The 63,011-nt window shown below is 58.1% G+C and overlaps 10 protein-coding genes across 18 annotated transcripts; 7 read left to right on the plus strand and 3 right to left on the minus strand.

The window, feature by feature from the left end:
- The first annotated feature begins 727 nt into the window (after positions 1-727).
- Positions 728-5,933, plus strand: LOC142068076 (amine oxidase [copper-containing] 3-like). Of its 4 annotated transcripts, none has more exons than XM_075117319.1 (5): positions 728-1,575; positions 1,708-2,308; positions 4,129-4,414; positions 4,645-4,774; positions 5,314-5,933. In XM_075117319.1, exons 1-5 carry the CDS (start codon positions 739-741, stop codon positions 5,596-5,598), a joined length of 2,139 nt encoding a protein of 712 aa, XP_074973420.1. In that variant the 5' UTR covers positions 728-738; the 3' UTR covers positions 5,599-5,933. The 4 variants fall into 4 exon arrangements, with proteins under 4 accessions (XP_074973420.1, XP_074973421.1, XP_074973419.1 ...); XM_075117320.1 differs by having other exon boundaries at positions 728-1,251; positions 1,405-2,308; XM_075117318.1 differs by having other exon boundaries at positions 728-2,308.
- Positions 5,934-6,803: 870 nt separating this feature from the next.
- LOC142068075 (amine oxidase [copper-containing] 3-like) lies at positions 6,804-12,493 on the plus strand. Of its 2 annotated transcripts, XR_012664207.1 has the most exons (5): positions 6,804-8,664; positions 8,763-9,048; positions 9,832-9,961; positions 10,126-10,781; positions 12,379-12,493. XR_012664207.1 is itself a non-coding variant. In XM_075117317.1 (4 exons), exons 1-4 carry the CDS (start codon positions 7,095-7,097, stop codon positions 10,426-10,428), a joined length of 2,289 nt encoding a protein of 762 aa, XP_074973418.1. In that variant the 5' UTR covers positions 6,804-7,094; the 3' UTR covers positions 10,429-12,493. The 2 variants fall into 2 exon arrangements, 1 of the variants encoding a protein (XP_074973418.1); XM_075117317.1 differs by having other exon boundaries at positions 10,126-12,493.
- A 1,764-nt stretch (positions 12,494-14,257) lies between these two features.
- G6PC1 (glucose-6-phosphatase catalytic subunit 1) lies at positions 14,258-19,018 on the plus strand. Its single transcript, XM_075117327.1, has 5 exons — positions 14,258-14,865; positions 16,032-16,141; positions 16,933-17,041; positions 17,264-17,379; positions 17,890-19,018. Exons 1-5 carry the CDS (start codon positions 14,636-14,638, stop codon positions 18,399-18,401), a joined length of 1,077 nt encoding a protein of 358 aa, XP_074973428.1. The 5' UTR covers positions 14,258-14,635; the 3' UTR covers positions 18,402-19,018.
- A 2,254-nt stretch (positions 19,019-21,272) lies between these two features.
- AARSD1 (alanyl-tRNA synthetase domain containing 1) lies at positions 21,273-26,225 on the minus strand. 2 transcript variants are annotated; one of them, XM_075117325.1, is made up of 12 exons: positions 26,064-26,200; positions 25,865-25,987; positions 25,636-25,795; positions 25,054-25,111; positions 24,550-24,706; positions 24,340-24,456; positions 23,512-23,642; positions 23,268-23,334; positions 22,982-23,073; positions 22,479-22,533; positions 21,811-21,905; positions 21,273-21,645 (listed from the first exon to the last, which is right to left on the minus strand). In XM_075117325.1, the coding sequence occupies exons 1-12, from the start codon at positions 26,100-26,102 to the stop codon at positions 21,510-21,512; spliced, it is 1,230 nt and encodes a 409-aa protein (XP_074973426.1). In that variant the 5' UTR covers positions 26,103-26,200; the 3' UTR covers positions 21,273-21,509. The 2 variants fall into 2 exon arrangements, with proteins under 2 accessions (XP_074973426.1, XP_074973427.1); XM_075117326.1 differs by lacking the exon at positions 24,340-24,456 and having other exon boundaries at positions 26,064-26,225.
- Positions 26,226-26,292: 67 nt separating this feature from the next.
- PTGES3L (prostaglandin E synthase 3 like) lies at positions 26,293-28,773 on the minus strand. The gene is made up of 7 exons (XM_075117329.1): positions 28,561-28,773; positions 28,020-28,133; positions 27,842-27,908; positions 27,418-27,516; positions 26,919-27,008; positions 26,756-26,809; positions 26,293-26,529 (listed from the first exon to the last, which is right to left on the minus strand). The coding sequence occupies exons 1-7, from the start codon at positions 28,566-28,568 to the stop codon at positions 26,518-26,520; spliced, it is 444 nt and encodes a 147-aa protein (XP_074973430.1). The 5' UTR covers positions 28,569-28,773; the 3' UTR covers positions 26,293-26,517.
- A 72-nt stretch (positions 28,774-28,845) lies between these two features.
- On the plus strand, positions 28,846-33,379 carry RUNDC1 (RUN domain containing 1). 2 transcript variants are annotated; one of them, XM_075117315.1, is made up of 5 exons: positions 28,846-29,245; positions 29,985-30,143; positions 30,423-30,621; positions 30,873-30,980; positions 31,801-33,379. In XM_075117315.1, the coding sequence occupies exons 1-5, from the start codon at positions 28,889-28,891 to the stop codon at positions 32,664-32,666; spliced, it is 1,689 nt and encodes a 562-aa protein (XP_074973416.1). In that variant the 5' UTR covers positions 28,846-28,888; the 3' UTR covers positions 32,667-33,379. The 2 variants fall into 2 exon arrangements, with proteins under 2 accessions (XP_074973416.1, XP_074973417.1); XM_075117316.1 differs by having other exon boundaries at positions 28,846-29,116.
- Positions 33,380-33,673: 294 nt separating this feature from the next.
- On the plus strand, positions 33,674-36,050 carry RPL27 (ribosomal protein L27). Its single transcript, XM_075117333.1, has 5 exons — positions 33,674-33,807; positions 33,909-33,991; positions 34,199-34,368; positions 35,004-35,114; positions 35,960-36,050. The coding sequence occupies exons 2-5, from the start codon at positions 33,911-33,913 to the stop codon at positions 36,006-36,008; spliced, it is 411 nt and encodes a 136-aa protein (XP_074973434.1). The 5' UTR covers positions 33,674-33,807; positions 33,909-33,910; the 3' UTR covers positions 36,009-36,050.
- A 556-nt stretch (positions 36,051-36,606) lies between these two features.
- On the plus strand, positions 36,607-39,924 carry IFI35 (interferon induced protein 35). Of its 2 annotated transcripts, none has more exons than XM_075117022.1 (9): positions 36,607-36,798; positions 36,896-36,991; positions 37,287-37,445; positions 37,785-37,895; positions 38,208-38,352; positions 38,564-38,697; positions 38,919-39,108; positions 39,364-39,470; positions 39,656-39,924. In XM_075117022.1, the coding sequence occupies exons 1-9, from the start codon at positions 36,784-36,786 to the stop codon at positions 39,845-39,847; spliced, it is 1,149 nt and encodes a 382-aa protein (XP_074973123.1). In that variant the 5' UTR covers positions 36,607-36,783; the 3' UTR covers positions 39,848-39,924. The 2 variants fall into 2 exon arrangements, with proteins under 2 accessions (XP_074973123.1, XP_074973121.1); XM_075117020.1 differs by having other exon boundaries at positions 36,635-36,798; positions 39,679-39,924.
- Positions 39,925-40,204: 280 nt separating this feature from the next.
- Positions 40,205-46,485, plus strand: LOC142067960 (uncharacterized). Of its 2 annotated transcripts, XM_075117017.1 has the most exons (5): positions 40,205-40,496; positions 40,696-40,799; positions 41,789-44,701; positions 45,039-45,247; positions 45,769-46,485. In XM_075117017.1, the coding sequence occupies exons 1-5, from the start codon at positions 40,325-40,327 to the stop codon at positions 45,836-45,838; spliced, it is 3,468 nt and encodes a 1,155-aa protein (XP_074973118.1). In that variant the 5' UTR covers positions 40,205-40,324; the 3' UTR covers positions 45,839-46,485. The 2 variants fall into 2 exon arrangements, with proteins under 2 accessions (XP_074973118.1, XP_074973119.1); XM_075117018.1 differs by lacking the exon at positions 40,696-40,799 and having other exon boundaries at positions 40,359-40,496.
- A 356-nt stretch (positions 46,486-46,841) lies between these two features.
- VAT1 (vesicle amine transport 1) lies at positions 46,842-56,411 on the minus strand. Its single transcript, XM_075117019.1, has 6 exons — positions 56,014-56,411; positions 54,237-54,444; positions 53,727-53,897; positions 53,551-53,640; positions 52,355-52,596; positions 46,842-51,264 (listed from the first exon to the last, which is right to left on the minus strand). Exons 1-6 carry the CDS (start codon positions 56,347-56,349, stop codon positions 51,163-51,165), a joined length of 1,149 nt encoding a protein of 382 aa, XP_074973120.1. The 5' UTR covers positions 56,350-56,411; the 3' UTR covers positions 46,842-51,162.
- Positions 56,412-63,011: the final 6,600 nt, after the last annotated feature.

Consider the following 63,011-nt stretch of genomic DNA (forward strand, 5'->3'; position numbering starts at 1 on the left):
GCAGCCTCTGCTCTTCCTGGTGCGGCCGCTTCAGGTGCTGCCTGTCGCTTGCAGTTGCTGCCAGGGGTTCTGCGAGTGTGGCCTGCTCTCGCCAGGGAGCTTCCTCTCATCCTGGCCAGTCTGCCGCAGCGGGAGCCAGGCTGGAGCTGCCAGGTCCCTTCCCTCAGGGATGGGAGGGACTTGGAGGCAACTGAGAATGGCAATGTAGAGAACAGACGCATGGAGATGTTGTGGAGCCGGCAGGTCTTGGGCTCTCCTGGAGCACCAGCCTAGACCGGCCCCTCCGGGGAGTGGGGCTGGTCCAGGACACTGGGGTGCGGAGGGAGCGGGGCCGGCCAAGCCGGCCCCTGTGGCATCACTGCCCTCCCACAGGAGATGGGACAGGGCGTCCTGGGAGATGCTGGGAGAAGCAGAGGCCCCGTGGGCAGGTCGGGGCTGGGGCTCTTCATGGTGTCATCCTGCAGCGGAGAAACCCATCAGTAGCTTAGGGAGTGAGTCAGGCACCGGCTCCCCAGCTGGCTTCCTTGGTGTGTCTGGGGTGGGGAGGAAACAGGCTGAACTGGCTGGGACCTCTGATCTCCTTTGGGAGTCCCATGCACGCTCCAGGCTCCCTCCCCACCTCGCAAGCGACGCCTTTACGCCCACAGTTGGAAAGTGAATTAAGAGCCTGGTCAACAGGTGAGGGACGTATTCTCGAGCTGCAGCCAAACCCCGCGCACCGTCTCTGCACTCGGAGAGATGAACCCCAAACTTCCCTACGTCCTCCTGGTTGGGGCTGGGGTGATAATCTTCATTCTCTCCTGCATGCTGCTGGGCAGGGGAAGGCGATCAACAAGCTGTGAATCTCAGCCCCGTGTCGTGGAGAAATTAGGATCCGTGAGCCAGAGCCTGGTCTTTGCCGATCTGACACCCGAAGAGATGGCGCAAGTGGTGCGGTACCTGCAGGGAAGCCTTGGGGTGCAGCTGGTGGACGCCGCGCGTGCAAAGCCCTCCGACAGCTGCATCGCCTCCGTTGACGTGCAGGTCCCCGCCAAGGCAGAGGTGCTGCGTTTCCTGGATGGTGGGGGGCCTCGCCCCCCCCGGGAGGCGCTGGCTGTGCTGTACTTCGGGAGCCAGCCAGACCCCAACGTCACCGAGTACGTGGTGGGTCCGCTGCCGACGCCGGTGTATCACCGGGACGTGACGGTGCAGAAGTACGGGGGGAAGGTACCGTACCACCGCAGACCGATGCTGGGCAGTGAGTACGAGCAGGTGGGAGCTTTCTTAGAGATGGTGGCATTTGCTGCAGCCCCGACCTTCCTGAAAGAAGTGTTTGAGTACGATGGCACCAATGTGGCATTTCAGACCACAGCTCCTCATGGGTTTAAGTCTGGAGACCGTAAGTCCTGGTTCATCGTGTTTCAGAACGTGAGCGGGTTCTTTGTGCACCCGGTGGGGCTGGAGGTGCTGGTGGACCACAGCAGCCTGGACATCTCACGGTGGGCAGTGAGCAGGGTGTTCTACAACGGGCAGTACTACCGGGACATGGTTCAGCTGGAGAGCGCCTACGCGCAGGGTCGCATCAGCGTGGAGAAGGTGAGGAAGGCGCCGCAGGATGGGGACTTCTCGTCCATGAAGCCCCGAGCACCTCCGGCTGCGCTGTTCCCCTTGCAGTACGAGCCCCAGGGTCCGCGCTACAGCGTCAGGAAGAACCATGTCCTCTTCCAGGCCTGGAGCTTTGCCTTTGGGATGAGCGTGAACACGGGCCTGCGCCTGTTTGACATCCGACACAAGGGGGAGAGGGTTGCCTATGAGATCAGCGTCCAAGAGGCGCTGTCTGTGTACGGCTCCAACTGCCCTGGAGGGATGTCAACGAGGTACATGGATGGGAGCTTTGGCATTGGGCGCTACACCTCCCCCTTGGTGCGAGGGGTCGACTGCCCCTACTTAGCGACGTACCTGGATGTGCACTACCTTGCCCATTCCCAGGACCCTAGAATTAGTAAAAGTGCCCTCTGCATTTTTGAGCAGAACCTGGGCTCCCCTCTGAGGCGCCACTACTCCAACTTGCAGTCGCTCTACTATGGGGGGCTGGTCAACTCTGCTCTGGTCGTTCGGTCCATTGCGACCGTGGGCAACCACGACTACGTGTGGGACTTCATCTTCTACCAGAACGGGGCCATCGAAGGCAAGGTCCAGGCCACAGGGTATGCAAGCTCATCCTTTCTCCACGGGGATGGTCTGAGATACGGCAACAGGGTTTGGGAGCACACACTGGGCACGATACGCACCCATTCCATCAACTATAAAGTGGACTTGGATGTGGGAGGTAGGTCTGGGTCTTGCCTTTCCTTTGTGCCCTCCCTGAGTGCTTCTAGACACCCCATATTTGACAATTTTTTGGTCCTTATACAGATTTTTCTTTCTGTATGTGGGGTAGGATGGTGTGCTGACACAGAGCTGCCTCCCTTCTGTTTTTAGAGTAGTGAAAAGCTCCTGTCCCACATCGGCTCGCCCCCTCTGTCCTGGGCAGTTACCCATGAGTGTCGTGCCGAGCTGTGGCTCCTGGGGTGGGTAATGCCAGCTCCGCCTTGTGGTGCATGGGCACTGACCCATGCTAACGGGCTGGGTCCTTCCCCTCCTACCTGGACAGGCAGACACAGCCCCCACCCTGCCCCATTGGCCTCGATGTCCCGGGGCTCTGCAGAAGCCGGGATTTTTCCCTCCATGCCCTGCCCCTGTTCTGAGACCCAATGGTAGTTGCAGTTGATCAAGCTGGTTTGTTGGGATGTGGTTTCCAGCTCACATTCCTACTCCCTACAGCTTTGTCGAGCTGTTCCTGCTGATCGTGTGCACGCGGGACCGGCAGCTGCCCTCTCTGTAGGGCTGCGGGCACAGCAGGCAGATGCTGGGCTGGCGGCCAGCGCCGAGCTTAGGGCTGTGCTGCACTTTGCAAGGGGTACGAGGGATCCTTTGCTCACAGCAGCAACAGGAGGGTCAGCTGCAGTTTTCTAGGCCCTCCCCTACCATTTAGGCCACAAATCTGTTCTCACGCTCCTGCTGAAATTGCATTTTCTCCTTCTATTTAAAATTTCCCAATTTCCTTTTAACTAGGAAACACAGATTTAAAGTTTGTTCCATGTGGTTTTAGGATGAGTTTTGAGTACTTAGGTAAAAATGGGGGATTGCAAAAAACAGAACAGGGAAAAGGCAGATGAAACCAGAGTGTCACTGCTATCACTGGAAGGGGAGGTACGCATTACAAGTTTTGTTCACATCAGAAAAGGGAAGAAAATGAGCGTGGTGGTGGTTGCTGGGCGTGGATCCTCTTCCGTGGAGCTGTGGCGCTGACCTTGAGGGCAGCCCCAGGGCTCAGGCCCAAGGCGCTGCTCAACCTTCCAGGATGGCCAGAGGTTCAGCTCTGAAATGGCCTTTACACAAGCTGGAAAGTCGCGTGGGGCCGAGGGGAGCGGAGCACGGGAGGGCGTTACACCATGCACTCCCGCCGGGATGGGCAGCACGTGCCAAGCGCCGACCCCTCTGCCGGAGCCATGCTGGTGCTGGCCCTCGAGCACTCTCAGCCATCTTGTCCCACATTTATTCGCTCTTGTGCCACTCCTGTTGCTCCGAGACTCTGTCTCATGACTCTTCTTTGTGGAACGACCTCAACTGTGCAGCACTGCTCCAGTTCTGTGATGTGCAAATGTCTCAGAGCCTGGGCTCTTCCTTGTGCTTTCCAGCTCGCAGGACACATGGTGATGAGCACAAACACAGTGCTTGGGCTGCCAGGCACTTCAGTTAATTAGGCTGTGCTTGCCCTGGGAAGCAAACCTGTTCTTCTGCACAGGGACAAGGGGTCCCCTCTTATCCCTTGCAGAGGGGGAGGGTCCCAGAGGCTGGTGTCAGCCACAGTGTGGTGTTGCCTGGGTTGGACAAACAGACAGTCATACAGCCATAGATCAATGTATGTGTCGTGCAGTCATGCTGTCATGCTGCCACAGAGCGGTAACTGCTCTCGCGGGCAGGAGCCAGTGCTTGGAGCCCAGGGTGGAGAAGGGAGGGTTGGGAGAGCAAGCTCTGGCTGCAGATGTCTGTGGGGAGCAGGGGACTGTGGGGATGCTCCTCAGTGACTTTGTTTCTGCTTCGCAGGGGTGAAAAACTCCCTGGTGGCCCATGACATGGCATTTGAGATGGTGCGGGCTCCCTGGAGCCCGGAGCAGCAGATAGAGCGGCCACGACTCACCAAGAAAGTCCTAGACACAGAGGACCAGGCTGCCTTCCGGCTCCAGTCAAAGATGCCCAGATACATCTACTTTGCAGCCAACAGCAAAAACAAGTGGGGCCACCAGCGTGGTTACAGGATCCAGGTCACCAGTTTTGCGGGGGATCATGTCCCCGAAGCCAGCTCCATGGAGAGGGCCATCAGCTGGGCAAGGTCAGGCTGCTTCGGCTGGGACAGCAGGTTCTCAGAGATGCCCCCAGCCCCGCTGGCTGGGGAGGCGTCGCATGGATGCTCCTTGATGGGGAGGCACAGGGCAGATGCTCTCCTGGGCTGGGGTTACTGTGTAGGAGCAGGATTGTGCTCTGCTCTGCAGACGCTGGGGACCTGGCTTTTAGCTCTGCCCTGCCCCAGGGGGCTGCTCCCATCTCTCTTCTCGTCCTCAGGTACCAGCTGGCTGTCACCAGGCGGAAGGAGGAGGAGGCCACCAGCACCAGCATCTACAACCAGAACGACCCCTGGACGCCCACCGTCGCCTTCGCCAACTTCATCAACAACGAAACTATCACCAACGAGGTGGGCCGGGGTCTCCTGAGCTGGAGCTGCAATACCCAGCCCCGGGCTGAGCGGGAGCCCGGAGCTGCCCCAGGGGCCAAGCGATCCTGGCATTGCCTGCCGGACAGCAGGCTCGGCTGGGAGAGCAGCAGCCCTGGGAGTGAGGAAGGCGGGTTTGAGCATCCCCTTTTCTGTGTATCTGCCCGGTGCTTGGGTCAGAGCACGTAGATCAGAGTGCAGAGTAGAAGCTCATTTCTCCCTATGAAGAGATGCTGGCAGAACATTAGGAAAAATCTCTGTGAGGCCGGGGCTTGACCGTGGGGTTCGGGCAAGGGCCTTTCTGCTGGGTGGACATCTGTGGCTGTGGGCAGGTCTTTGGGGAAGGGAGAGGACCTTTCCCAGGAGGGGGGGGCTCGGCATGTGGGAACGCAGCTGAGGTGGTTCCCCATGGAGGTCCCCTCCTGCTCTCCTGTAACTTTCCATGGCCCCTGCGCAGATTTCAGTTGCTCCTGATCCAGGCTTCTGAAATAACCACAGTCTTGTGGCTCCTCCCTGCCTAGGACCTGGTTGCCTGGATAACCGCTGGTTTCCTTCACATCCCACACTCTGAGGATATTCCCAACACTGTGACGGTGGGAAACTCGGTCGGCTTTCTTCTGAGACCCTACAACTACTATGACCTGGACCCCTCCATATACTCGCACGATGGCGTGTTTTTCACCAGTGAGCAGGACTTCACAGCGTGTGAAATCAACCCCATTGCATGCCTGCCCAAAACTGCCTCTTGTTTGCCAAACTTCCCCCCCTTCACCTACGATGGTTTCCAAAACAGGAGCAGGCTTTAACACACTACAGGACGGTGTCAGGAGACGCAGTCAGAGACACCAGGTTGACTGTTCTCTCTCAGATTTTCAGTTTTTTAGTGAAGTTGTCTCTCTATTTCCAGTTGTGCAATGACTTCGCTTTTTATCATTGCTTTTAATATAGTGCTCTTTAAAAAGGAAGCATAATCTTCCTGGCATGATGCCAGACAGGAGTCTACCTTACCTCTGTTAATTGCTGAATTTGAGTCTGTTGCAGGAGGAAAGTGAGGAGAAAATCCTGTTCCTCTGCTGTAGAAGCAAGCGCTGTGTAGTGCCTATCTCAGGTTAAAAAAAATGAAAATTATTCTTGTCCAGTGCTCTCTCGAGTGTCTCGTTCTTACAACTTACAGCAGTGTCTGCTGGGGGGATGATGCTGGGTCTCCACTGTTCTTCCGGCATCCACAAACGAGCCCAGCAGCGAGGCTCTGGTGCCTGCCTGGGCACGGGGACGGTCCAGCCGGAGGGCACCGAGCCCTGTGGGTGCTCGGGGTGAGGCTGTGGATAGAGCCAGCACCCGCTTGGGCTGCAGCTCTCGGGCACTTGCTGCTGGGTGCAGGTGAGGGCAATGGACGGGGCTGTTGCAAGGAGGGGCCTTGCTGTCCCCGGGCCAGCACTGTCCCCGGAGCTGGCTCTGTGCGAACCACCTGAACCTGACCCCCACGGGCAGTGCCTGGGCCAGCTCGGCCCCTCACAGCCTGGTCCTGGCCAGGGTCACACAAGAGCCCTCCTCCAGCCTTGACACGCCGGTGCAGCACGGCTCGTGCTGCTGCCCGTTTGCCAGGATACTTGGTGGGCTCTGGAGCCCCCGTCCCCTTCCTGGCAGCCCCGTCTATGCCAGGACATAGCCCAGCATCAAGAGGCACCTTTGGGGGGGTGATAGCTGACCCCTCCCTCCCTGCTCCAGGGCTGGTGCCCCATGCGTGGGGTCGTTGGCAGCAGTGTGTGGTGCTGCAATGCCTCTGCGCAGGCTGTAGAGGCGTTGCTGGCGGCGGCAGGGCCGTGGCACGATGGGGCCGTGGTGCTGTGCTCAGCAGTGCTCTGCACAGAGAAGTGCCGTCCTCAGAGTCTCTGCTGTCGGCCTGGCTGTTTACATCTGCAGGGTTAAGAGAAGGAGGTGCAGGGAGATGCGTTTATTTCCCGCAAGTGACTGGGTCTGTTCTCGCCAAGGTCTGCAGCATAGCATGTGGGACAAGAGGGGAAGGACAGATGCAGAAACAATAAGTTTACTTAAAATTATGACCCACTGAGGGAAACAGAGCAAAGTTGCCTCTTAAGGTTACTAGCACATCCCGGGCATGTGTGAGAACATGCCCCCACGCCCTCCCTGAGAGCTCCTCCGGGCTGTCCACTGCTAAGAAAAAGAGGGAAAAACCAAACCCAGCTAAACCCAGCCCCTTCTGTCGGCGGGTCGTTGGGAGGATTCTGCAGCTGGAAACCCGCCCTTCCAGGCTGCAGGAGCTCGCAGTGCTTCAGCAGACATGAATGTGAAAACCGTGCTCATCCTCCTCGTTCTGGCTTTAGCCACGATATTTGCTTTAGTCTGTGTGTTGCTGACCAGAGGAAGGGCCCCCAGCACCTGCCAGCACCGGCCCCCGGAGCACAAGGACGCTGATGACAGCCAGAGCCTGGTCTTTGCCGATCTGACACCCGAAGAGATGGTGCAAGTGGTGCGGTACCTGCAGGGAAGCCTTGGGGTACAGCTGGTGGACGCCGCGCGTGCAAAGCCCTCCGACAACTGCATCGCCTCCGTCGACGTGCAGGTCCCCGCCAAGGCAGAGGTGCTGCGTTTCCTGGATGGTGGGGGGCCTCGCCCCCCCCGGGAGGCGCTGGCTGTGCTGTACTTCGGGAGCCAGCCAGACCCCAACGTCACCGAGTACGTGGTGGGTCCGCTGCCGACGCCGGTGTATCACCGGGACGTGACGGTGCAGAAGTACGGGGGGAAGGTGCCGTACCACCGCAGACCCGTTACCGGCAAGGAGTACGTGGATATCAACACCCTCATCCAGCGGGAGCTGAGAAAGGCACCGCGCTTCCTCGCTGCGTGCTGTGAGTCTGATGGCACCAACCTGGCCATCCTCACAACGGCCCCACGGGGCTTCAAGTCTGGCGACCGTGTGACCTGGTTTGTCCTCTTCCACAACGTGGCTGGCACCGGCTACTACCTCTCCCCGGTGGGCCTGGAGGTGCTGGTGGAACATGGGGACCTCCACGTCTCCCGCTGGCAGCTGCGCCAAGTCTTCTATAACGGCTGGTACTTTGCCAGCACGGGGGATCTGGAGGATGCATTTGTGGCCGACTTGCTGGAGGTCGTCAGGATCCAGAAGCCCCGGGCTGAAGTGGTGCTGGGCTCGATGAGACCCCGGCACCCGCCTGGCTCCCCGGGGCCACTGCAGTACGAGCCTCAGGGTCCCCGCTACAGCATCAGGGACAACCGTGTCACCTACCAGGGCTGGAGCATCACCTTTGGCATGAACCCCAACTCCGGCCCACGCCTCTTTGACATCAGGTACCGCGGGGAGAGGATTGTCTATGAGCTGAGTCTCCAGGAAGCTTTAGCCCTGTACGGCTCCAACTGTCCCGGGGGCATGTCAACCCGCTACCTTGATGGGAGCTTTGGCATCGGCAGGTTTGCCTACGAGCTTGTCCGGGGCCTCGACTGTCCCTACACGGCGACCTACGTGGACAGGCACTACCTGGCAGAGTCAGAGACCCCCAAAACCAACCAAAACTCACTCTGCATTTTTGAGCATGACACTGCCCTCCCTCTGCGGCGCCACTTCTCTGACTCACAGTCCTTGTACTATGGTGGGTTGAGGAAAAACATGCTGGTCATTCGTGCCATCTCCACTCTCATCAACTACGATTACATCTGGGACTTCATGTTCCATGGCAGCGGGGCCGTGGAGGTCCGGGTGCATGCCACTGGCTACATCAGCTCCTCCTTCCTCCATGGCCGAGGCACCGACTATGGCAATAGGGTTGGGCCCCACACGCTGGGGACGATGCACCTCCACCATGTCCACTACAAGGTGGACCTGGATGTTGGCGGTAGGTCTGGGTGCCTTTGTGTGCGGCCGGGGTTTGCTGTGGGCTGCAGCTCTGCCTGGGGTGTGGAGCTCGAGAGGGTTTTCCTTTCTGCTTCACAGGGCAGTTGAACTCTTTGGAGACCCAAGACATGGGGTATGAGCTCGTGAAAGACCCCTGGAGCAAGCAGAACACCATCGAGCGGCCATACCTCCGCAGGGAGAGGCTGGAGAGGGAGAATGATGCAGCATTCACGCTCAACACCCCCATGCCCCGCTACGTCTCCTTTGCCAGCCCCAAGCCCAACAAGTGGGGGCATCCGCGCAGCTACCGGATCCAGATCTCCAGCTTCGCCGGGGAGCACCTGCCCGCCAGCAGCCCCATGGAGAGGTCCATCAGCTGGGGCAGGTGGGTGCTGGGGCTGGGGTGCACGTGGCCTCCGCCCCCTTTCCTCCCACCCTGCCGCTGCATGCCTGGCTGCTCCTGCTGCCTGGCCGAGCAGGGGCTGCTGCCACCCAGCAAGCCTGCGCCAGGCTGCAGGGAAGGGTTAAGCAGTGAAAGTGCATATTTTTTAGCTCTGAAAAAAATCCCTTGAAAAGTTGCTCAATGACATCTGTTCATGGTAGTTCACAGGCAGGAATCTGACCCCAGAAAAGATTAATTTAGAGCAATCATGTATTTTTTCCCTGTGAGGTCAACCAGGCTATAAGATCAACTCTCGAGGGAAGCACTGGCATCCCCAGGCCTTGACACCTCCATGTAAGGAGAGAATGTCTTTCTTTTGGAAAACGCTTGGGATAAACACAGAGCTGGCTCACTGCCAGGGTGAAATTTAATGGCTCGCATTCTGCGGGAGATTGTAGGAGTTAAAAATGGCTGTGGCTGAAGTGAATGTGTTAGGCAGCAAGCAGCAGCATCCGCACCTGGATGCGATTGTGTTTCCCGCCATGCTGGAGCAGCCGTGGGCAGCGAGCACACCCCTGCAAGCCTGAAGGTGCCGGGGCTGCTGCCTGTTGCTACCATGCTGGTCCATGCCAGCCCCTTCCCTCCCTGACCCAGGACAGACTGTGTCCTCAGGCACATACCAAGGATGGATCCGGCCCCGGTTTGCTGGTGCATCCCCGGGGTGATGCCGCAGCCACCCTGCCCTGCACCAGTGTGGATGAGCCTCTCTGCTCCCTGTGCTGGCAGGTACCAGCTGGCTGTCACCCGACGGAAGGAGGAGGAGCCCACCAGCACCAGCATCTACAACCAGAACGACCCCTGGACGCCCACCGTTACCTTTGCCGACTTCATTGACAACGAAACCATCACCAACGAGGTGAGCTGGGGTCCCCTGGGCGGAGGGGAGCTGAGCACCATGGGGGCCGCCCCAGCTCCTGCCCTGGCCAGGGGCTTCAGCCATCCTGTGGCTAAACCGGGCGGCTGCTGGGCTGGAAGGGTCCCGCTCAGCCTGGTGGAGCACACGGCTCCCCTCCTGCCCAGGACCTGGTTGCCTGGATCTCCGTGGGCTTCCTGCATGTCCCCCATGCCGAAGACATCCCCAATACGGTGACCGTGGGGAACGGCGTTGGCTTTTTCCTGAGGCCCTACAACTACTTTGACGAGGACCCCTCGGTGGACTCACCTGACAGCATCTACATCAGCAGAGAGCAGGATGCTGGTGTGTGTGGGGCCAACCCTCTCGCCTGCCTGCCCCCCACCGCCGCCTGCGCCCCACACCTGCCTCCATTCCGCTATGGGGGCTTCCTCAACCTCAGCCTGGCCCCGCCGCCCGGTGGGCTCTGATGGGGCTGGGGCTGCCGCTGCCCCCGTCCCTGCCGGTGCGGGCGGTCTGTGTCCGGCCATCCCGTGCGTCCTTGGAAGGGCTCCGGCGGTGGTGCAGGCACAGGCTGGCTCCGCCACCGCACCAGGACCTGCCCTCCCCATCCCTGGGGTGTCGCGTGCTCAGGGTCAGGTTTTTGGGGAGCTCAGCTCTCATTTCAGCACCGCAATGCTGCTGAAGGCGGACTCAAAGCCTCTGAAAAACAAGCCCTAGGAGTGATTTTTGGAGACTCCATCCAGGAGGACATCCAAAGGGCTGTGGGGTGCCCACAGCTGCTCTCCTCCTCTGGGACCGGGGCTCGGGCTGCCTCCCCAAGGTAGGTCAGTGCATGCAAGGCAACGGTGCCGACCAGGACTGGGCACTGCACAAAGCCGCAGCTCCCCTCGGAGCTGTGGTCTGGCCAAGGTTTTGCCCAGGGTGGTGGGAGCAGGTGGCATGGTGGCTGCTGTGGCCTGGGTGCAGCCCCAGGGACCTTGGGCCGCGGGAGGCAGCACCTCCAGGATGCCCGAGACGTCCACCCCAGCCCTGGGGCCACAGCAGGTCTAGGGCCGCTGGGGTCCAGGGGACACTGAGCTCCGGCTCTGGGGGCAGGACCAGGTGCGCTGGGCTGTGCTGGGAGCCCGCAGGAGGAGCACCCTGCAGGACTGCGGGACGGGTGCAACCTGGGCTGAGCTGCCCCATGTTCGCCCTTCCCCAATAAAGAGGCACTCCGGTGGTTTCTCTGACCAAAGCGTTGTGTAGCTCATGGGTGCTGGTGGCCGGAGCCCTGGCCCTGCGGGCGCTGCGGGTGCTGGTACCCTGTAACAGACAGTCCTGGCTCAGCTCTGTGGCGCTCGCGGGGGTCCAAGGGCCGTGGGGCCAGTGCAGCATCTGCCACGGCTGCGTGAGCATGCACCAGCTGTGCTCTTGGACCCCGGACACTGGCAGGAGGCTTCTGCTGGGGAATATGTGACAAACAAGGGAGTTAATGTATAACAGCTGTACCGAGTTGCATTAATCGGGTCTGGCCTTGGCTGCTGCCCAGCGTGCTCAGCCCCAGCCAGCATGGGGCCCCTTGCTCCTGCGTCCCGGGCTGCATGCACAGCCCTGGGCTGCAGGATCCTGCAGCCTCCAGAGCCCATCCTCACTGAGCCAGGCGGGGCTGGGGACTCTGAGGGGCTTGGTGCAGGCAGTTCAGCTCCAGCCCCAGCGCCTGGCCCTGGCACGTGGCTGCAGATGCCAAACACTGGCCAATGTGTCCCTGGGTACTTTCTGGATGAAACATCAGCACCATGTCCAGCACATTATGTGACAGCACCCACGTGTGCTGTGCCTCCCACAGCTGCATCTGGTGCCTTGGGAATTGTGGGGACACCATGTCCCAGAGCCAGGGGACGAGCTGGAGCCTGTCATGGTGCTCCCAGAGTCAGCAGCCAAACCAGCCAGGATGCAAAACGCCGCAGTGCCCGGGAGGTCAGCAGCCCCCGACACCCCAGCCTGCCCCGTCTCTGCACGGTGGCTGCAGGGCCAGGGATTTCCCTGAAGCGCAGGGTACGGAGCTGGCGCTGGCAAACCCGTGCCGCATGGACCCACCAGCTCCGGCACAGACCTGCCCCGCGGCACGTCCAGCCTGGCCACTGCGCAGGGGGACGCTGGTCTGTGCTGCTCCGCTGGCGGCACGGCTCCATCAGCAGCACTTCATGTTCGCTCCCGCGCTGCGCTGGCCCCCGCCGTGCTGGGAGGGAGGAGGTGGCTGCACGCATCCCCTTTCCCAGCCTCTCCCCGCTGTGGCCCCAGTTTTCCTGCAGCGACTTTTTCCAAGTGGCCTGGAGCACGTTTGTCCCCATCCCCCAACACCTTTTGCCCCCATTTTCTGCTGTAAAATCTCTCAGGGAGAATTTATTGCTGACTGTTTCAAAATTTTTTTGACGCAGAAGCCAAGTCTGTTGCATTCCTTCACACTGGTCAAAGCCACCCTCGGTTGAGGACCCTGGAATGAACTGTTGGGGAATTTGTTTTGCAAGAGTAATTCCATTTCTGTGCAACCTTCTGCTTTGTTGGGGTTGTTTTTTGTAGGCTGGGAGCTCAGTCCGGAGGCTGGGACTCCTGGGCCCGTCTCCCCTGGTACAGTGAGGCCAGGCTGGGAGGGACAGGGAGGAGCAGCCCTGGGCAGGGACACACCTGCAGCTGGGGCTGATCCTGCAGCGTTTGCACCGCTTCCTCTTCACTGATGGCAGCTGGGAATTGCCGCTGGCAGGACTGGCATGAGCCCCTCCCTGGTTGCGCCTCCGCCTGTGCACAGCCCCAGACCCCCGAGGGCTCCCCAGGCCCCGCTCCCCAGCACCGTGAGGCTGCCCTGGCTACTCCGCGATGGAGCTGGATCAGGCCAGCCTGGGCCGAGGATGCCGAGCGCAGCATCAGGCTTTGGCTGCGCCCACGTTTCCCTTTGCCTGGGAGCGTCAGCCCCGGTGTGAAGTGAGGATGCCAGGAGGGATCCTGGCTGCTGCCGCCTGACGGGCAGCGCCTCGAGGCCAAGGGCAGGCTGCCCACAGAGCACACACGTTCTGGTCTGTGGCGGCAGATCTGCCCTGGCAGCCCCAGCCTTGCATTGTTAAATGCGAGGCAGAGGGAAGCAGATTGCTAATCATCCAACTGCCTTCAGAGCACGGGTGTTTGTCAATACGATCCCTCTTCCTCAGCCTGGCAGAGCAGTCCATGCCTCTGTTCCAGGGAGGAAGGTTTGCCATGTTTTTGCCTTTTGGACCCTGTGGCTCCCCGGGCTGGGTGCAGGTAAGGGGGCAGGATGCTGCCCGCAGCCCCTGCTGTGCAGAGCCCGCTGTTTGTGGGCAGGGCTCGGTGCTGGACACAACTCTGCCTGCTCTGCACCCTGGCAAACAGCCCAAGGGCAGCGGGTCAAGGATCTTGACCTGAACTTTCTCGAGGAGGGAGATAAGTGATGCGTTTTCACTGGCTGCTAATCATTAACGCCTCGTTGCCGGTTCCCCCACGCAGGGGCAGCGGCCTGTTTTGCTGCAGCAGGCTCTGGCTAGGTGTGCTGCGCCACAGCGCTGCGCGTCTCTGCGTCAGCAGCCGTGATGGCCGGCCAGAGCCGGGGAAGTAGGTTTCTCCTGCCAAGCCGACCCTGTGTCCTCAGGCTCCTGGAAATAGCTCTCCGTGTTACTCATTCACTGTTACCTCCTGGGGAGGAACGGGACAATCAAGCTGCGGTGCCGGCACTGCTACCCGTGACAGCACGGCGTGGCCGGGGTGGGGAAAGGCCACGGGCAGGGACCTGGCACCGGTGGGACGAGTGGTGTGTTCGGTTCCGTCCCCACAGCCGGGGCCTGACGGGACAGTTTTGTGCAGGAGGGAGTTAATGCAGGGGAGCTGTGCTGGGAGGAATGCCTTCCCTCCCAGGGGACCTCATTTGCACAGGTCCTTTAACCCCACACCAGAGATCAGAAAAACATCAGTGGCAGCCAGGAGCTCCCCAAGCCTCGCCGTCTGAGGCTGTGGGGAGCTCCAGAAGCTGCTTGGCAAGTTTCCCATTATGCAGAGTCCTGGTTAAATCAGCCTGTCAGATACCATGGCAGCAAGGTGGTTTTACATCAGCTCGAGGTTTCAGCTGATGTGGGCAGCCTGCCCCCCACGCCATGCACGACCCAGTCCATGCTCCTGGGCATCCCCGCAATGCTCTGGTGGTGCCTGGGACGATGGCAGAGGGATGGGAGAAATGTCGCAGCTCGGGGCTGCAGCAGCTCTGCAGTGCCGTTCACAGTGCGGGTGCTTGACTCTCCTCCCCGATAACAGAGCAAATGTCGGGGTTCACGAGGAGCAGCTGAACTGTTGCACCGGGTGGCAGGAGGAGCAGGGGCTGCAGGATCCCCCCAAGTGAAGCAGCCACCTGCGTGCTGTGGGGATGAAGGGTTAAGGTGCTGGTGCCGGAGCACCCCAGGCTCCACACCACCCCACGCACCCTTGAAGCCTGTTTTTCCCTTTTACGTAAGTTGTTCCAAACGTGTTTGTAACAACCCCCCGGTGATGCACCTTTGGCAAAAGTCGTTTTGGGTCCAAAGATCAGTGCTGGGACAAGTGACCTGCCCGCTGCAAACAAGAGCCCACAGAGTATAAAGCCGCAGTGGAGCGCAGGACAGCCTGAGCTGCACGGAGGGGCAGCGGCTGCAGAGGAGGATGGAGGCCGGCATGAACCTCCTGCACGACAGGGGCATCCAGGCAACGCGCTGGCTGCAGGAGCACTTCCAGGGCTCCCAGGACTGGTTCCTCTTCATCTCCTTTGCTGCCGACCTCAGGAACGCTTTCTTCGTCCTCTTCCCTATCTGGTTCCACTTCAGCGAGTCGGTGGGCATCAGGCTCATCTGGGTGGCTGTGATCGGGGACTGGCTCAACCTCGTCTTCAAGTGGTGAGTGGCCCTGTGCCATGGCTCCCTCTGGGCATGTCGGCACAGCTGGACTCATGTGGGCCAGATGTGCGCTTTCAGCCCTGACACTGGTGTAAAACAAAGACCAGAGTTCAGCCCCTAGCTTAGCAGTGGTAATGGTTGCTCCTTCCCGAGCTGTGCAGCAACAGCTCTTCCCCCTTCCTAGAAGCCAGACAGAGATAGAGCCTCCTGCAAACAGACCCCTTTGCCATCAGCCGGGGCTGTGGTTCTGTGCGGGGGCTGCGGTTCTGTGCGGGGGCTGCACAGAGCCCCCCCACCTCAGGGGGCCACAGGGGTGGCCTGGCACGCCTCTGGTATGTGGGATCGGGGCTTGGTGCTCCCCTGATCTTTTAGGTGTGTTTCCCATGGGTAAGCCAGGACACTGATACCCCCTTCCTTTCCACGGCTGGTGCCGTTGGCGTCGCAGATGCAAAGGGAGCTGTGGTGGGGAGCATGTGAGGGACCCAGCCACCGCTCCAGGCACGGGATGGTCTCGTTGGTAGCATCAGTTGCACCATGGGGCCGATCCACACTGGCATCGTGGCCCGGCAGAGTTCAGTGTCAGCCGGTGGCCGTGGGTGCTGCCCCGTGGGCAGTGGGCTGCGGTACCAGCAGCCACCGGGGCGGTGGCCCAGCGCAGTGCCATCCATGCAGCAGCGTTTCAGCATCCCAAGGGTTTGCGTCTGCATGTGCCCGCATGCACAGGCTGCGCCCCGTGTCCCTGTGCGGGACCTGGCAGTGTGTGGGGTGGCGCTGGCTGCCCCGGCTCCGCAGCTCAAATCCCCTGCGATGCCCACGCTGCCTGCATGTGTGGCAGGGGCGGGTGGCCTCTGCCTCCAACGCCACCGTGAGACTGTTGCTCTTGGCCTGAAAAAGATTTAGAAAGAGCAGATATCACTCCTCTTTCTCTGCACATTGACTTGCTCCCAGAAGATCTTGCTATTCCCCTTCAGGCTCTGGGGGCACAGGCGGGCAGTGTTGGCTGTTGCAACCAAGCAAGCGGCTGGATGCTGTGTCTGTTGGGATGCCCCGGACTGCTCGTGGGTCCTTTGCCTCTCCCAGCTGCCAGGCCAGAGCTGAAACCGCAGCCGTGCCCACCTGCTCTGAGGCCCAGGACCCCTACAGCCCCCCTTCTCCTTTCTTTTCAGGATCCTCTTTGGGGAGAGACCATACTGGTGGGTCCATGAGACGGACTATTACAGCAACACCTCCGCTCCAGAGATCCAGCAGTTCCCACTCACCTGCGAGACCGGCCCCGGTAGGGTCCCCCAGCCCTGGCAGGGGCAGTAGGTGCTTGCCCAGGGGTACCTGCCCATGCAGCTCCTCACTCTGGGTCTCGGTCCCCACAGGGATGGGGGTGCTGGCATGGCTGGAGCCATGGCTGGCAGCCCACTGGTGGCACATGCCCCTCCCTATCTCTTGAGAGAGCTGTTATGGCCGAGTGGCAGCATTGGCCCCCCACGGCGCTCCGTGCCTGTGGCGGGGGGAGGCAGGGCAGCCCCTGCGTGGAGCAGACCTTGACCCTCAGTGTAGACGTGGCAGTTCAGCACAAACCACTGTCTGTGCTCAGCCCTAGCCCTGGCCCATGCGGGGCTGTGCTCTGCCCGCCAGCCCCAAATGCAGGCAGCTGCTCTGCAGGGAAGGGGCTTGTGTGGTTTGGGAGCAGCTCTGTCTGTACTTTGCCCGTGGCTTTCCACGGGAGACAGGGTAGGCTGTAGGCATCCCTAGCACACTCAGCACGAGCCATCAGGGTTGGTCAGTGCCTGCTGTCCAGCCTTGCCCAGCCGCCAGGCTGCAGAGCCAGAGCCACAGTCCCACCCTGGCCCTGCCGTGCTGTCCCCCGCTCCAGCCTTGTCTGCCCCTGGCGATGGCGCTGGGTGCTTGCCATCGCGGAGGCACCGTGGCTGCCAGTGTACAGGTGCTGCATGCTGTGCCACCCGGTGCCGCAGCCCCCAGGGCCCGGGTTGATGCCTGGGACCCCCCCCCGGGCACGAAGGTGCAGCCTGCTCTGAAGGGAGGGGTCTGACCTGGGGCTCCCTTCTCACCCAGGGAGCCCCTCTGGCCATGCCATGGGTGCAGCAGGGGTGTACTACGTCATGGTGACAGCCCTCCTCTCCACTGCCATGGGGAAGAAGCAGCTGAGGACACTCAAATACTGGTAAGCAGTGCGCCAAACGCCCCGGGCTGGGCAGAGGCTGCTCCAGAGCCGAGGTGCGCAGCTGAGCCCATCGAGGCATGAGGCTGCAGGCAGACAGCGGGGCCGTCGCACCCCAGGCGGGCTGTGCACGAGGGCAGGCTTGGAGGACGGCCAGGCACGGCTCAGGGTGCGCAAGAGCGATGCCCCGGGCCTGGCAGTGACGTGGCCGCCTGGTCCCCGCAGGGTGCTGTGGACAGTGCTTTGGACGGGGTTCTGGGCAGTTCAGGTCTGCGTCTGCCTGTCCCGAGTCTTCATTGCCGCCCACTTCCCCCATCAGGTCATTGCGGGGGTTATCTCAGGTGAGTGCATTGGGACCCCCACCCCGTCCCCTTCCCCGCAGCACTTCCATGCTGCCCCACAGCACCCGCAGCACGGGTGCACGGCCTGATGGACGTGCGTGGGTTGTGACATAAAGCTGCCTCTGTGGCTCTGCAGTCACTGCCCTCATCGTCACAGGCAGGGTGCCCTCAAGGCCGTGCCTTTGTCCCTATCCCACTTGAGGTATGCATCCCAGTCGGGCGGGCAGGGCACTGCCAGCCACGGCGGGGCCATGAGAGACAAGGAACGTGGCCCCAAGGCATAGGCAGGGCAGGCCTGGGGTGTGAAAGGGCCATCACTGTGCCAGGGAGCAGAATCGGCCGCCTGTGAGCAACAGGGCGCAGCGGTGGCCGTTGGGGCACCTGGGTAGCCCCTGGCACATGTCCCCCACTGGAGCGCCCAGAGCTGCAGGGTCTGCACGGCTCCACTACCCCGAGGCAGGCAATCGCTCGCTGATCGCCTCCTTTCCTGCTTTGCTTTGCTACCGGCAGGGATGGCCGTGGCCAAGACCTTCCAGCACATCCGCTACATCTACCATGCCAGCCTCCGCCAGTACCTGGGCATCACCTTCTTCCTCTTCAGCTTTGCCCTGGGCTTCTACCTGCTGCTGCTGGTACTCGGTGTGGACCTTCTCTGGACGCTGGAGAGGGCACAGAGGTGGTGTGCCCACCCCGAGTGGGTCCACATTGACACTACCCCTTTCGCCAGCCTCCTCCGTAACCTGGGCATCCTCTTCGGGCTGGGGCTGGCCCTCAACTCCCACATGTACCTGGAGAGCTGCCGGGGGAAGCAGGGCCAGCAGCTGCCCTTCCGCCTGGGCTGCGTCGCTGCCTCCCTCCTCGTCCTGCACCTCTTCGATGCCTTCAAGCCTCCCTCTCACATGCAGTTGCTCTTCTACATCCTCTCCTTCTGCAAGAGCGCGGCCGTGCCGCTGGCCACCGTTGGCCTCATCCCCTACTGTGTCGCCCAGCTTCTGGCCACACAGGACAAGAAGGCTGCCTAAGGGCACCCCTTAGGCGGGTGCTGCCCCAGCTCTGGGCTCGGGGCAGTCACTGGACCATGGGTGCTCCCCAGCTGCCGGTTGCTCCCCGTGAAATCCGCACAGACCGACCACACTGGGAGTGGCCTGCGAAGGCTGGGCCGGCGGCACGGCTGGATGGCTCCCACGGCACGGACCCACAATGCCAGTCATGGCATAGGCTTGGGCGGTCTGCAGCCGGCTCTCCTGCTGCCCTTCCCATACCCACGGGTGGGGGTCATCAGCCCGGGACCCAGCGGCAGCGGGGGAAAGACCCTGCACTTCCCTGCAGCTGGGGATGTGCCATGTCCATGCTGCAGGGCTGGGGGTGGCACCACCAGGCGCAGGGTGCTCACCCATGGGTGCTTGGGGGTCTGCTGGCGCGGCAGCTCTGGAATGGGCAGACACTGTGATTTGGAGATAAAGCACCGGCTTGCCGGAGCCCCCCAGCCTGAGGTGTTCAGTATTCACTGCTCTGCGATGCAGCATGGGGTACACGTATGCGTATGTGTGTATCTTATATAATAGTTATCTATATACACATATACATATGGGTGTGTCTGTAAACAAGAGGTACTTTATTAAAGCTGAAACTGTGTTTAGCTGGTGAGTTCGGACATCTCGCTGGCCAGTGAGGCAGGCTGGGGGATCGGCTCCCAGGCACAGGGACCGTGGCAGGGGCTGCTGTTGGTGTTGGAGGAGGACGTCTCTCCTGGGGTGCTGCTCCTACCATCACCTGCAAGGCACAGTCAGACTACCGGAAAGGCAGCGCCAGGGTCCCCGGTCCTCATTGCCTTTCACCCCCGGGTGCAGCCAGATGCAGCCCGCACAGTGGGGCGGGGAGGGGGGGATGACACAAACTGGTTTTTTGCACTGTTTATCCAAGGTTTCTGGGTGCACCTTGTGCCAGGAACAGGGACACACTCGCGTCACCTCGCTGCCTCCTGAACCAAGCACAGCTTTGGGACCGACCGGCTTGGCTGGGGCTGTGCTGAGCCCCCAGGCTGCGGGGACAGAGCTGCCATTTGGCTGCTGGCGCTGTTGCGGGTAGGGGCCTGGTGGTCGGCGCTGGCTGAGCCCTCAAGCACCGCTCGCCCAGACACTGGGGTGCAGGAAGCAGCTGCACCAACACGGGGTCGAGCTGCTTCGCTGCCGGCGGCTCGGCTCTCTCGGCAGGCGCGTCCCGGCCCTCCTGCCTCGGCGCCACACTCGTTAGCAGGAAGCTGGCTGCAGGCTTGCCCTGCTGACTTCAAAGCTGTACAGCCTGCCAATTAACTCAGTAAACATCCTCTGTCAGTCTGAGATAGTTTAAAATAGATACGAAGGTACAACTACTTTCTTCCTGCCAGACTGTATGCGTGCATGTGCAGATCTCCCCCAAAACACCAGTTCTGCAACATTTCTCATACCTATCTATAAGCATCAGCAGTGTTCTCTGCTGCAGCGTGCCTGAGAAATGCCACCTCCCCTGCCCAGGCCTTGCAATGCCTTTGGAAGATGGCATCCAGCAGAGCTGTGGTAATGTCTGTGATCTTGCTGCGGCTTGGATGGGCCTTTACTGCACGCGGTGGCAGAGCGCGCAGGCTTTGCAGCCTTCCCCAGCCCTCTGATGGGAGCCCTGCTGCCACCGACACACCGAGACCGTCAGGCGAGAGAACACCTTCCTTCTGACCAAACCGCACGTCAGCAGAACCCCATGCTAAAACCCATCCACACTAAAACGCTTTCCACGGCAAAGTTTGCTGTAAATCTCACTCAGGCTCGAACTCAGCTGTGGCCCTAATTCTCTGCAGAATGCTTACCTAGATCAGGACCCTCCCCCCCGCCCGTTTCCTCCAGCTGGGGAGCAGCAGGCTTGGCCCAGCGGTTATCCTGACCGGGAAGCAGCGGGATGGGGCAGCCGGACCCCACGGAGGTGGCGGCAAAGGCCCCTCTCTGGGACCCTGCCAAGTGTGGCGGGGACAAGGGCTGCTGGTGCCGTGACCCTGCGCCTGCTGCTGCTCACCAAGGGCCCTCAGCTGAACGGCACCTGCATTAGCTGTGCGCAGAAACCCTGCGGGCTGGGGCTGCTGCTAGCCTCTCTGTTCATGATAGATAAACCTCCTTAGGACAGAGGTTTCGTTTCTTCTATTTCTCTGTTTATTACCAACATCTGGACAAACCTGTCGTGCTATTTCTAGCAAGAAGGGGGAAAAAATTCCTAAATCACCTGTTGGGCTTTTTCACACCGTGGCTCCACAGCGCCCTTTAGTTTCTGCAGCTGAGATTGCAACAGGGAGCAGCTCTGCCTGACCCCAAGGGAGTTGACATCTGCATTAGCCAGAGAAATGCCTGATGTTCAAAAATGGACCAGTAACAACTGCACCCCAAGGGAAAGGGCTGATACACGAAGGTGAGTGATTTCTGGTGCATCTTTTTTTTTTTAAAAAGGGCTCATGGACACTTGTCCTTTGGTGCCCCTCCTTTCCTTGCTCACAAGCTTGACAACAGCACCTTGTCTCCTTGCCTCCCAGTCCTATCTCAGGCAGCTGTAACTGGTGACCAGCTTAGTTTGGTCTTTTAAGGGGATTTACTGATCTAAGCATCCCTCCCGTTCCTGCCACATTTCATTCCTTCTTCTCCCTACAAAATTTAGCAGCAAAAGCTTCATTAATTTGCTCTGCACTTGTTGGTAAATATCATACTCAAACCCTCTGCTTCTTACCAGTATCCTGATTTTCTAAAATACATCCAGCTTATTATAAATAAATATGCTCACACAGGAACTACTCCTCAGCAACTGGTACAAAGTAAAAAGCCACAAGGTACCGCAAAGAGGGGGGCCACTCTCTTGGTTTTAAGAAGCCTACAAAATGGTTAAATAGTGACTACTTTTAGTCCCTTAAAAATGTGAACCATTTGTCTGGGGAAGTGAAAGAACCCTTGCAGCAAAGCGTTGATGGCAGATCCCCTCCCCCAGTTTTCCAGGCGCACCAAATCAGCTCACACAGAGCATCTGCACACCAGCTGTTGTGCTGGTGTCTTTATTCTCTGGGAGAGAAGTTGGTAGAGCTTAGGCAAAGCAGGGAAGACGGCCCTACTTTGAGAATTTTCTTATGCTTCAGGGCTTTGATGGCTGATGAATTCCTGGAGCACAGCTTGCACTTCTCCTCGCCGACTCATCTTGGTTGCCTTGCCCTGAAAGCGGCCTCGCTTCCCAGCTCCTTTGCCGCCCAGCAGCTCTGCCACCCTACAGTAACAACAGTACAGGCTGAAGGCCGCTCACCTGCAGAGAAGTGCGTGGCCTGGCCTAACCAGCTCCAGAGAGGAAACAAGGATCTGTGCCCTGATGATACTGCTTAGTCTGCAACATCACAATTCTTACGAGCTTTAAAGAAACCATAGAACGTGTTACCTGGGACCTAAATTCTCCACAGCTTCAACAGGACCAGCTAGAAGAAAGAGTCCTGCTTCTTTTTCATCTCCCACAGTCAGGAACAGCAGGGTTTCCTGTGGACAGAGAGGTGGATCTTGCTCCAGAACAACCAATGCCCTCCTTGTCTGGGAAGAGGACAGAGACACCGGCCACAGGACCCATCCAAGCATGCCAGCAATTCAGGAGTTTGTCTGCGTTACTGAGACAGAGGCTCAGTTTGAAGAAAGTAAAAGGGAGAGGGGCTTTTGAACCTTTTATGCTCAACCATATGTTGCGGGGGGACGCAATGGGTACTGGGGTACCCTAAGTTAAAAGGTTATGGTTGGCAGTTGGACTAGATGATAGTTCTAAGTCCATTCTGACTGAAATAGCCTGTTCTCTTCTATTAAAACAGCTGATGAGGTTCCCTACAGCTCTTTGGGGGACAGGCTCATCTACAGTGCTCTGAGTTTTCACTGTTGTACTTCTTGACTGTTGAGGATTCCCCTGCAGACTGAGGCTGCTGGGGACAAGAACGTCATGTAACTTTTGAAAGGAAACAGACCCGTACCTTGTGACTATGGTACAAACAGAAGCCCGGCCTTGCCTGTGCTACACCTTGAATGAAAGAGCCAGTGCTGTCAGGTTAGTCTTCATCAGTGACTCACCTCTGTCCCAATCTCATTAGCGATGATATTCATAAATTCAGAGTCACCCTCTTTCCTGTATGGATGGGTAAAAAAAAAACAACTTCAGAAAGTAGCAAAAGTCCCCTCCAGAGTCCAAAATATCAGTCAGAAACCAATGGCCTGATCAGGCCTGGGGTTTTGGCCTCCTGCTGTTAGGATGGAGATTAGGTTTTTCTGTACATCTAAATCCTCGTTGTGCATTCCCGTGGACATATTAGGAATTATTTGAAAATACCGAGGGCAGAGAGAAATCAGATAGACACAGCTATTTCTTAGCTATAAAACCAGAAGAATCCAGTGACTGAATTTCTAACACATTCCCTGAATTACACAACCTTCCAGCAGGCTGAGGCAGATTAATATTCTATTCACTTTGTTTACATTCTTCCTTGAGGAACAAGCCTCAATAGGCGTGAGAGAGATGCAACTGCCATAAAACGTGTAAGATACCATTCTACCCTTTCCCCTGAGCTCCCCCATACCTGTGTAATACAAACAGCTGACTTTGAACAGGTTTGCTCTTGAAGTCCCGGGCTATCAAAACAGCGATGTCTCTAAGCAGGTTCAAGTTATTCTGAAAAAAAAGCAAATAAACTGTACTGCAGGCGGAGAAATCCGCGTGAGCACTAAGCAGCGTTCCCAGAGGTGGGAGCAGTTTTCGTAATATCCACAAAAGCTGTCCTCTACGATTCAGTTCCCAGTTATCATGACTAAAGCTCAGGCCCGCAGGAAGCAGCCACAATCTGCTTTTCTCAGCAATCCTCATACCTTCTGAAGCAGTTTCACAGAACTCTGCAGTCTCTTTACAGCCTCTACATGCTCACCTGGTCCATTTCTGAAAGAACAAGGAGAATTTGGAATGCTACTCTGAAGCACAAAGAAAGGATTTCTTAAAGGGGCAAAAGCAGGTAACATCATAAAAAGCACACTGCGTAGATGTACCCTGAGGTTTATGTGGTATTTGTCAGAAGGAACAGTAAAGACGAAATAATCAAAGTGGAAAGGGTATTACTTGAGCAGTGAGGTCAGAGCCTTCTCAGTACTGTGACTTTGTTCGATTGACTTCAGCACTCTGTTTCCTGCCAGGAAAATCAAGTTGGTTTTGTTCTTTTTCCCTTTTTCGGTGCCAAGGAGTTTAATAACCTTAAAAAGAAAATCACCATGGTCAGAAAAGAATAATACTTTGCTTATACTCACACAGGTGGTCAGTTCCTACTAGACTATAGCTTGTTGTGAATATTGGCTCTCTGCCAGTGAAAATAAACGGATTAAAATCAGTCATAAGCTCAACATACAAAAAAAAAAAAAGAGAATGGTGATACAGTGGAATTAATACAATTTACTAGTCGCGGGCTGCACTCTGCAGTGCATCTGGATGCCTCTGCTGGGATCCAGACTCCAGCAAATGACTGAAAAGACAGAAACACTTAAAGGCAGCTCTAGAATTCTGTCCCCACCTCCCCGCACAGAGGTTTTCTCATTCATGACACTCAGAAATATCAGAGCTTTAACCAGAGGGAACAAATGGCAAGCAACCCAGTAACGCACCGCCAGCCTGGCAATACACCACGTGCCCTCCACAGAGGTGTCGGCGGTTCAGAAACCATCATTGCTACAGACAAGGACCTAGTTCTGTTACAAAGAAAGGAGCCTGACTGACAGGGCAAAGACCGCCAATCTGTGCGCAGCCCTGTTGGGGCTCACCCAGGACGGGGCTGCCGCCACCTCCTTTACCATCAGGAAAATTTCCAGCAGACCACAGACCTCAGGGACGTCTGCTGTGCTAGGTCTGAATAGGTGGAGCAAGGCTCCCAAAGGTGGCTTGGCTGCAGCCCCCCACCTGCAAGTCACTCAGGTTGGAGACATGAGTCCCACAGCACATGTTGGAGTCTACGCCTTCGATGTCAACAACTCGCACTGGCCCCACGTGGTCATCGGGCAAACCACGGCTTCTCACCTAGCAAGGGGCAGACAATGGCAAACAAGGTGACATCCATGCCACAGTTATTTTGGTCCCACAGATACCATCAGTTCTCTCCCCACCACCCACCATTTCAATTTCAGGGTCATCTGCAGCCAGTTCTCTCACGATCACAGGTACCCTCTCCCGGATTTTCTCATTCACACTCCTTTCCAGGGCCTCTGTTTGCTCTGCTGTCATGGAGGGGGTGTCCAGCTCAATGACACTTCGCTGACGGCCCAGCTCCCTGCACCAATGAAGAACATCTGCTGCTATAGACAAGACCAGCTGGAAGATGCCTCTGTACAGCACTGTCATCCCACCGCTGGGAATGTGGTGACTGAAACGAAACATACTTCTCTGCTCTCCCTGTTACCTAGAGGACCAGATGCATACCAAACACTTGGAGGACAAGACAGAGCAAATACTTTGCAGAGCTCTCTCCAGTTCAGACACCTCTCCCAGGCCCTTTGAGCTCGACTAAAATGTCCAAGGGCAAAATGCTTTTGATTTATCAACATTCAGCTCCTTGCGGCCCAGGACAGTGGCACATGCCAAACAAGGTAAGACTGGGGTCAAAAGGAGCCTGCTCACCATGAAGTTGTCTTGAATCCAAACATCTGTTCTGCGATGGCAGTGATGAGGTGCTGTCCTGGAAGAAATGTGCAAGCAACAGCTTTGAGTGCCACTGGACACTGGAAAAGAGATTTTCAGTCAGGCTGTCTTTTTTCTGCCAACATTCCCCATGACATTTGCAAATGCCCAGGCACGTGCTTGGCGCTGCAGGGCTTATGCTGCTGCTTAGGAGCCGACAGAAGAGGCACCATCGCCTCGTGGGCCTTGGGACCCTGAGGGCACCATGGCGCATCCTGAAGGCTTCGAACCAGGTCTAACTTTTCCCTCCAAACCTGTTTGCAGTGTGTTTGTTTCCAAGCCAGGGAGAGCCTGCAGGAGAGATGCCTACCTTCCCCACCGCCCCTAGGGATGGACTGTGAGTGCGGAGCTGTCGGGCCGCCCCCTCCCCTGACCAGGGTGGGGACAAGCTGGGCACGGACCGTCCCCCGGCCCAGGGCCCGGGTGAAGCCAGGGAAGCCGCCCCGGGCGGGGCCGGCGGCACAGCTACCCGCCCCTGCAGCGAGTGTTACCGGCCGCCCTCGGCCCGGACGGGGCACGGACCTGAATGCTGCTGCATGTGGTCGAAGCGACGCTCCCAGTCCAGCGACAGCAGCACCTCGGCGCCCGGCTCCAGCGCCGCCTGCACGAAGTGGACGGCCTCGGGGCCCCGCCGGGTCACGCGCAGCACCGGCACATCGCCGATGAGGCCGCGGTCGTCCGGCTGCGGAGACGGGGCGTCAGTGCCTCCGGCCCGGCCCCGGCCCGCCCCCCTCCCGCCCCCGGCCCGTACCTGCCCGCCGCCCTCGGGGAAGAGGATGGTGTCCTCCAGCACCACCTGGAACCCGCGCACCGGCTCCCCGCCGCCCTCGGGCTGCAGCTCCGCCGCCCGGCACGACACCACCCTGGTGGCGAACTGCAACGGAGACGGCGGCGCCGTGAGGGCCGGCCCGCGCCTCCCCCGCGCCGCGCCGCGCCTCTACCGCCGCTACCTGCCGGGCCCAGCTGTCCCGCTGGCACTGGAACACCATGGCGATAGTGGCGGCGGCCGCGGAGGGACACGGAACTGGCGACGGAGACCGCGGAGGGACACCGAACTGGCGACGGCGGCCGCGGACGGACACGGGGCTGGCGGTCGCAGCCGCCGTGCCGTAGATGGGCGGAGCCTGCACGACGACGCGCCCTCCCGGTGCCGGCGGCGGCCCGAGCGGACAGAAGGCGGCGGCGGCAGCTCACGTTTATTGCCCCGTGCCCCACGCGGGTAACCGGCACCAGGGGAGACCAGGCGGCTTCCGCCGCCCTGGGTCGGGGTCCGCTACGCGCGGCGGGGAGCCGGCCGGGGCGGCTCCGCTTCCTCGGAGAGCCCTGCCCGCGCTGCTCGCCGGTGCGTGCTGCCGGCGCACCGGGAGGCGTCCTGCGGCCGCGGCGTCCCCGGGAGCCCGGGCTTCAGAGGTCGTCCTGTGGGAGGAAGGAGCGAGGTGGCCGGGAAGGGCCAGCCCCGGCCGCAGCGGCTGGCCCTGGCCGGGCAGCCCCCGGCGGCCCTGGGGAGCGTGTCCCCGGCCACCTCCGGGATGCGCTGCCCGAGAGCAGCTGGAGCTGCTGCCGGCGGCCTGGAGCGATAGCTGGAGGGGAGGCTGCAGCATGTGCCAGGCTCTGGGGGACGCAGCTCCTGGGCAGTACTTACATCCAAGTCGTCCATGGCTGGGGGGGGCCCTTTGTCCGTCACCTTCTCCAGGAGCTGGATAGGAAACAAACGGCGATGGGAACTCTGAATACCCAGCTCTCCCCCATCCCCAGCATCCACCCCACACGTGCCCCAGGACACTGAGGTCTGTGGCCCAGCTCACCTCTGCATATTGCTCCACCATGGCCCTCTCCACCTCCTCGTCCCCTTCCCAGTCTCGCCAGTTGTCAAAGTCCACAGAGAGCCAGGCTGGCTGTGGGCAGAGAGAGCATCCCCTGAGGGTGGGAGCAGCATGGGGAGGACCCGGCAGCCCTGTCCTGGCAGCTCAGGGATTGCTCTGTGGGGTGAGCGCACAGGCACAGGCAAGGGGACTGGGGGGCTGGGGAAGGGCAGGAAGGGGACTGTGTCCCTTTGCCTCGGGGTGCTGGTCCTGACCCTGCCTGCACCAAGGGAAAGGGGTGCCAGATCCTTCCTGGAGAGCAGCAGGCTGTGGCCTCGTGGTGACCGTCAAGCCCAGCTTTTGGGGAGCTGAGTGTTGGGGTGCCCATGTGGGGCCCTCGGTGTCTCTCCTGGGGGCAGGTTGGTCCCTGGGAGCCACGAGGTGCTGCGTGGGGACAGCACACATGCTGGGGCAGGTCCTGGCTGTCAGGTGCCACACACACCTTGATGTTCTCTTTGGTGATGCGGGGCCAGGCCACTTTCTCCTTCCACTTCCTCACAAAGCACGTGATGGAGCGGTCGGAGCGCTTCTCCTGTGAATCCTGCCAAGAGATCAGGGTTTCCTCACCTCAGTGTCTGCCAGATACTCTCTGTAACCTACTGCAGACATACACAGGATTAAAGCTCAGCCACGTGTAGGGTGTGGGACACGCAGAACCACGGAGATGAGTTTTTTCTGACCCAAAACAGCACTGTGAGTGCCAGGCCCAGGGACAGGGCTCCCAGGCTTGTGCTCACCCCACTCAGGCTCTTGGGAAACAGGCAGGATTCAACACTAAGCGGCATTGCTTGAGACTGCACAGGCTGGGTTTAACTCTGAGCCTGATGCAGACTGTCGGGGAACAGTTTGCTGGAAGGAAGCCTCACCTTGGACATGACCCTGGCATACAGGTTGATCTCGTTGTAGAACTCCACGCCATCTGCATTTTTGCAACTGCCAAAACACCGTAACAGCCTGGCTTAGGAGAAGGCTGAGGCCATGCGTGCCCTGCTCTTACAGGGTCCCCCCTGTTCCACGGACCATCCCAGGGCAGTGCCAGCTCACCTGAACACCAGCCGCTGGTCCTCAATGACGACTTTAACATCTGTGCTGTCCTCGACACAGAACTCCAGGTAGATGTACCGCGGGCGGTCGTACCACAGCGTCTTTGCAGGTTGCCTGGGGAAGGAGCAGAGCAGTGGGTATTTCTGTGGTGCCCCCCGGTGCTCTGCAGGAACCGCGCCAGGCACGGGGTGGGGATCGGGGCAAGGAAGATGCCCCACACCTGTACCCTCTTTGGGCCGAGCTCAGGGCTGGCAGCGGGACGGGAACCGGGCCCGGGCAGCAGGCGGTGGGCATGCAGTGGTCCCCTCTCACGCCCCCCACGTCCCCTCGCCTCGGCAGCTAGCAAGGCCCGGCGGGCCGTCTTGCCCTCACTCTCCCCTGCCGCTCCCGGCGCCATTGCCCCGCGGCCCCGGGCCGGAGGGTCCTGCCCGGTGGTGCCCCAGGCTCCGAGACCCCAGCCGGGCGCTGTCCTGGGGACCCGGCGCCGCGCGGGGCTGCCGGCCACTGCCCGTCCCGTCCCCTCCCGCCCGGCCGGGCTCACCTCGCCATGGCGGTGCCGGCTCCGCCCCGCGCTATTTCGGGCTGGGGGCGCGGCTGCTGGCGGGGCCGGGAGCCGGGGCCGGGAGCGGGGGTCGGCCGGGCCTGGTCGGGCAGGGCGCGGCGCGGCCACTTCGCGGCCCAGTCGCCGGCCCAGTGCCGTCCACCGTGGGCGCTCCCCGCGCTTCGGTCCCCGGGAACCCCGGGACCCCCGGAACCCCCTGCCCCGCCGCAGACATCCCGCCGTGCCGCGTGGGGGCGCGCTGGCGCCGCACAGGCCCCGCGCCAGGCCCCGCCCCGCGCCAGGCCCCGCCCCGCGCCGCGGCGGCAAGATGGAGGCGGAGGGCGGCGCGCTGGGTCCGGGGGAGCGCTGGGCGCCGGTAGGCGCCGTGTCGGCAGCGGCGACGGCGGAGGAAGAGGAGGACGACGACGACGATGAGGAGGAGGAGGCGGCGGCGGCGGCGGCGGCGGGCGGGTCGCCGCGGTCCGTGCCGCGGCTGCGGGCCGAGCGGCGCCGCCTGCACGGGGCGCTGCTGGCGCTGGCCTCGCACTTCGCGCAGGTGCAGTTCCGGCTGCGGCAGGTGGCGCGGGCCGGCCCGGCCGAGCAGCAGCGCCTGCTCCGCGACCTGGAGGACTTCGCCTTCCGCGGCTGCCCCGCGCCGCTGGCCCGCGGCCCGGGCGGCGCCCCGGTGAGCGAGCGGGGCTGCCGGGGCGAGGGGCGCGGGCCGGGGCCCGCCGCCGGCGGACCGGCGGCCTCTGCCGGCGTGAGGGCGATACCGGCTCCTTTCGGACCGCGGCGTCCCGTGGTTTTCCGTTCCGCGCGGTCCGCCCCGGGCCGGTACGTGCGGCCGGCCCGGCCGGGGCCTGACAGCGGCGGCGGTGGTCCCGTTCGCCGCCGGGACGCGCGGAGGGGAGCTCCGCGGCCGGGGCGGGGGGCGGCCCCGGCGCCGCGCTGCCCGCTCCGCTGCGGGTCGCGGCCGGTGCCGGGGAGAGACCGTCGGGCGGTATTGCACGGAGCTCGGTTACGGAAGTGCGCAGGGCCTTGGTGACCCGGAGCCAGCGGCGGGGACGTGCTTTAAAGCCCTGCGTTGTGTGTCACCGCTCCGCTCCGGGCTGCAGCGGTGACTCAGAGGGCTTTGGATACGTACACGTTACTTGGCCGCTTGCAGCAGCGCTTCCTGGATCCCGGCCTTGTGAGACAGGGCTGGCATGCGGCAGGTCTGGAGGGGCTCCTCCTTTGCAAGATGAGGTGATGTGGCTGGTACCTCTCCTTGATGTGTAGGCGCATGTTTTTCTCAGGCTGCCATGCAGCGTTCACTAGCTAAGTGCAAGAGCCAAAGGAAACACTTCTCTTAGCATGATCCTGTTCTCTGGGGCTTGATTATGACAGTAAATCTTCCATTTTATTTACTGGTACCTTTTTCTTAGAGCGAGCAAGAGAAGCAGGAGCAGATTGAGGTCCAGAAGGAGAAGCAGAGAGAGCTGATCCTGCAGCTCAAGACACAGCTGGATGACCTGGAGACATTTGCTTACCAGGAGGGCAGCTATGATTCTCTGCCACAGTCTGTGGTTATGGAAAGACAACGGGTAAGGCTCGCAAAGTCCTTCTGCCTCTATTTCTTCTTAGCATTTGTGAGCCTCTTATGGACTGTAGGAGTAGGGTCAGTCCTTATTTCTCACCAGCAACTGTAATAGAGCATCAGTAGTTCATCTGCACGCGTAATCCTGTCCTGCGTCTTTGCTTGCAATTTTCTGTTGCAGCAAAGGTGGCCCATTTCCAGGGTAATGAACAGGTAAAGAGTATATTGAGGCTTATGGGCAGCAGCGCCACAGGATGAGATCATGCTACTAACTGATGTTTTGCAGATGATCATAAATGAGTTGATAAAGAAGCTGGACATGGACTTGAGTGAAGATATTGCAACGCTCTCTCCAGAGGAACTGCGACAGCGTGTGGATGCTGCCATAGCGCAGATTGTTAATCCAGCCAGGGTGAAGGAGCAGCTGGTGGAACAGCTGAAGACACAGATAAGGGACCTCGAAATGTTCATCAACTTCATTCAGGGTCAGTGCTGAGTTTTTAGACGACCAGATTTAATTGCTTTATAATTCCCTGACAAAGTGATGAGGAGGGAGGTCACAGATGTCAGAGGATGCAGGAAGGATTCCTGGGTCATGGGGAAGTACAGATCTCTCTGAACTGATGGTGGGGAGGGCAAGAAATGGACAAAAATGGTGCAGAGAGGTCTAAGGAATATTGATCTGAATACTTGGGATATGTAGCTTAAATACATAAGTGTGAAATTCTCATTCTAGATGAAGTTGGAAGCTCTGGTAAGGCGGAAGATGGACACTGTGATTGTGCAGGCAGAAAAGATGGCGGTGGCTCCTACAAACCAAATACACGGCCCTCTGGAAATAGAGGTGGGCACTGCTGGGCTTGGGGCTTCTGCACTGCTCCTGCTGTTGCTCATTTGAGCAGCATGAACCAACATCCAGTCATGCTAGGCTGCTTTGCTTTTTTCCTGGCAGTTGGTTTCTGTTCTTGCCTCTTCCCACTGACAGAAGGCCCGCGTCCAGTTCCTTCACCCTTCCTCCATGGGATCGTTAGAGTAGTCACAGAACCTGAATGTGTGGCACAGAGGGTGGGATTGGTCCTCAGCTGAGGTCAGGAACAGAAAGGGCTTCTGATACTCAGTGCAAAATGCAGGTGGACTGAGCAGCCTTGTCTTGTACACACTGGTGGGCTGCACTGTAATTAGTGCCCTTTGAGTTCTTGTGTCTGTGAGCAGATACAGTGAGCTGGATGGATCCAGTGTTCTTTAATTTGAGACTTGTCTACTTACCACAGGAATTTATTGGAGCTAGAACAGTATTGAAAGTAGGCAGTGATCTCCTTCAGCAAAGGTTTTGGTACCTCCTAATTACCCGTGTAATACCATCATGTATAAAGAATGATCTTTCCTCACTATGTATGTGCCCACTAGGAAAACTGTTGTAGGACTTTTCTCTGTAATATGACCTGATTGTCAAGAACAGGCCATGCAAAGGTTTGCTTTTCTGGTTGGCTTCAGTGCTTTGAAACTAGAAAAAGTAGCGTCAGTCTGAGTGATGACAGTTCCCAAGATGGAGGAGAATCTGTGGCAGAGAAGGAGCAGACGTTTGTGCTCCTTCTGTGTGCGTGAAAGAGCAGAGCTGTTGATTCCTTAATGAGAGTTTTTTTCCTGTTTTCTAACCTGATCAGTGAACGCAGAAGATGCCAGAAAGATGCGAGAAACGGGCCTGCACCTCATGCGTCGCATGCTTGCTGTGCTACAAATATTTGCTGTCAGTCAGTTTGGTTGTGCTACTGGTCAGATTCCTCGCACCCTCTGGCAGAAGGACCAAGCCAGCAAGGACTATTCCCCCTTAATTAAGAAACTGGAGTTGTCAGTAGAGCGGGTGAGGCAGCTAGCTATGAAACACCAGCAGGAAGACCACGTTATCAGTTCCTCCGATCTGCAGGACATTCCCTTAGGAGGCAAAGATGAGCTGACTCTGGCTGTGCGGAAGGAGTTGACGATTGCTTTGCGGGACCTGATGGCTCACGGGCTCTATGCCTCCTCTCAAGGAATGAGCCTGGTACTGGCACCCATTGCGTGCTTGATTCCTGCGTTCACCTCGTCCCCGCAGACCATGCACCCCTGGGAACTCTTTGTGAAGTATTACAACACTAAGAATGGACAAGCTTTTGTGGAATCCCCGGCTCGGAAGCTCTCCCAGTCCTTTGGCTTGCCTGTGACAGGAGGAGTTGCCATTACCCCCAAACAGAGCCTGCTGACAGCGATTCACACTGTCCTCACGGAGCATGACCCCTTCAAGCGCAGTGCGGACTCTGAGCTGAAAGCTCTGGTGTGTATGGCACTAAACGAGCAGCGCCTGGTCTCCTGGGTAAATCTGATTTGCAAATCTGGAGCTCTGGTACAGTCCCATTACCAGCCATGGAGCTACATGGCAAACACAGGCTTTGAGAGTGCACTCAACATTCTCAGTCGCCTGAGCAACTTGAAATTCAACCTCCCAGTTGACCTGGCTGTCCGGCAGCTGAAAAACATCAAAGATGCTTTTTGATGTATTTTTTACTGTAGATCATCCATTTTCCACAAGTAGGCAGCTGTTGGGCTCAAGAAGCCTGGCTTTTTTAAGACCAAGTCTGGCTCTTTGATGTTTGCTTTTAGAGAAATCTTACGGTGTGTTGATGCTGGAAATCTACATTTTACAAGGCTGCCACTGCAAAGCTGGTGGAGGTTGCACGCTGTACAGCACCTCACCCTGCCCTTCTTGTGCAGCTCTGAACAGCAAAACTGCTTCTTCGCTGGTGAGCAGATGCCAGCAAGCGTTTGCTGTGCGAGGCTGGCTACCCTGCATGGGGTGGAGGCCTGGCCCCAGAGCCTACAGGTGGGGGGCAGAGCCCCTCAGAACGTGCAGCCTCGCTCCTGTGCTGCCTCCGTGGGGTTATTTCTCAGTGTCTGTGGTCTAAATGATGCCCGGACAGACGCCTCTCACGGCAGGAGCGGGACAGGCTGACATGTTGCCTAGGGGCAAGTGACTTGCCCCCTGTAACTGTGTGAATGTATGAAACTGGGGCAGATCTGCTGAGCCGCGGGGGCTGCGCTGCTCAGGGGCTGGCAGCTCAGCGATCCCCAGGAGCGCCCTGTTCTTCGGGCAGCCCCAGCCGCTTTGTCCAGCAACCCCAGAGCTCCTGGTGTGAAGCGTTTGCGCGGTGGTTGGCTCACGGGCGGGCTGGTGTTCTGTAGGGGATGCATTAAACTGCTTTAGCAAGAGTCTGTGTGGGGAGAGCCCGTCTCCTGCGGCCCTGTTTCAATGCACGTTCGGCTGTGGCCCCGGTGCTGCGCGTGCGCTGCCTTGCGGGGCTCCGGGCCTTCGCCGATGGAGTTTATCGGCAGTCCTTGCGGGGAGAGGGGCTTGCTCTGCGCCGGGTGTGACGGCGGGCGGGGGGCTGGGGGTCGCGCTGCGGCGGGACCCGGAGGGCCGCTCCCGGCGGCGGCGGCGGCGGCGGCACCGGCACCGGCGCCCCGGGGGGGGGGCGCTCACTACCCCCGCCTGTTGCCCGGCAACCGCGGCGCCGCGCATGCGCGCCGTGCTCCCATAGGGCGAAGCGGAAGTGATGCACGGTGATACGAGGTGAAAGGTCGGGGGCGTGGTGGCCGCTTCCTTTTCCTGTGTGGGCGCCATCGCCGCGGCAGCCTCGGTGAGTGCGGGCCCGGCGGCGGGATCGGCAGCCATCCGCGGGGGCGGCGGGCCGGGGGCGGCCGGGGGCGCGGCCGTGACTGCCGCGCACTGTCTCCGCAGGGATGGGGAAGTTTATGAAGCCGGGGAAGGTGGTGCTGGTGCTGGCCGGCCGCTACTCGGGGCGTAAGGCCGTCATCGTGAAGGTGAGCGCGGGGCCGTGCTGGCGGGGCTATCCCAGCGGGGCTGCCCCCGCGACGCCCCGCAGAGCGGGCGAGGGCTCGGAGCGCTGCTGCCGGCTGTTTCTGGAAGCGCCGGTACGGACGGGGCTCCCGCTGGGCCTCCGCGGCTGCTCGGCGCGGCGGCGGCTGCGCTCCGCGGTGCCATTCCCGGCTGCCGTCCGTGTATTTCAGAACATCGACGATGGCACTTCGGACCGGCCGTACAGCCACGCCTTGGTGGCAGGCATCGACCGCTACCCGCGGAAGGTGACGGCCGCCATGGGCAAGAAGAAGATCGCAAAGAGGTCCAAGATCAAGTCCTTCGTCAAGGTTTACAACTACAACCACCTGATGCCCACCCGGTGAGTGTGGCTGCCGGGGTGCCGCTGGCGGGGCTGCGGCCTGCTGCTGGCAGAGCTGGAGAAGCCTCCTCTGCTCTCGGTGATCGTAGTGCTTGTGTGTCCTCTGCAGCGAACGCTGGGAGTCACTGAGGTTGTTGGTTATGTGGCTGAATGAGCACGGGGCAAAAACATGGACTCGGGGAGTGTGAGGCTGTGTGGAAATATTGCCGAACTTCTAAGTTAAGGCAGCTGGCTCTTAGCTCGGGCACGCTTACTGTGCTTTTTGTCATGGGGTGTCAGTGGATGAACCTTTGGAACACCCATGGGGATCTGGGGGTGCTGGCGGGGCTGTTGCAGTCCCTGACATCTCTTCCTGTCCCTTTGGGGCGCCTGCTGGCACAGGCTGCCAAGCATAACATATTGGATAGAGCTGCTTGTCTCTTGTGAAGCCTCTGACTGTTTCCGCTGTAGGCTGAATAAAATGTATGTGGATACAGTAGTGATTTGGTGATGTCCAGAGCTGAGAAGTCTTTAAGAGCTGTAGTCCCTTAACCTGGCACTAGAGCATGCATTTGACTGGTTTGGACTGCCCGCTGTGTTTTCACTCTGGTGCCAGGTTCCGTGACTGTTTCGAACCTCGCTGCTCTCTTGCCCAGGTATTCTGTTGATATTCCGCTGGACAAAACAGTGGTCAATAAGGATGTGTTCAGGGACCCTGCTCTAAAACGCAAAGCGAGACGTGAAGCCAAGGTGAAGTTTGAGGAAAGGTGAGTTGGACACTCGTCTCCTAAGCGGTGTCAGCGCCCATCCCTGCGACGAGGGCTCGGCACCGGTGTGCCACAGCCTGCGTGAGTCCCAGGTCGAACACTTCTGCCCCAGCTTTTTTTGAATGCATTTTGGTCAAGCGTGTTCCTCTTCATCTTCTGTGCGTGTTCACGCAGCTGTCTGTTCAGAGAGTTGGTGGGTTGAGATGGGGAGCAGTTTACTGACCACCGTAGACTTTGGTGGACGTTTGACTGTGCTACAGCCTCATGCCAGCACGAGTGGGGCCTTTCAGGTGCCAGGTGGTGATCCTTCGCATCTCCCTGCCCATTCACCCGCCATCTGTCACTGGGTCTAGTGCAACAGGGCAGCGCTGACACTTCACCTGGGAACGTTCAGGCTGACAGTCCTTCTTTCCAGCTTTCTGTTCAGAAACGCCTTCAGTGGAATGAGCCGTGCGGCCTCAGAGGGCGCAGCGTGTCTCGCGGGCAGCCCGGGCCTTGGCCGCTCTGAAGTGCCCTGCCCACGGTCATAGGCTGTTCTTCGAGGGCACCTCCCGCTGGCTGCCCTCCACGTGGGACGTAGCGGGGCTGCCGTGTGCTGCACTCTTACCTCTTGTGGCAGAAACCGCCGTGCTGCGGGTGTCCTTCACGAGGTGGCTTCAGGAGAAAATGTGGGAGCTGACGCTCACTCCCCTTGGTTCAGGCGTTCAAAGCGGGTCTGGTTGCAGCCCGGGCTGAAGAGCACGGGTGAATCGCCTCTGGGTCCTGCCCTGGGAGGATACGGACAGCTCGGGTGGTGGCCTTGTGCTGGTGTGGAGCGTTCTCTAACTGTTGTGTTCCTCTTTCAGATACAAGACTGGCAAGAATAAGTGGTTTTTCCAGAAGCTGCGGTTCTAAAGGTGTAACAAGGTTGCATAAATAAATGTTTATTAAAAACCATTTTGTTTTGTTGTATTGGAAAATGCGTTGCTCTGCCTTTTCCTCTGGGGTGTGTTTATTGCGCTGTGTGTCTGTAAGAGCTGGGAGGGCCGTTGCGGCTTCAGAGCGTCTGCGGCCCGAGAGCTGGGCGAAAGTGCTCGGTGGGGCCGTCCTCGGGCCCTCCTGCTCCCCAGCTGGAAACCTCCAATTCCCAAAACTGTCCCAAAACTGCGGCTACCCCTGTGACCGGGGTTGAGGAACGCGGGCGGGTGATTGCAGCTCTCTGCTCCTCTGGCCGAGAAACGCAGCCCCGCGGCCCTTCCACTGGAGTGTGAAATTTTTGGTGACTGTCGCAAATGTTCTTCGCCCCGCAGGCGCCGGGGGAGGGGGGTCGGGGGGGTTCGGGGGCGAGTCCCGCAGGGAGGAGGGGGCGGGCGGCGGCCCTGCGGGGGCGGGCGCTGCGGGGATGTGGGCGGGGGGAGGTCGGGTGTTCGGGCTCTCCCAGCTGCGGCTGCGCCGAACGGGGCCCCCGCCCGGGGCTCGGGCCCCCGCCCCGGGACCGCCGGGCCGCTGCCGGGGAGGGGCCGGGCCGCCAAACCGAAAGCGAAAGGGCCGGGAGGAAGCAGGCGCGGGGCCGCGAGCCGGTGGGGCGGCCTCGGTGCGCGGTCGGCCTGGGCTTCCCCCGGGCTCCCGCTGCCGCCGGGGCCGGGGCTCGGGCTCGACCTGCCGCCGTTGTGCCGCCAGCGCCGCCGAGATGGAGTCGCCGGAGGTAAGGGGGGCTGAACCCCCGGGGACCCCCGGGGCGGCAAGGGGGGGGACCCGGCGCAGCGCGGCTGAGGATATTGTTCCCCCCCCCCCGCCTTTAGGTGTCCTTCGTCCAGCTGCCCCCCATCGAGGGCCCGGAGGACGCCTTCCCGGAGGCGACCCCCGAGCAGGTCCGGCAGGAGATCGAGCGCTGCCAGGTGGGTCCCGCGGCGGCCGTGGGAGGGGGATCTGGGCGGGTCCCAACCGCCCCTAGACCCACCCCGGCCGGGGCTCTCAGCTTTAGTTTATTTTTTTTTTATTGGATTATGAGCTAGGAGCGGTGGAGACGAGGGGTGTCCCACGGCTAAGAGAGCCTGTACTGGGGTTTGGGGTCCACACGGGGAGCAATCCCCCACCCCCACCCCAAAGGAGCAGCCTGTGCTGGGGCCGGACAGCCAGCGCGGGTGATGCCATGTCTGCAGGGGTCTCACTGTCTGATGGTACCTCTCACAGCAACTTTGTAGTGCTCTGGAGCAAGATTCTGTGAAGCTACAAATGGCCAAGGAAGCCGCGGAGCAAAGGGCAAGAGAGCTGAGGAAGGAGAGAGAATTTCTCCATAAAAATTTTGAGCAACAAATGTCTTTAAACAGAGTCGAAGAGACAACCTGCCAGGTTGGTGGTTGGAGGAGTTGTCTTGGGCTTGGAAAGGTGGCAGCGGGTGGTGGGGCTGCATCACTCGGCTTGCTGCTCCGAGATCGCTTTGCTCTGGACCCAGTGGAGGTTTCACAGGATGTCACATCAGGCCTGTGCCGAGAAGCAAGCTAGTGCTGTGGCAGAGGAGGAGGGTCTGTACTCAAACGTGAGGAGCCAGGGCAGGGCTGCAGGCTGTCAAGAGCAGAAAAACAGTATGGGTGGAGCCACATCCAAGAGCAGTGCTGTGCTTAAAATGGAAACCGTGCTGCAGCCCCTCATGCCCTTGCGGTTCCCTGACTGCCCCCTCTTTCCTTCCAGGCAGGTGCTTTTTTAGCAGAGGAGAACAACAGACTGAGGCTGGAGAAGCAGGTGCTGCAAAAGAAACTGGAAGAAGAGAGGAAGAAGGTTCTCTGGGAGGATCCCGTGACGGTAACAAGTGTACATGGGCACTCAGGTCTGCTGGCAAGGGGCGCGAGTGGCTGGAAGGGCTTCAGGTGAATGCAGCTGGGCACTGTGACGCGACTGGTACAGCTCCTGCTAGCGGGTGGCTCCTCTGCCAGGGCCAGAAGCTCCAGTTCTGGCTTTGGGACTCCAGGCACAGCCAGACCCTAAGAGAGGCTTTGCTGAGGGTTTCCAGCTGTTTCTTTTGAGCCATGAGCTTGTTTCTGGTCTGTGGGTTGGCAGGGGCAGGCCCTGTGTGGGGTCTAGCCTCCTCCAGGTGTTCTGTGTGCTTGGACCTAGATGCTGCGTACCTTGCCCGAGAAGAAAATGGTGTTTAAGGGACTTGTGACACACAAGGAGGACATGAACAAACTGATGCTCACCCCATGGATCTACTATCCTCTGCTGGGGGGCTCAGCTCTCATCACCTTTGAGAAGGCAGAGGGTAAGAGCGAGAAGAGCACTGCCACAGGCAGGTGTCCTGGGCCTGCCCTGCATCCTCTTCCTGGGCCAGGGCTCACAGCTCTGCCCCTTCTGCTGGCATCGTGCGGGGGGTTCTGCCCCCTCCCCAAAGCATTAGCTGCCCATGTCCTGTCGTGCGGCGCCCTCGGAGCAGGCGGTCAATCCCCCGTGCTGGGGGTTCTCCCTGCTCGCAGTGGCTCAGAGGATCATAACGGTGAAGGAGCATGTGGTGGAGCTGAGCTATGGGGAGGAGCTGGAGGAGCTCGACCAGTGCAGAGTGCGAGTGCAGGCAGCACCAGTGGACATACTGCTGCCGTCTGCCCTGGAGGTAGGTCCCGAGGGCCCGCTGCTCCCCCACCATGGAGAACCAGAGACCTGTCCTGGGCACACACCAGCCTTGCTGTGCCCTGCTCTCCCCTAGCTTGCCTCTGCCAGGTCACTGGTGCCAGCCCAGCTCGGTGTGTTAGCGCCACAGCTCTGCGCTGCTCCCCTAGGCTCTGGGGCTGGCCCGGCCCTGCCCTGGCACCGACTGGCCTGTGCCACCCGCAGATTGGGCTGTCTCGGAGCAGCAGGAGTATCCTTGTGTCTGACCTGCCCAGCTTGGGCATCCCCGAGGAGGCACTGCTGGACAAGCTGGAGCTCTTCTTCAGCAAGAGGAAGAATGGGGGTGGCGAGGTGGAGAGCAGGGAGTTCCTGGATAACTCCAGCCAGGTGGTGCTGACCTTCGTGCAGGACGGAGGTGCGTAGGGCGTGCTGAGCTCAGGCTGCTGGCAAAGGGGGAGCAGCCCAGCCACCTCTGGGAGGGCACAGGTGGAGATGGAGCTGTGTCTGTGGGGAATAGGTAAGGCAGAGTGAGCCCAGGCTGTCCAGACTGTGCTGGTACAGGTGAGCTGGGGCTGGGCAGTGCCAGCCTTGGTGTCTGTGCCAGGGATGTAACCTCCCCTGGAGCTCAGCAGGGCCCAGGGCGACTTAGGGCTTTCCTCTCCCTCTGCAGTGGCAGAGCCACTAATTGCAAAAGGACACATCGAGGTGCTTATTGGGAAAGGAAAATACAAGCTCAAAATATCACCGTGCATCAGCGGAGACATCACTAACCTGCAGGTAAGGGCACGAACACTGGTGCCAAGCAGCACCTGCCACCCCAGGGCAAGCCAGCACGGGTGGGGGCTCCTGAAGACCCGCTCCCCCCTGCTCAGCAAGTGCCTGGCGGGAACCCCTTCCCTGGGTGCCCTTCCGCTGCCCCTGCGGCACAGGGCCCGCTGCAGCTCACCCCCGGCTCTGCCCAGTTCCAGCCCTCCCGTTGCCCCAGGACCGTGCTGCTCTCGGGGATCCCAGACGTGCTGGGTGAGGACCCCATGAGGGACACCCTGGAGATCCACTTCCAGAAGGCCAGCCGCGGTGGGGGAGAGGTGGACGCCCTCGCCTACGTCCCTGCGGGGCGACAAGGCGTGGCTGTTTTCGTGGAGGACGCGGGCTAGCCCCGGCAGCCCGTGCGGGGGCGGCCTGCGCGGCCGGTGCCGCCTGGGCGCAGCGCGAATTAAAGCATCTCCAGCGAGCGCCGTGTCTGTCGTGGTGGGGGCGGGACGGCGACGGGCCCGGCAGGCGAGAGCCGTGGGCGAGGCCTGGCCCCTCCCGGGCTTCGGGGGCGCCGGGCCGGGCACCGGGGCCGGGTCGCGGCCCGGGCACGGCCGAGCTGTCCCGCAGGGCCCGGGGCGGGGCCGGGGCGGGGCCGGCCGAGGCGGGGCGGCTCCGGTTTCGCTTTCGTTTCGCGGCGGCGGGGCCGGAGCGGGGCGCAGGGAGCGGGGCCGGGCCGCGGTGCTCGGGCGGGCGGGGCCCGGGGCTGCGCCGGGGCCTCGGCCGGGGGGTCCCGGGGCGGGTGAGGGCGCGGCGCGGCGAGGGGGACCCGGGCCCGGGCGGGGGCGGCTGCTGCCCGCCGCCTCCCTCCCCGCGCAGGCATGGCGGGCCGCACGGTGCGGGTGCGGGGCCTCCCCGCCGACCTGCCCCCCGACAGGGTGGCCGACAAGCTGACCATCCACTTCCTGCGCTCCCGCAACGGCGGCGGGGAGATCGCCGACGTCCAGGTGCTGCCCGAGGCCTGCGCCCTCATCACCTTCGAGGCGCCGGAAGGTAACGGCCGCCAAGAGCCGCTCCCCCCGCGGCCGGGCCCGGCCCGTGGGCTCTGCCCGCTGCCGAGCAGCCAGCCCTGTCCCCCCCGTGTCGCGTCCCCCCCGTGTCGCGTCCACCCGTGCTCAGGGCAGGGACGCGGCTGCTGCTCCCCGGCGCGGGGCTGGGCTGACGCGGGCGGCTGCTGGCTTTTCCCACCCAGTGGCCCAGAGGATCCTGAAGGCGAAGAATCACGTATTGTCGATCGGAAAGAAGAAATACCCGCTGGAGGTGACGGCGCACGTCGTGGAGCTGAGCCCCGACGAGGTAGCGGGGAGCAGACGGCCCCTGCCCACGCGCCGTGGCAGCCCCAGCCGGCTCCCAGGCCGGCGCTGTGCTGGGCAGACATGCTCAGGACGGGAAAGCTCTCTCTCGCCTTTACTCTTAATTAGGCTTAAAGCAAATCCACTTTTATTCATATTCAAATAAGGAATTACTTTTTTCTGTGCTAATAACACAGGGACAGCCAGGCAGGCTGTACAGTGGGTTGTTTGGTGTTTGTGCCTGTCAAAGCAAGGAAGAATAGTCAGGCTGGAGGGAAGGGGCACCAGCCCATCTGGTGACACATGGGGCTCCTGTTAATATCTCTGCTGTGTCTTTAGCTGGGCACCGTGTCATTAGCTGGACACGCACATTGTATTTTATCTCTCGACTTAGGAGAGCTTAGGGGACAGACATGCTGCTATCTAGGAGGCACTGGAGAGTTCTCGCCTCTTTCTTCAGTTTCAAGAGAGTATGGCAGTAGCCACGCCTGTGTTTTCATGTCTGAGCACTGAAAAAAAAGTCACAGGAGTTCGCCTGGCATTGCAGACCTTTCTGCAAGCCTGTAGTGCCAGACTGGTTGAAGGTCTGCAGCTGAAGCTCTGGGAGAGAGAGAGGGCAACTGCATTTCGGATGCAGAAGGGATAGTGGATTTCCTGGGTTGGGCTGTTTGCAGAGCTCCCAGTGTGTAGAAGTGGGACCACATCTCTGTGCGATTTGCCCCTCGCATTCATTGTTTGCAGAAAGCTTTTCGCTATGGGTGCAAGGTCCAAGAGTTGCTTGGGCTGGCTGAGCCTTTGAGTCCTGCCTGTGTTATGCTCTCATCTCATTTGAAAGAGGGATGCTGAAGAGAGAAAGGTGGTGGACCGTGTCATCTTTCTGTCACAATAATGCAGGGGCTGTGGCAAGCGTGAGATGCATTTGCCTCCCCCTGTGCCTTGGAGGGAGGTTGGTTTTGGTCCTTGCTGTCTCACTCCCTTGCTGTCTGCTTGCAGATCTTCATACGCGTTTGCATGATAGTTGACTATGGCAAGCTTCCTGCTGGCAAAACCCTCCTGAAGAACTTGCTTAAAGGTTACAGCAATGTGCAGTTCAACTTCGACTCCAAGAACACCCACTGCATAGTCAAGGGACCATTCACTGAGCTGCAGGCCTTCAGCAGAGACCTTCTGGGCAGCCTGAACCTCAAGAGCCAAGCTGTTGGAGAGGTTCTCCTGCCAGGTTCCAGCCATGGGGCCAAAGAGCCCGGAATGCATGATCACCAGCAAGTGCCTGACTCCACTGAGTCAGTGCGAGAGATGGCAAAGCTGCCAAATTGGGACCAGGTGTGTGAAAAGGCACCTAAAGTCCCATCGCCTCGGGGCCCAGTGGATGGGGAAGCTGTAGAACAGCTGGAAGACTTTTCCTTAGTGCTCGACTTGGACATTTACTTGTACATGCAGAGGTTCTGTGCTGCCAAGTACCAAGGTGTGCTATGCCAGCATCGTGTGGATGCAGTGGATGTTAGCAGCGATGGCATCGCCATACTGTACCTCCAACCATCTGCAGGTATGTCTGGGGATATGGACGCCCTGCGGCAGGCCCGTCTGGCCCTGCAGCAGCTTTACCAGCAGCTGGAGGTAAGCTTGCGCAAGGAGAAGATCGCCAAGGGAGGACTGGATATGGACAGCCAGGCACTCAGGGCTCTGACACGTGAGCTGCAGAAACTCTATCCCCAGTTGCTCTGCCATGAGGATGAAAAGCAGCTTTATCTTATTGGAAACCTTGTTGACGTCTCCCAAGCCAAGCAGTACCTTCAGGATTTCAGCACCAGAAGAGGTGCTTCACACACGGTTGGCATGCTCAGCAGCTCCCTGCCCTCACACCCAGCGAACTCCTGCACCACAGAGGCTGCACTGCACAAGCCCAAAGCGCCTGCAGACACCTCAGCCTCAAGGCTCAGCCCAGGCAGGCTGGAGCTGAAAGGTGAGCTCAAGTTAGCTGCCAACTTCAGCACGCTGAAATCTGACAGGTCTCAGGCCAGCCGGGGCCTCTTGCTGAATCAGGACTCTCCACCGGTGGGACAGGCACAGCTTTCTGGAAAGCACGTATCAGAGACAGATGCTGTAGGTCCGAGTGACCCAACAGCACTGGCCCAGAAGTACCAGCCTCCTGTTTCTACAACAAATGTGCTTTTGGGGTCAGCAGCAGAGTCTCAGCAGAAGGACCCCAAAGAATGGGACCATGTGAAAGGAGGTGCCGGTCTTACAAGACACAGGGCTCTGTCTCCCTTTGGGGGCAAAGAAAACAGCACTTCACAGCATCCTGTGGACTCTAAAGGCTCAGGTCCCACCAAGCACCACCCCATTGTTAGCATGTTTAGTACCTCTGGCATGACAAGGACCTCTTCTGCTTTAGACTCTAAACCCTCTGAATCCAGGCCGCTGCTGCGACGTTCCAACAGCTTCTCCCTGCCAAGGTCAAAGGAAAGCAACAAGCCCCGGGACACTGGCAGGGCAGGCAGTGGAGGCACTAGGGTGAGTGAAGAGATGAGCCTGGACGCTCTGCAGTGGTCTTACCTGAAAGATGTTTGCCACTCTGCTATTGACGACCTGTGCAGGGACGGAGATGTGCAGATCTCAGAGCATCGTACTGGGGACTGCACTGTGCTGACACTGCAGGCGGCAGACAGGACCAAGCTTTTCCAGGCTAAATGGAAGGTGGAGGCTCTTGTGCAGAAGTGTCCTGACCTTGTGTGTCAGAGTATGAGCTACTCGGAGCTCGCTGTAGCTGGGCCGAATGACAGCGCCCTGAGTGAACTGTGCAGCCTCTTGCGAGGAAACTCCCTCCAGGTTGGACTCAGCAAAGACAAGTACAAGCTATATCTTGCCTGCCCCAAGGAGCTGCTGCCAGGTGTGACTGAGGTCTTCCACAGGTTTTCTTCCAGGAGGCGCCATGCCCTGACATCTTCATCCTTGTCTCCAGGGCCAGAGGGTACAGGGCACTCAGGTGTCATCCAGCCGAGCAGAAGCCAGGACACAGTGCTGGGGGCAGCCCTTCCTGGCAGCCTGGAGTCCCTACAGATGGGCCTGCAGAACCTGAACATTAGTGATAAAGCAGGCCACGCAGATGTGCTCAGGGCTTTCTGCCTACCAGAGGCTGAGGAAAAGAGGTCCCCCAGTCCTTGGAGGTTCCAGCAGGTCTTAGGGCAGGAGGACACCAATGACCATGGTGATTCGGGGACTGTGCAAGGAGGAAGCAACCACCACAGCCCTAGCATAGTAGATAAGCCAAGTCCTGCTGGTCTGAGGGAGCCCCAGGAACAGCCGAAGACAAAAATGCCTGGGGGGGACCCTGACATTGCACGGCTAAAGCAGGTTTTGCCAGACAGATTCCAGTTTGCAAGGGACAAGAGCAGAGGAGGCCACAGTGAAGCAGTGGGACAGCTGCGGTCGCCAGTTCCTGCAGCAGACGGTGCTCCTCACTCCCTGCCCATGTGGCTGTACAGGGCTACGGCTCCTGAGCCACCTGAGGCTCCTGCCGAACAGTCGCCTGCAGCAGAGCCCAGGGGCCAGGAACAGGCCCAGCTCCCAACGGGCAGGAGCAATGTGCAGGAGGACCCTGACCCCTCATCACAGCAGACAAGAGGCTCCAGCCTTGGACAGGAGCGTGGCAAGACCCCTCTGGGCCAGTGTGATGCTTGCCAGAGCTCAGGTGTGACCTGCCAGGCCCCCTGCGGTCACGCCTTATGCAGGACATGTTTTGCAGCGGACAGTACACGGCCAGCTTGCTGCAGCTCCTCCTCAGTTGCCCTGGGCCGCAAGATCTCAGGGACATTCAAGATCTCCTCCCTGTCTCAGAGTCTGCCCGGCCACTACCGCGACCTAACACTCCAGGTTGCCTACAACATCCCTGATGGCGTGCAAGGGGTAGGTACTCACCACAGAGGCTTCCCCATCCCCATGCAGGACATACAGGTTCTATCAGTGCGGCTGGTGGGGGGAGGGATGGGGGCAGCTACCACTCCATTCCGCACATGCGAAGCAGTAGCGGTACTGCCCTGTGGAAGGCAGAAAGCTCCACGCCAGGTTTGGGAGCAGCTTGCTGCTTTGAAGAGTGTGTGATCTCTGTTTCTTGTGCAAAGCAACTGGCAACCCATGGGGGCCACAGTTGTCAGTGCATTTTCAAGCTGGACACACTCTCAGAAGCCAGCTCTGAGGCACAGCACTCAGGCTGTTATTTAAAATGCTTTCTTCCTGTTCTAAGGTTGGTGACCCCCACCCAGGAGAGCCTTACAAAGGGGGGGATTTCTATGCCTTCTTGCCTGACAACAAGGAAGGGCAGAAGACAGCAATGCTGCTGAAGAAAGCATTTGAGCATGGGCTGACATTCCAGATCAAGTCCTGCAATGGCGAGGACAGAGTGACATGGGGCCTTATCCCACACAAAACCTCCTGGGATGGAGGCAAAGCCAGGTATGACCCAGCTCATCCCAAGCTTCCAGGTGTGGGGTGGTTTGGTTTGGTTTTTTGGTGCGTGGGGTTTTTTGGGTTTTGTTTCTTTTTTTCTTCAATCCAAGGAGAACCGTTGCCTCCAGCTCAACAAATTTTGTCATGGGTGGCTCTTCTAGGGTCCCACAGTGGCAGAGCTGTTGCCTCCTTTGCTTCAGCTCGCAGGGCAGCTGAGGTGGCAGACCAGCCCTGGCACCCTCCAGCTGGACCTAAAGCCCTTGCCCATCACACACCCATAAGTTCCCACGGACAACAATGCTGGGCCCTGTTCACTTACAGCTTTCCCGGCTTTTCCCGTGACAGCGCTCCGCAGCCAGCTGTGGGTGCAAGCTGTGCCTGCAGGCAGCAGCAGCTTCCAGGGAGCAGGACTTCCACCCTCAGCACCTGTTGAAGGGATGAGGAAAAACAAATAAACTGTTGCTCCTCTCAGTGTTTTATTTAGCACTACCAGCAGGATTTACGCCACTTCTGTCTCTGCCCCACAGGAATGGCTATCCAGATGCCCAATATCTCCGTGAGGTTTGCACAGTACTGAAGAAACTGGGCATCCCATGAGAGGCCCTGCCTGGACAGCCACAACCCATGCCTTCGCTTCACCTTCCTTTCCAGCTGATGAAGCTGCAGCTTAACACAGACAGCTCAGGAAAAAAGCAGGTGTTTGTCCAAGGAGCTCCTGTGTCCCTAGAGGTAGCCAGAATCTGCACATCAGTGACAGCAGCACCTCTGTATCCACCCCCACCCCACAAGCCTTAGCCTGGATTGGCGCTTCCCTGAACCACCAGCTCCTGCCGGTGCGTGTCCTCGCCAGCCAGTCACACAGCTTGTTTCAACACCAGCTCCAGGCTGAGCCCTGGCGTGGCTTTCAGCAGCATAATGCAAACCAGGGTAGCAGCCTGTGTGTAGTCCCAGCCCCATCTTCTGGAAGGCTCTTCCACCTCCAGCCACTACAGGCAGGTTCAAGCTCAGCCGCAGCCAGTGCCAGAGCTGCGCTGTCATTAATTTCAGCTGTTCACTCAGACATCTCAGCCCTTTTGCAGACAGCCACAAGCTACAGCCCCTCCCCAGCACCTGCTCTGGGGCCAGCAGGCAGCCTGCTGCTCCCTTGGGACTGGCATTAGCAGCTTTCAGTGCCCAGGACAGCTGCCTCCCATGAGAATTCACAGGCAGCAGGAGAAACACAAATAAACAAGATTTATTCCCCACATTTTTAGTAGTGGTTGTTCATGCCTTGTCTTACTGTCACCCCAGGCACCCATTTCAACTCAACTGGCTCCAGAGCCACCCAGACACAGAGTGAAGTATAGACGCCTGCTGAGGGCTTAGCAAACAAAAAGCTCCATAGCTGCCCACCAGAACAGGGCATCTGAAAAATCAATGCAACACTCGAGGCAACGACTAACAGTAGTCCTTGAGAGCAGAGGCACCTTCTCACCCTGGGAGAGTTAGAATTTATGAACTGAATGTGTCCACCAACTGCCTGGAGAAGCAATAGAAGTGGCCCAGAGGCTGAGCTGGGGGCAGAGGGTTCATTCCAACAGGTGATCGAGCAGCATAGCACTGAGGGTTTTGTTTTGCTTTTAATTAACATTTGAAACACATAAGGCATATGGTAACATTAGACAGAGGAGCATTACACATTATAGTCATGTAAACAGCATTGGCACACTTGCTTTCTGTCCAACTTGGTTACACGCACAAAGCAGTATATATTTTTTAAACAAAGATTTTCCATACGTCTGTAGGATGAGTATCACTCGTATCACATATCTGCAAATCAACATGACTCAGACAGTACAAACCAGACCATATGTTGTAAGAGGCTCAGAGTCTAATGCGTTTCACATCATGCTCACATACTACCTACCAGTCACACTTTGCCATCACCAGGGCTTGGCACACTGAAGACTTCATTAGGCAACACGAGTGGTTTTACACCTATGATAGCAGCTGTAAGTGGGCCAGGATCCTGCACCAATTAAAGCCTGAGGCCCACAGTGCTTCTCACTTCTCCCTGGTCAATCAATTCTACTTTAATACAGGTGTCCAGAATGAAACATACAGCTAAACTCCTTCCCCCCTCCCGGGCTCCTCTGCGCAAGCCACGGCTGCTTCTGCTCCCTTCCCCTCTGTAGTTAGCACGCAACACACACAAGCTTGAGAGAAACCAGAGTCAAAACTGTGACAACAGCTGCCTGGTGATAGCAAAGGCGTTGCGTTTTGTCCAGGACCAGCAGTACCAGTCTGGGAAGGCGACTGCAGGAACAACGCAGCAGCGGCACTCCCACAGGCACCCCTGTGGCTGAGCAGCCCCCCACAGCGGTGGGCAGGGCCAGGGACACCTCTCCTCTGCTCGTGAACTCCTTACACTTTCCACTTGGACTCCTCACAGCACAACCTTTGGGTCAGACAATCAGTAAAATAAACATTAAATTGCACTTCTGATAGCTAGAATGGCACACACAATTTAAGCACAGGAATCTCCCCTTTCCTCAATAGCACAACTTTGCCCTAAACAGTTAAGCAACATTGAGTGAAATACTGTTATCTTAGGGTTTTTGTTTTTTGCTTTGGTCCTTAGTATATAAACCTGCTGGTTAACTTTATTGAGTTAAGACACTTGAAGTTGTTTTACATAGGTTCTGTACTTATAGACTTATAGATAAAAACATTTGTCCATTAAAAAAAACTAACCCAAACAAAAACAACCACCCAAAAAAAACCCCAAACCAACCACCCACAACCTCCTAGAGCAGAGCATTCATCACTGACAGGTGATGAGCAAGGTTACATTTAATCTTCATCTTTCTATAGAAAACATTGTTGCTACCAAGGAACAAAAAACAGTCAGTGCTAAACTCTTAACAGAGAGTAACTGCTCAGCCCTCTGGCCCTGATAAGGGCTTCAGGAATCTGTAGGTAGAAGACAGGCGAGCAGCTACCCAAAGAGAGTTGGGAGCCAGGATTGTTTCCCGAAAGCCAAGGCTGGGGCAGCAGATACAGCCTCTCTCAAGGACTGGCTAGAGCCAGACGGCTGCCCTGGGGGAGACAAGGGCTCTGCAATAGCTCTTTTGGACTGGAGAGCACAGAACCACCAGGACAGCCCTGGAAAGGCTGTAATACATGGAAAGGGAGAATCTTATTCACGGTACATCAGGCTACATCACCAGTGTTCACAAAACAGAGCTAGCATGAGTCGTAACAGGTTTTTGGCAATACTTTGAAAGGCCAGAATGGAAAAGGCTCCAGTGACTTCCTAGTCCTTACAGGCATGTAGAAGAAGGCACTGAGATACTGTTTTCTGTGGTGTACCGCAAGGCAGCATGTCAGAGGTGTCCTACGGGAAGCTGCGAGACTCCCGCTTCCCCCCTTCCCGCTGCATCGGGAGGGACAGACTGCGAGAGCCTCGCGGCGCTGCCTGATCCAAGGCCATCCAAGTAAGGCACTGAGCACGTGCTTAGCCGAGAGTAAAGCAAGGAGAGGTTACTGTGAAACACAATTTGGTAGGTTTCCCCTTTACAAGTGTGCAGAACCTGAAGATGTGCAGGGCTGTGTGCTGTTTGAGCACGCTGCTCTTTCATCAAGGTGAAGTCCAGTTTCTCGGAGGAACAGGTCCAGACTTTCCATTTCAGCAATCTAGACAGTCCTTCTGTTGTCAGACCTGGTAAAGCAGCATTAGACACTGTTGGATTTAATCTAAATTGGCATGACAGGGCAGGTTGAAAGGAGAAGCAGCAAGATTTTTGGATTCAGAAAGGTTAAAGTTGTGCTTGTAAGTTCCACCAGAGCACATTTACGAAGTTCAGGTATCAAGTGCGAGAAATGGACTGATAAGGGTTTGTGACAGGGCCGCAGCCCTCCTCTGAGGTTGCAGGGAAGGGGGTTGTTTTAATACTTAAAGTCAGCCAGGACAAGTCCCCTAGAGGCTGTGCCTACATGTTTCTAAAAGGCAACAGAACTAGGGACTGGGCCCAAGCACCTGAAATACAAGCTGCACTGATAGACAGGAGCCCTGCTGGAGGACAGAGCTGGCCAAGGAAGAAGCTACGCTCCTCACCTCCACAGGAACCCCCAGCCCTGCACAGAGCTTGGCTGCTCTCAAGTGGCAGAGAGGCTTCGCACACGGGGCCCTTTGCCCAGCAGGCAACGTCCCTCCTGGGGGTTCGGTTAAGCAGGACTCCGACTAGCAAGGTTTCGCTCCTGGAGCCTGAGCTCTTCCATGATGGGCAGCTCTTCTTGGCACCCTTGGGTTTACCTTTTCAAATCCAAAATGAAGCCTAAAAGCCTGAAGCACCCACCATCCGTGACAAAGCCTCAAAGCAAGCACAAACAGCACCACAGTCACTCAGGGCTGAAAACAGGGTCCAGCAGGAAGGCAGGGCACCACCCAGGACATTAAGTGCTCACAGAACTAGGCTCCAGTCGCTGCACAGCTACATTTCCAAATGCATGGAAGAAAGAAAACAGGAAGAGAAACTGAGTTCTGGTGTGGGAGGAGCACCCCAGGCAGTTCCTAAACCCTCAGTGCTGGAAGAGAGCCCAAGGGTCTCAAGACTCACAGTTTCAGGGGAAGAAGAGTCAAGCCTTACTGCAGCACTGAACCACGAGGTGAGAGCTGGTTTGAGCTGATATCTAACAAGCTAGCTAGAAGAGAATGGAAAGAACAGTTTGAACTGCTCAAGATGCCCAGGCCAAGAAGCCTGACACAGAGCTGGGCAGTTTACCATCTACACTGGTTACTTGGCGATAGCTTTACTGAGTGGCGTGCCACAGAAAGAGCCGGCTCAGGCTCTCGGGAAGCAGGCTTACAGGAATGGTTCTTGCAATTTACTTCCCAGACGGCAACACCTCCCCAGCACACAGGGCACAGCTCGAAGCAAGCGTTAACAGGGGCTTATTTTGTTCCCATCTTGCTGAAGTCCAATTCAATACTGCAGCCCTTGGAAATACAAACATGAGGGTGAAGTATAGCCTTAACAATACCAACTTGGAGCCCAACATTAATAAAGCACAGAGCCAACATCAATTGTTCCAGTCATTTGAGACACAGTTGAGTCCTTATGGTCTCTAAAAAAAAAAAAAACCAGACACAGTTTAGATCTCCCTACACAGTTTGGAATCAGAAAATGGACAAGATCAAGTTCCCTAATTGAAACTTTTCTTCGGTGTTCAGGCACAGACCAGACCAGCCTGTCAGGTTATCTGCCAACTGCACAGAGAAGCGACTGCAAATTAAATGCAATATGCCATAGACTCCAAAATTCCAGGATGGTTATTTACAAGGCAAAGACAACATGACCTGTTACTATCTGACTCGTGTTAGAGGGCTACGAAAGCAGAGGGGAAAGAGCATGGTTAGTGTAAACAAAAGAGTAGCCCGTGCTAGAATTACACCAGGCCAGCCACACTTTTCCTCTGGCTGTTGAGGAAACATCCTAAGTTTGGCCCATTCTCCTGCAGAACAAGCTTTGCAAAGGTGATAGTGCAAACGCTTCAGCAGGGCTGTTTCTGGGGACATATTTGGCAGTTGCTATAGTATGTTACATCTTGACTTTACAGTGACAGGCTATCCGCTTGTTAATCACCAACTGCCTGGAAGCTTCAGCTGCAGTGCCAGAGAAAAACAAGGTTAATTTGGAAATCTAGTAGAGAAACAAGTCATTAGAAAAAAAAAAAGTATCAAATCAACAGGCTTCAGAACAGAGAGCTAGGGCAGGAGGTGTATCTGGCAAAGGGTCAGTCACAACAACAGCATGCAAACCTCATCTGAACTTTAACCACGGTGTTCTTGTACTGGTGAAGATGGAAGTTATGATCTGTCCATTTCCAGGCCCCAAATATCAGGGAGTTAAACCATGAATTCACAATTTGCACACATCTCCCTAGTTCTCTTCTTTTTTGGATTCTTCCTTGGGTGCTTCAGGAACCAGGATGACCTTTCCAACATTCTTCTTCTCTTGCATCTGCCTCATGGCATCTGCCACCTGGAAGCAACAAGAATGTCATGAGACCCACACCCACCATGCGGCACAGTCATGCCCTTTCTGGGCCCTTGGTCTGCCCAGACTACCCTGAGGGCCACCCAGGAGGCAGCTTTCCCAGCAGTTCAAGCAAGTGCCAAGCATTCTGGTGCCTCTGCACAGATGCGTTTTGGACAGATCTGGGCAGCTGTCTTAGTCTGCCCATAGGAAACTGCCCTCAAGAATTCACACAGACCAACCCTAACATACATGAGGATGTTCTGCTACGCAAACTGTGGAAGAACAAAGTGTGTGTCACCACGGCTTCCTTTCTAAACAGAGGGGAACCCTGCAGAAACCCAGCTAACAGCCAGAAGGACAATGCTTCTACCATTGTCCTTCTACACAACCATGGAAAAAATACATGCACAGATTTTTATTATTATTATTTTTAAGTAAAACAGTACCTGGGCCAAGCCAGGAATCAACAGTTTTCCTTTAGCACTTGCATCAGACTGGTTCTTGGGTACTAACACCAATTGATCGTTACCAAGTCCTTTGCTCCCCTGCAATCAGTCCTACCCCAGCAAAGGATTTCCAAGAGAAGAACCTGACTCTGCCTGGACACATCAGTGCAACACCCCTGAGCACAGCAAAGATGCTGAAAAACCCGCCGCTTTCCTCCAACGTCCCCATTCTGCTTCACTGCCTGGGCTCTTTTTCACTCGTGGAAGGGCAGCAGCAACCTTCCCAGCTGTCTGCTTAATTACAGGGTACGGACTCAGAGCAGTCTCCAGACTGACACATAACCCAGCCCCTCCATGGGCTGCTGCTGACCAGAGCACAGCTGAGCACCTGCCCTATTCCACAGGGACACTGTCTGGCATTGTCCAGCTCTGTGCACTGGAGCAGAACAGCCCAGCCACTTCACTGCCCCTTAATATATCAAAAGAAAAAAAGGCACTGAACGTCTGAGAGTAGATGGTCATTAAACATTTGCAACAGTTCAGCCCCCGTGAACAAGGTGCTCACACTGATCCAGAGCTCACTGTGCAGAAGACAATTGTGCAGTAATTTCTGGGTGCTGCCAGCCTATATGTTAGCTCAGACTCACCTGATCAAAGGGCCATACAGAGTCTATTTTGGGCTTGATTTTGCCTTGAAGGTACAGGCTAACCAGCTTCGCTACAACACCTCCAAGAAGCTCAAATTCTTCATCCATATATCCAAGGTGGTAGCCACACACAGCCTTGTTATGGTGCAGGAGCTGCAAGGCATTGATGCTGAACTGGTTCCACCAAGTTTTAGCCATAGCCATGAGGTTCTTCTTCTGCCCAGTGAGCAAGTTTGCTACGCCTAAAAAGAAGGCAAGCCACAGATGATGAGCTGGAATCAACACAAGAGGCAGTGGGCAGCCCATATAACAGCTCAGACAATACGCAGGGTAACAGCTGCTCACACAGCGATGGAGGACAGAGGTGAGAACTGGGTCACATCAGGATCTGCCCACTTGACCTTCAGTGGAAACAGGTACCTGCCTTGGCCTCAATATACGCAGAATTTGGATTATTGGCACCCTCATATTGCAAAAATACGGAACTCCTCTCTTAGGAGGGCAGCAGCAGTGCAGCTAGACTGCAGTGCTGACAGAGGCAAGAGAGGGTTACAAGTCACATCCAGCCAGGCTGGCAGGACAGTAGCCCCCTTCTACAGCCAGGCTTCTTCAGGGGAGCCACACACTGTGATGGCTGGGACTACAAAAGCAGCACACTGGTGCAAGTGTCTGGAATCCCACTGGGGGTTGTGTGAGGGCTTTGTCTATGGGACAAAAATCACAGTGTTTCAGGGCTGGGGAATGGAGAGATAAGTATTCAGTAGCCTCAAACCTCATCACCCACACATCCTCTAGAAGAAAAGCAAGGCTCTATTAGTGCTGTGCATTAAGTCAGCCTGGATGAAGCAGCTGTGCCAGCATTCCTCCGTGAGGACACTCCAGTTTCCCCTGCAGGCACTGGCTCGTACTTGAAGAGAGATCTTGGAGCCTGTGACCAGAGCTCTCAGGACAAGGCACAAATCTCACTCCCAGGCACAAATCTCGCTCCCCTCAGCACCTCACCCAAGTGAAGCATCCTAAAGACCTTCGTGAAATAACGGAGCTACAACACACGCAGCAGTCGGCACCAGGGATGCTCCCTCACGGCTGCATGCCCAGCCACAGAGCAGCGTGGAGCTGCAGACTCACACCCACCCTGCCATCACACAGTCCCTCCTACGCAGGAGCTGGGTTTTGGCCACACTGCTCACACTTACCGTAAGTGATGAGTTTGCCCATCGGCTTCAACAGGTTAAATGCTTTGGATGTATCGGATCCTCCCAGTGGGTCCAGCACAATGTCAACACCTAGCGAGAATTGAAAGTAACTAGAAGTTTCCTATGCACTTGAAAGAAACACAGGACAGTTGTACAAGTCCTCTGCCACACGGTACCTTTGGGAGAGATTTTCCGGACCTCCTCTGCGTAATCCATCGTTCTGTAGTCAATGGGGTGAGCGACTCCGCTCTCCTTGAGTGTGTCATGCTTGGAGGCAGATGCTGTGCCAAAAATGGTGACATTTTCCACAGTCTTGCACAGCTGGATGGCAGCAGTTCCCACACCACCTGAAATCCAAGAAGCAAACAGCCCCAGCAGTCAGAAAAGCCTCTAGATTGGTAAATTATCCCTGCTTGTACAGATCACACAGCACCAGGAGGTATGGAATAAAGGCTTTGCCTGAGGCAGGTGGATGGCTGTGACACATGCTGGGGGAGACCAACTCCAGCCACAGGGAAATGGGTTCAGCCTTTGCCAGTGCCTGGGTCAGCGTGAAGCCTGCATCTCTGGCAGGCAACTTTTTGTCAGTCCAGCCCTATTCTGATCGCTTCCTCACCCACGCCACCCATTCAGAAGCTGCATGTTGGGGCCAAGAGTCTCCGCACAGGTTGGCAAGAACTACTTACCTGCGGCCATGTGGATGAGGACACTCTGGTTGGGTCTCAAGTTTCCAAAGTCAAATAGGATCATGTAGGCAGTGATGTAGTTGACAAGAAAAGCAGCCGCTTCCTCAAAGCTCATCCCCTCAGGCATCAGGAAAGTCTGATTGGCTGGCACGTTCACGACTTCTTGCCAGAGCCCTGACCTAGCCAGGACCATTACCTTATCACCAACCTAAAATCAGAGACAAGGCAGTCTGAAACAAGCCCCAGGGTAGCAGAAGGCATCGCACCCTTGCCCTCTGTACGCCAGAGCCAGGCACACGTGCGCGGCTCTGTGTGCGGAGGTCTGCAGGGACTGCAGCGCCCCTGGGCTCAAGCGGGAGCCTGCAGCCTGCACTCCGCTCGTCGAGCGAACTGCGGCACAGTGCAGCGCCTCACCACGGACCTGGGCACACGCCAGGAGCCTCAGAGGGACCACAGGCACCCCAGGCTCTGGCTCGCGCCCAGCGTGCTGTCTGACTGCCAGCTGCCCAAACCAACAGTCCCCCAGTGAGGTCAGAGGGATGGGAGTCGTGTCCTGCCCTCCCTGCCCAAGCTGGGAGCAGGAGCCTGAACACCATGAAATATTGCTGCTGCACCTTGCAAGGATCATTCTGCCAGCGGGCAGGAGGCTTGCGGCAATGATTAATAGGATCAACACCAGAAAAAACATGTCCAACCTTAGCAAAACCTCCCAGGTCTAAGCCTCAGGCCTGAAGTCTGAGGCATCCCCCAAAATCTGCTCTTACACCACTGGGCAAGAAATATCTGCTCACTCTGCAACTGGAAGGAGATGGCAAAACACCAAGCAGTCGTATCAACAAGCAGATGAGAGGCAGAGCCAAGGCAGCGAGCAGAAAGGCTCCTCGTGTGTGGGTTTGGTATTTACACTTGAATAAACCAGGATATTTTCCTGGAGCAAAGGGAATCATCTCTGACACCCTGGGCTTTTTTGAGACACTTTGTTTTGCTAGTTGTGCACCCAAGAATCACCTTGAAGCACCATAATTGCAACAACCCTAAGACCCAAAGGTGTGGGGCACGCAGAGCCAACTCCTCTGTCCCCCGAGCTGCTAGAAATGCAGCAGCTGGAGGCTCGTGGGCCACGAACCCCGCACCAAGAGCAACTGACCTGCTCGTGGCCACACCTCACCACCCTCCGACGGCTCTGGACAGCTCTGCAGCAGCTAGAGCCGTTTCCTTCCATGTTCGTGCAGCTTAAGAGGTCAGACACAAACGTGTTCAGAAACAGCACGGTCATGCTTTGGCCCTCATCCTACTAGTGCTCTCCACCAACAAGAAAATTCAGCACATGCAAATACACCAGGCAGTCCCCAGGGACCGCGACCGCTTCCCCCGTGACTCCAGACCCCAGAGCCCCTGGCCCTTCGGGTAGCCGTGCCCTCGCCGCCCCGGGGGCTGGGGCTGGGCGGGCCGGGACATCCTGCCCCGACAGCGCGGCGCGGCCCCTTTGTCCGGGGGCTTTGTCCGCCGCGGGCGGAGCGCGGCTCTGCCGGGAACCCCGGCCCTGGGACGGTCACCGCCGCGCCGCCGCCCCCCGCCGCTGCTGCGGCGACCGGGCCGGGGCTGCCGGCACCGGGCCCTCCGGGGGCAGCGGGGACTCGGAGCCCGGCGGGGCGGCGGAGGCGCCCGGGCGGGGCCGCACCTGCGAGGCGGCGGGGCGGGGCCACCGCAGTGCGGCGGGGCCGGGCGGGGCCGCGCCTGGCCGGGCCGAACCGGGCCGGGCCGGGCCGAGCCTCACCTGTCGGTCGCGGACGCCGTCGCCGACGGCGCGGACGGTGCCGGCGCACTCCATGCCGGGGCAGACGGGCGGCGGCGGCAGCCGCTCGTACAGGCCCTGCCGCGCCATCAGGTCGGCGAAGTTGAGGCCGCAGGCGTGGACGCGCACCGAGACCTCGCCGGGCCGCGGGCCGCCGCCGCGCCGCGCCTGCACCTTCACCTTGTCGTAGCCGCCGAAGCCCGTCAGCACCAGCGCCCGGTGCTCGGCCGCCTCCCCGCCGCCCGCCGGCGGCTCGGGGCCGGGGGCCTGCTCAGGGGCAGGGGCGGCGGCGGCGGCCGGGGCCGGCTCAGCGGACATGGCGGAGCGGAGCGGCGGGAGCGGCTGCGGGCGCGGGGCGGCGGCGGGCGGGGAAAAGCCGGGGCGCGGGGCGCAGCCGGGGGGCGGGACGGGGCGGGACGGGGCGGGCCCAGGTCCGCCTCCCGCTCCCGGCCCGCCGGCGGCCGCCCCTCCGCAGCCCGGTGTCCCGGGGGACGTCCCGCCGCCCCGCCCCGCCGCCGAGGGGAGCCCGGCGGGGGTCTGCCCGTACCCCCCCGCCGGGGGTCTGCCCGCACCCCGCCGCCGGGGCGTGCGGAGCCGCCGCAGCCAGGGCGTTAATCCGTACGCGCTCCCTTGGGCCGCAGCCCCGGGCATCTGCGCTGCGGGTGCAGCTTTGCGGGACCGGGCCCCCCCACTCCTGGCCACGCTCCCCTGCATGTAGGGTCTCTCTTCCTCCTTACCACCTTTTTTTTTTTTCATTTTTTTTTCTCTTTTTCTAAATGATTCCTTTCAAGCAGACAAACTGCATCTTTTCTGGAGACACGTTTGAAATGGCTGTTTTGCTGGAGTGTCGTCTTGCTGAGTTACTTCTACAATGCGTTGTGAGTAACTGATGTCACTTGCAGAGAGGTTTAATAAACATCTCCCTGCTCGCAGGCCTGAAATGGCTGCATGTAGTGGAGATGAGGCATGGACTGGCTCACAGACAAGAGGGAGGAGTAGAGCTCTAGTCCTGTAACTAAAGACAAATAAATAAGGCAGGGTGTGTAGAAGGATCGATGAATCCTGCCTGTCTTCCTGCACATGAAGCCTCTGCCAGCAGACAGCAGTCCTCTCCATGAATTCACTACTCAGATCTGTGCCCAGCTCCCGTGTATCGAACTGGCCATCAAGACTGCTGATTCAGTGCAGTTTTGTGTGTGAAGAGCACAGTCGGATCCACACCTCACTTGTCTCCTGGCTGGTGAACATGTCCGAGTCCCTGATAACCGCAGCCATTGCAGGGTGACTGCTCGAGCATACGAGTCAAAGAGCCCCTGAAAAAAGAAGAACATCCACCCAAAAAAAAGAAAGCAAAGACCACCTGAAGGATAATGAAAATACGTACTGGGGAATTTTCTGCGTCACTCGAGTGCTCCAGAATTCCCAAGCCGAGCAAAACGCAGCACAATGCCTGCTTTGGGCAGGGCACTCCCAGCGCCGCTGACAGCACTTGATGTAAGGCTCTGGCCGGCCCACGGATTTGCAAACCCCAGCGTTTCCAGGGGCTTTGTTTGCGACAGCAGTCCTGCTCTTCACACGAACGCAGTCTGCTGACCGAGGCCAGCAGGAGTTTTGCATGAATGTGGCCTTGTCCTGCAGGGCTGCGCTCCAGGCTGGGCTGGCCCTGGAGCCGTGCAAGCCGGGCGGCTGGGGCTGCTCAGGAAGCAGAGCACAAAGGCAGGAAAGCAGCCAGGAGGGCAGAGGCCTGGAGTAGGCTGCACATCATCTGTCTCTGCTGCGTGGCACATTTATGAGTGTTTGGATGGCTGCAGCGGGAGCAAGGAGGCGGCTCATGTCCAGTTGCACGACAGGGCTGCAGTCCAGCTTGGACAGTTACTTTACACCTTTGTTTGCTGTTGCGCAGCTTTGAGAAATACAGAGGTGCCTTCCTGAAGTCTGGGCATGTCCCACACCCAAAATCAGGAAGAAGCAGTCAAAGCACAATCCTCTGTCTCCTACTGCTCTTCCTAGCAGCTCTCCTAGCATTTGTCCTTTCAGCAATTTATCGTCACGGCTGTCAGGGCTGTTGTGATGGATGAAACACACTGGCCGGGAGGGAACCCCTATAGACACTGGAAATAGGGGTGACTCCCAAAGGCTTAGAGAATGGTAGAAGAAGGCAGCAGGGTTTTGGAGTCAGACGCCACTTCTGCTAGACTGCTCCAGCTGCATGCAGCTCTAAAGCAGATTAGATAGAGGTATTTTTGCGTCTGTTTGATTGGGCAGGCTGCTCTTGCTGCCTTTGTATCTTTTGTGCTCCTGAGTCAATCTTTCCTTATCATCTCAGTTTAGTAACGTTTTCTCTGTAAACCTTATTTACCCCATTCAGTTTGTGTTCTGCTGTGGTAGTTTTTCCACTGTATTTAAGCTGCAGCATTAAGAGGCACAGTTGTGGCTAGTCACTGCTCTGGAGCGTGAGTGCGGGTGAATAGCTACGGCTTGTGGGGAGCTGACGGGGACGTGCTAGTGCGTGTGCTCGGGCCAGGCGTTTGCGGCTGGCACACTGAGCCTGCAGCTCTGCCACCCGCAGCACAGCATGGCGGCTGGCTCTCCGGGGATGGGACGCTGGCGTGGGCTAGCAAGGACAGGCGTTCGCCAGCGAAAACAAGACATTTTCCCAGTGGAACTGGTGCTCACTCCTCCACCCCGTTTTTCAGCAAGCTCTCCAAATGTGGGCTTCCGCTGCACAGGAGCAGGCAGCCAAGGTTGGGGCCTTCTGAATGGCGCTGATTTGTGATTTACAGCCGGAGGCAGGCACAGGCCACCAAGGAAACTGTTCTCATTATCTCTCTCCCAGACTCTCAGCCTCACCCTGAGCTCCCTGCCCGCTTTTTTGCCACCTCCTGCTGCTCCCCCTGACCCTCTGGCATTGGGGTGAGGAGGATGTGCCCGCAGCAGGAGCGGTGCCAGCCCGCCCTGCCTGGCTCTTTGTTCCACCTCCCTTTATTTTCACACAGGGCTCTAACAGTCTCTGCTCTCAAGGACACTGGAACAATGAACAGGCAGGAGATAAGAAAGCCTGGCCTGGTCAACAGTCAGCTGCCTGTGGGAGCTCAGCCTTGGCCCCAAGGCTTGCTCAGGATGGATCCCGGGAGGGCCAGGCCCACTAAAGCCTTCCCTCACCTGGCGAGGCTGCCTGAGACCTGCTCGGCGCCAGAGGCTGACTGCCGGGCTGTGGGGAGTCTCCACGCCTGGCTGCAGGCAAAACGCTCAGAGCTGAGGCTTCCCACTCCCACTCAGGTCCTGACCTTGTGCCACCATCTCCGTGCTTCTACTCCACCCGTGCTGCCCATGCTGCCCGAGACCACCCGCTCCCAGGCCACCCCCAGCTGCAGACCAGAGCAGGGGTTTGGCTCTGGAAGGGGCTGTGGGGCTGCAGTCAGACCCCATGGGGTGCTAGGGCCCAAACTGACGTTTTCAGGGCTGCGTATTCTGGCATCAGGGATCTAGAGCAAGTCTTGATCTCAGTCCATCTATCTGGGTTTGTTGGGAACTCAGGAGAGCGATTCCTCCTGACTCTATCCTGCCTTTTCCTCACCTGCGTCTGTGGGATGGGATGGGTGGGATGCACACAGAGGCAGACATAGACAAGATGTCCCAGCTGCATCACACACATCAGGAATGCTGTGCCTCCTGGATGACACTGTGCCTGTATCACAGTAAATTACATTTAGATTTGACAGGTAGAGCAGCAGGTGGAAGAGATCTGACACAACCCCTCAGACGTACCTGCCACTCACAGCCATAGTTCCCTGCGCTGCTGTTTTGATCACAGAGACAATGGAGGCAATTGTCAAGTGGTAACTGATGCTCAGTGAATGTCAGTTCACTTCTCATGGTGACAGCCAGCTGAAGAAATCCTCCCAGCACTGAGTATCACTCCCACAAAGACACTGCCTTAGCTGGGCTGAGGCTGCTCCGGCATCTCCCCCTGCACAGACCCAAACAGCAGAGGCTGAGGAAGTGGCACACGCAGGGGGCACGGCTGGTATGAGGCTGCTTTCCAGGTGTGCACAGAACAGCATCCCACCGTGCCCTCCTCCCGAGGCAGGCACCTTCTCTACTGTGGTCCTTGGAGAAACCCTGTGAAAAGAGAATCCTTCTCCTTAACTTCAACCTTCCATCACAGCATCAATAATTCACTGACAATTATAGTCCCCAAATTACAGGGTTAGCACACCCACATGCTGTGCACCCATTAGAAGCTGATTATTTGGTGAGTCTTACCTCACTGAAAACGCACAAACTTCCCCTCCATGTGCTCGTTGTGGCTTTCAAGGCACTAGGTAACCATATAAGACACACAGGACCAGGTAGCATGGGGTGTGTGTTGCAATGGGAGACAGTTTTCTCTGCACCACTGAAAACCCTGCAGCTGCTCAAGGGCTCCAGTTCCCAGCATGCCCCCACACCGCTGCGCACCAACAGTGCCAGCTGCTTGTCCTTACCCTGCGTCACCCCAGGCACGTAAGCTGCTTTGCAAGGAGCGGTGAGTGTGATACTGGAACACAGCAGGGTGCAGCAGTGGGGCAGCGGACCCCGATACCCTCACTGCCCCGAGCAGTGGGGCAGCCACATCCCTCAGATCGCAGCAGGGACCTTCCCGCCGGCCTGTGGCCCTGCTGGGTTAAGGGAGGGACCTGGCCCAGCCTGGGCACATGCAGCCTGCAGGGTCCTGCCACACTGTCTCGGGCCTGCGTAAAGGTAGACTTTATAAAGACAACCATTTTTTCCCCCAATTTTTGTTTGGGGTATGCAATTCATGTTTGAAATTAAATGGAAAAGAAGCTTCAAGGCTTTACTTCTATTCATTCCCTGCCCTCCCCATGTCCACAGGAAAAAGAATTGAAAACCAGAAAATATTTCATTTTGACGAGTGATTTCAGACATGAAGGTGGTGCAGATCACCTCTACTGCTGGAGAAACCATCTCCCCTGAGCACCACTGCTAGGAAGCGTCCAGCTGGGCTTGCTCCGTCACCCCGACAGCCGGTGCTGTGTGCCGGAGCCAGAGCTGGAGCCACAGCCGTGCTGGGTGGCCGGCAGCCCCGGCCGAGAGGGCGCGATGGGAACATCCTTGCGTGCGCTGCGCTGCCTCCACCCAGAGCACGGCGAGGGGAAGGCCAGCGCAGCGGTGGAAGCTGCATTTCAAGTAGCTGGATCCGGCGTGGGAGGGGATGTGTTGGCAAGGAGGTTTCCACACCCAAGGGGACAGAATCAGAGAATCAGCCATTTTCTTCCTCCCACCCTGACCCTCTTCGTGCGACTTCAGTGTTGCAAGCCCCTGCCCCTCCGAGGAGCCTCTGGTTCCCTGCAGGAGAGCGGTCAGTCCGCAGCCAACCTGTGGAGTCCCCCAGACCCCCGCAAGTCTCTCCATCTCATGCTGGGCCTGATGAAACCTAAGGAGAGGTCTCCTTGAGAGAGAGAGAAAAAAAATTGAGCTGCTTACCTCCAGAGGAGTGTTACAGAGGCTCCAGATCACTTTCTCGACACAGAGAAATCTGCAGCGGTAATTGAGGTATTGTGCCTCCCCAGCCTGTAACACACATGCTCCGACTGCAGTCGTTCCAGCAGAAGCCTTGTCAGTTGAATGCCTCCTTGCCTTAATCCCTGAGATTGCTGAAGGATGCTGCTTTCATCTGATAGCATTTATGGATCCTTATAATGAGCTTTGGCTTGCCGAGATAAATTAAATTGCTCGCCCAGAGGTGCAAACTTCATTAATGCCAGCAGTGAGTCAGATCAGCATTATTCTAGCACAGAATGTAAACAGGCTGGACACATGAAAGGGGGTTTGGCTGGGATTTTTATTTTCTTTCTTTTAACCTTCCTAATTGCTGTTGGTTTGTATCTTCTTGCTGCGTGTGTTCGAACTCTACTGCTTCTCCACCCCTTCAGCTTCTAAGGGAAACTGTCAAATAACACACCGTTTGGGACTGAATGATTTAACTGCTGAGTGTTAACAGTTAGCAACGCTCTGCAGTTTTGCCTGGCAAGTTCCTAGCTCTTTCACATATTTGACAAGTCCAAAAAGACACTTAAGACTAGATCTGATGAGAAATTAAAGTGTGTCCCATATTTCTGTCCCAGTTTAGAGGCTTACCTGTGGAAATAAGACATTGCAGAGTGAGAGAAGTGGCACAGAAAAGAGACGCACAAAGTTAACAATGCACGCACCATGAAAATACAGAGAAAGTATCACTGCATAATGTGATGGGCACAAGCTCTGTCTGTGTCCTCAGGGGTGACACTCCTGTGCCTCTCATTAGGTACATGCGTGCATCTTGCAGGGGTCGTGGCCGTAGTACAGGAGATTCCTCACTTGTCACATTCACCTGCTCCATCATGACCAAAATGAGGCCCAGAGCCTGCGACCGGCTGTAGAGGGCCAGACTTCGACGCTCCATGCAGGCACAGGAACAAGATGTCACAGGCTCCAGGTTTCAGGGACCCATATCCTTTGGTAAAGGTTGGTTTCTCCCAGTACACTTCCCTAGTTTCCCAGTACAGTTCCCTAGGTCCTGAGGATGTAATCTAGTTTGTGCAGGAGATAACACAAATATAACAAAATAAAGTTAATTCGTAATAGCAATTAAAGTCCCTGGGAGCATGGATCAGCAAGGGAGGATCTAGCCACTGGGGAAGCGTTTTCAGGAGCAAATGTGTGGGAGCCATCTGTCGCCTCACCACAGGAGGTGATAGTCACAGCATGTCTCTCTCTGCATCCTATTCTGAAAATTTACACCGTGACTGTAGGTTGCCTAACATATTTTGCAAGTGTTGCCTGCCAAAAGGTGCATTGCACCAAATGGGACACAGGGCTCAGCAGCGACAGTGGCTCCGAGCAAAAGGCACTCTCGGCTGCTTTCCCCCCCCAGGGGGAGTCAGATGCAGGTCTTGAGTATTCACTACAGAAAGCTTCCCGCTTCCTCTAAAGGAGGG

Source organism: Phalacrocorax aristotelis, chromosome 23 (genome assembly GCF_949628215.1).
Source record: "Phalacrocorax aristotelis chromosome 23, bGulAri2.1, whole genome shotgun sequence".
Taxonomy (NCBI): Eukaryota; Metazoa; Chordata; class Aves; order Suliformes; family Phalacrocoracidae; genus Phalacrocorax; species Phalacrocorax aristotelis.

Coding starts and splice junctions, on each gene's coding strand:
- RUNDC1 (XM_075117315.1), top strand. CDS start 28,889: ATGGAGGCGGAGGGCGGCGCGCTGGGTCCGGGGGAGCGCTGGGCGCCG. Junction 29,246..29,984: donor GCGGCCCGGGCGGCGCCCCG/GTGAGCGAGCGG, acceptor CCTTTTTCTTAG/AGCGAGCAAGAGAAGCAGGA. Junction 30,622..30,872: donor GTTCATCAACTTCATTCAGG/GTCAGTGCTGAG, acceptor TTCTCATTCTAG/ATGAAGTTGGAAGCTCTGGT.
- PTGES3L (XM_075117329.1), bottom strand. Junction 27,517..27,841: donor ATGCCAGGGTCATGTCCAAG/GTGAGGCTTCCT, acceptor ATCTCTTGGCAG/GATTCACAGGAGAAGCGCTC. Junction 26,810..26,918: donor TGGTGGAGCAATATGCAGAG/GTGAGCTGGGCC, acceptor TTTCCTATCCAG/CTCCTGGAGAAGGTGACGGA.
- IFI35 (XM_075117022.1), top strand. Junction 38,353..38,563: donor CACCTTTGAGAAGGCAGAGG/GTAAGAGCGAGA, acceptor CCCTGCTCGCAG/TGGCTCAGAGGATCATAACG. Junction 38,698..38,918: donor TGCTGCCGTCTGCCCTGGAG/GTAGGTCCCGAG, acceptor TGCCACCCGCAG/ATTGGGCTGTCTCGGAGCAG.
- G6PC1 (XM_075117327.1), top strand. CDS start 14,636: ATGGAGGCCGGCATGAACCTCCTGCACGACAGGGGCATCCAGGCAACG. Junction 16,142..16,932: donor CACCTGCGAGACCGGCCCCG/GTAGGGTCCCCC, acceptor CTTCTCACCCAG/GGAGCCCCTCTGGCCATGCC. Junction 17,380..17,889: donor CATTGCGGGGGTTATCTCAG/GTGAGTGCATTG, acceptor TGCTACCGGCAG/GGATGGCCGTGGCCAAGACC.
- LOC142068076 (XM_075117318.1), top strand. CDS start 739: ATGAACCCCAAACTTCCCTACGTCCTCCTGGTTGGGGCTGGGGTGATA. Junction 2,309..4,128: donor AGTGGACTTGGATGTGGGAG/GTAGGTCTGGGT, acceptor TCTGCTTCGCAG/GGGTGAAAAACTCCCTGGTG. Junction 4,415..4,644: donor AGGGCCATCAGCTGGGCAAG/GTCAGGCTGCTT, acceptor TCTCGTCCTCAG/GTACCAGCTGGCTGTCACCA.
- AARSD1 (XM_075117325.1), bottom strand. CDS start 26,102: ATGGTGTTCCAGTGCCAGCGGGACAGCTGGGCCCGGCAG. Junction 25,796..25,864: donor TCCCCGAGGGCGGCGGGCAG/GTACGGGCCGGG, acceptor CCGTCTCCGCAG/CCGGACGACCGCGGCCTCAT. Junction 24,457..24,549: donor ATGACCCTGAAATTGAAATG/GTGGGTGGTGGG, acceptor GCCCCTTGCTAG/GTGAGAAGCCGTGGTTTGCC.
- RPL27 (XM_075117333.1), top strand. CDS start 33,911: ATGGGGAAGTTTATGAAGCCGGGGAAGGTGGTGCTGGTGCTGGCCGGC. Junction 33,992..34,198: donor GTAAGGCCGTCATCGTGAAG/GTGAGCGCGGGG, acceptor CGTGTATTTCAG/AACATCGACGATGGCACTTC. Junction 35,115..35,959: donor AAGGTGAAGTTTGAGGAAAG/GTGAGTTGGACA, acceptor TTCCTCTTTCAG/ATACAAGACTGGCAAGAATA.
- LOC142067960 (XM_075117017.1), top strand. CDS start 40,325: ATGGCGGGCCGCACGGTGCGGGTGCGGGGCCTCCCCGCCGACCTGCCC. Junction 40,800..41,788: donor TGGAGCTGAGCCCCGACGAG/GTAGCGGGGAGC, acceptor GTCTGCTTGCAG/ATCTTCATACGCGTTTGCAT. Junction 44,702..45,038: donor TCCCTGATGGCGTGCAAGGG/GTAGGTACTCAC, acceptor TCCTGTTCTAAG/GTTGGTGACCCCCACCCAGG.
- LOC142068075 (XM_075117317.1), top strand. CDS start 7,095: ATGAATGTGAAAACCGTGCTCATCCTCCTCGTTCTGGCTTTAGCCACG. Junction 9,049..9,831: donor AGGTCCATCAGCTGGGGCAG/GTGGGTGCTGGG, acceptor CTGTGCTGGCAG/GTACCAGCTGGCTGTCACCC. Junction 9,962..10,125: donor ACGAAACCATCACCAACGAG/GTGAGCTGGGGT, acceptor CCTCCTGCCCAG/GACCTGGTTGCCTGGATCTC.
- VAT1 (XM_075117019.1), bottom strand. CDS start 56,349: ATGTCCGCTGAGCCGGCCCCGGCCGCCGCCGCCGCCCCTGCCCCTGAG. Junction 54,445..56,013: donor ACGGCGTCCGCGACCGACAG/GTGAGGCTCGGC, acceptor CTCTGATTTTAG/GTTGGTGATAAGGTAATGGT. Junction 53,641..53,726: donor CCGGAAAATCTCTCCCAAAG/GTACCGTGTGGC, acceptor AATTCTCGCTAG/GTGTTGACATTGTGCTGGAC.